This window comes from Urtica dioica, chromosome 2, assembly GCF_054948205.1.
Source record: "Urtica dioica subsp. dioica isolate 48M chromosome 2, U.dioica_male_clone48M_v1_H2, whole genome shotgun sequence".
Lineage (NCBI taxonomy): Eukaryota > Viridiplantae > Streptophyta > Magnoliopsida > Rosales > Urticaceae > Urtica > Urtica dioica.
In genome coordinates, this window is record NC_142757.1 from 25029021 (window position 1) to 25101109 (window position 72089).

Here is a 72089-nt window from a genome sequence, read left to right on the forward strand (position 1 = left end):
CGACATCCTATAAGAAGAAAACAAAATTAGAAAACAAAGAAACGTGGACGACACCACGAAATTTTATTACAATGCCCTCACATATGGCGGAGGAAAACCGTGGTTACATATTAGATAAATATTACTCATTTATCATCATCACTGCCTATAATGTTAGTATCTTCTATATCTACATCAACATCTTCTCCCTCAAAAACGATGTGTGCCTCATTATCCTCATCAAATTCTTCATCATCGTCAACGATACTGACTAGCTCAATTTCAGCGGTTTCGTGTCGATGATTCAGACCTTCGATGTTTGACAATTCTATTGTCAATGGGACCAAGGCTGATGTGGTAGGGTCAACTTCGGGAATGTCCCAAATCCCTCGATGATTGCATTCCTGAACAATTTCCCAATCGCCACCTTTAACAAGATCTTGGATGTAGAAGACTTGTTTCGCCTGAGTCGCGAGTACGAACGGCTCATCTGTAAACCACTCTTTAGCGGTATAAGAACTCGTCACTCCAGTAATCTTATCAATATGCACTATTCGCCCTGTATTGTACTTGTCACCATACCAAATGCATTTGAATAGTACGACACGACAGTTATGTCTATAGTTAAGCACGATGACATCTTCCATTCGTCCGTAGAAATTGTACTCATCCACGGGCACACATACACCAATGTTTTGAGTTATTCGTTGATTATCACGACGACGAGTGATGAACTTCACGCCGTTAACAAAACAGCTCAGATATTGATGGGCGATTTCCAATGAACTGACAGACAATGCGTAGAGCTCTTCAGATACGTCAGAGCCACTAACTTTTATGTCATAAATCTGGTTCAAAACAAAGGAATTCTTAGCACTTTTAACTCTTTGAATTATTTGGTTTAAGGTTTAGGGTTTACCTTTTTGGCAAACCAATCTTTGAATTCTTTTCTATGCGTTGCTTCGAGTTCAGCATCTTCAATGCCCACTTGAGAATTCCTTCGTATGAGTTCCAAATGCTCACTGTTGTTCGAAACTTTACTCAAATAACAGATTAACAATGGAATAACTTAGAGAAACACATGGATCGATAAACTTACAGCAAATATGGATCTACTTCAGGACAATTGGTATAGATATACCACTCCGCCTTCTCTCTCTGCTCATTGTCTAATATTATCGGCTTCATCATCCCATAAGGCACACACATCTCGGATCGAAAAACAGAAAGCTCTCGAACTGGAACTTCATTAACACTTTTCTTATCCTCCAGATACCTTCCAACGAACGTTAGAGCTTCTTCTACAACGTAAGCTTCCGCAATAGAGCCTTCAGGCCTAGCTCTGTTATTAACAAAATGTTTTAACGTCCCAAGGTATCTCTCAAAAGGGTACATCCACCGCATATGAACCGGGCCGCCATACAACGCTTCCTCTGGTAGATGAATCGCCACGTGAACCATGACCGTGAAAAAAGCAGGTGGAAATATCATCTCAAGCTTACATAGTATCTCGACAATGGAATTTTGCGCTTTTTCGAGATCTTCCACTCTCAACGCTCTAGAACTAATCAACTTGAAAAAGTTGCAAAGTTCGGAGATCGTATCATGTATTGCCTTTGGCACAAAAGGGCGAATACCAACAGCCAACAACCTCTGCAAGATCACGTGGCAATCGTGCGACTTCAAACCTGTGAGCTTCCCGTCAGCAGTCACGTTTTTCTTCAAATTACCAGCGAGGCCATCTGGAAATTTGACAGATTGGAGGAACTCGGTAAACCGCTGCCTCTGCCCAAGGGTCAAGTGTACGCTGCTTGCGGTTTGTACCACCCATTCCCTTGTTCTTGCAAGTGCAAACTGATTTTGATTTTCAAGTCCATTAAATCAAACCTCGCCTTCTCGGTGTCATAGTTTTTCTTTTCTAAGCTAAGCATGGTCCCAAGAAGATTCTCGCACACGTTCTTCTCTACGTGCATGACATCCAAGTTGTGCTTCAACTCCAACTCTGACCAGTAAGGCAACTCGTAGAAGATGCTTTTCTTCGCCCAATTAAGCTCACTCTCGGCTCGCTTTCGTTTTCTGCCAACGGAACCAGCGTGTTTGCCAGTTTTCGTGCAAGAAACACTAGCCAACTGAGCTAGTATGTCTTGCGGAGTCAACTTGTCGGGTTTACTGCGTCTCTCGTGACGATTTGTGTAGTGATCGCTACTTTTCCTCAATCGGTGACGCGTGGGCAAAAATCGACGATGGTCGTAGTACACAATTCTGTTTCTGACTTTCAGTGACGGCGTGTCAAGGTTGCACGTGGGGCAAGCGAGATACCCTTGGCCACTCCATCCCGATAAATACGATCGAGCCGGAAAGTCGTTTATCGTCCAGAGTAGCGCAGCACGCAACCGAAACACTTCATCGTTGGCTCCATCTCGAACGTTGAATCCCGTCTCCCACAATTCTTTCAGCTCTTCAACTAGTGGCTGCAAGAACACGTCCATGTTTTTTCCTGGTGAGCTCGGCCCGGGAATCAGAAGCGTCAGCATAAGGTACTCTTTCTTCATGCACAACCAAGGCGGCAAGTTGTACGCAGTCAGCACCACAGGCCACATGCTGTACGCTAGACTCATTTCTCCAAACGGGTTGAACCCATCAGAAGCTAATCCAAGCCGCACGTTCCGAGGCTCTTCGGCAAATTCTGGGTATCTCTCGTCCAGGTTCTTCCACGTCGTACCGTCCGCAGAATTTCGCAAAATGCCTTTTTCTCTGACGCGATCTCTTTCGTGCCACTGCATCTGAATCGACGTGTGTCGAGAGGCGTACAACCGCTTCAATCGATCTTTCAGGGGAAAATATCGCAATATCTTTTGCGGTATCTGTTTCCCAGTTGGCTTCCATCTGCTCTCGTTGCAAACTGGGCACGCTTCAGCTTTCTCGAGATCTTTTCGAAACAAGACGCAATCGTTTGTGCACACGTCGATCATCTCGTACCCCATGCCGAAGCGCTTCAGTTTCGCCTTTGCCTAGTAGTGCTTTTCCGGAATTCGGTTATCGGTTGGATGAGACTTCCTCAAGAGCTGCAAGAGTTCTGTGAACGACTTGTTCGTCCAATGGTTCGTGACTTTGATGTGCATCAACGAAACCAAAAACGACAACGACGAAAACTCTTTGCATCCAGGGTACAATTCCGCTTCCAACTCGGCAAATAAGTCTTCCACTTGCTCTTCCGCACGCACCTCGCTCGGGGTCGGATCCGCAAAGTCGTCGAAATCCTCGTGGTCCATGATATCATGCAGGGCGTCGTGCAATCCTCCTACTCCTCTCTGATCAGTTCCAATGGGGTCTTCACCATGAGTAAGGACAAGGCGTTCGCCGTGATGATACCATTCTGTTTAGCCTGGGGTAAACCCATTTTCCAGGAGGTGATGCCTTACGACCCCGATGGCGTGCCATCTCACGTTGTTGCAAGACTTGCAAGGACAACGATATTGGCCATTTTCGTTCGGTTGTCTGCTTGCAATGCGGATAAACTCGTTAACCCCTGTTTTATACTGCAAGCTCAACCTCTCGTTCTCGGTAACCCAATCTCTACTTGGATTAGACATTGATTTCGCTGAACGAGAAAGACAACGAGAATTATTAATTAGCATTGAAAGTCCGATCTTACTAAAGGACCGAGAGCGAATTTAGAAGGAATGAGAGAGAGACTGTGAAAGGTATCTTATTTTTTAAAAATGGATTGTAGAAATTATGGGAAAGATACTAAAGCACCTCAAAATCCTGGAAACAATCTTGGAAAATGGATTGTTTTTTAAAATAGACTGTTTCTAGTGGATTTCGATTCTAATTGGTTCAAAACTCTACCGAAATTTTGGCAGAGTTTCCCCTATAATATTGTTAAACCAAAAACCTGCAAACTACTTTAAAAACATTTAAAATCCATCCAGAAACTATCATATTAATTAACTAAGTCCTAAACCGAGCCTCCGTGGCTCGGTCACAACATTTTATCAATATCTATAAAATAATCACTCAGTAATCAATTAATTACAATATCATAAACAACGAATTAATCTAATAAAATAGTTTAAACAATTAACCAATTTCAATCTTAATTAAACTAACATTTAAAATTTAAAATTAGTTACATAACCAATTTCATTATTAAGTACAAATTGTTAACAATTAAACTACAAATTAATTAATTAACTAAACTAACAACTTATTAACCAATTTGATTTCCACTACAAATTAAGTAGTTAACTAAACTAATTATAAACACTATATATATTAACAATTATAATTACATTAATTAATATATGTACTTATTAAACACAAATATACTTCATTCATTAAATTAACAAATTAATCACTATGAGCAATTAATCACCTTTCAACCCATTTATAACTATGAGCAATTAATCACCTTTCAAGAGGACGAGCGAGTGTCGCAAACCGCAGGCGATCTGCTGGACTTGTTCGCCGGAAAAGTAAGAGAGTTTGACCGGAGAGAAATGCGATACGTGATCTCCGTGCCCTAGTTGACCAAACGAACCGTCCCCGCAGGTAAACACAGACCCATCAGCTACAAAAAAAAAAAAAAAAAAAAAAAAAAAAAAAAAAAAAACTCGTCTGTCATTAGTCTTCAAAGAAATTAAAGTAAAAAAATAAAAAAAAATTACCAGAGACAAAGCCAGAGTGGTTCCAGCCAGCAGAGAGCTGAGATATGGAGAAGGATTCAAGATGGGTTACGAGCTTCGGAGTTGGGGTGTTACTCACTGGCTCGCCGTGGCCGAGCTGACCCGACTCGCCTCGTCCCCAACTCAGTACCTTCCCTCCTTCAAAGCCAAAAAAGCTTTAAAATTGACATTCTTCTATAATAAAAAAGAAATGAAAGCGGTTTGTGTTGAGAGAGAGAGAGATAGGTGGTACCGGAAGTGAGGGCGAGAACGTGAGCGCCGCCGCAGGCGAGGGAGGAGATGGGTCTCAAATTAATTAGTTATAAAAGGTGATTTCGTTCCTTCCCCGGTCGGCGTCCTCGGCGGCTGGCGGCGAACGTGCGCGACGGCGCTCGGTCTCGGGAATAGGTGGCGCGCGAGGAAGAGAGGCTGCGGAGGACCGGCACGGAGGAGAGGACCGGCGCGGACTTGGACGTCGGAGAAGACCGGTACGCGTGGTGGCTCGGAGAAGAGAGAGGGAGAGAGGGAGCGAGGTCGCAGAGGGAGGGAGAGTCGCAGAGAGAGAGAGAGAGAGAGAGAGAGAGAGAGAGAGAGAGTCGCAGAGAGAGAGAGGGGCTGTTGGGGCTGTTGTGAAGAAGATGAAGAAGACGCAGCTTTAAAAACTAACCCTAGTAATCAGGTGCGACAAGTCGCACCTGATACTCATATAGCTGCGACTAGTCGCACCTAAAAAAGATAATAGGTGCGACTAGTCGTACCTGAAAGTAAAAAAAAAAATAAATAAATAAATACCACGTCAGACAAATGAAAAAAATGAGGGGGAGAAGTTGAGCGCTTATTTTTTTACATACTTTCAGGTGCGACTAGTTGCACCTGAAAGTTTTCAAAACTACTGGGTGCGACTAGTCGCACCCAATACCACTTAAAATCAGCGAAATTTTTTTCATTTTTGGAGACCTTTGGGTGCGACAAGTCGCACATGTTGCCCATTTAGGTGCGACTTGTCGCACCTAATGCCCCTCCGCACCAGAAAGGCTTATTTGTAGTAGTGATATATACTAAATTATGTAAATATAAATAATTCCTTTATATTTATAACTAATATATATATATATATATAACTTACCGTGCAGGCGGAGGAAGAGCCGGACCGGGGAGGACGAGGACGAGGACGGCGTCGGCGGCGGAGCGGCGGAGGAACGGCGGAGATGCTGCAGGCAGGAGAGGGAGAAAAGTGAGGAGAGAGAGAGATGTGAGGAGAGAGAGACTAACCGGGGAGGACGGGGACGGCGTCGGCGGCACACGGCGGAGGACGGCACACGGCGGACGGCGGGAGAGGAGGCAATGGGAGAGAATTCGGCGGAGGAGATGAGGAAAATCGGATTTAGGTCACGAAATGAAATGGGGGAAACTTATACGCGACCTGGTATTTAAAGACATTTACCGACGATAAAATTGTCGCTATATGGTTAACTTTCGTAGCTAAATGAACTTACCTTTTCAGTTCATAACTAGACATTTATCGTCGCTAATAGGTTTCCTACATATTTAGCGACGATTTAATCGTCGCTAAATCATTTCGTTTTAATTAAATTGGAGGGATTTTTCCCTCTTCAAAATTCGTCAAAATTTAAAATGATTTAGCGACGATAATATCGTCGTTAAATCATTTCGTTTTAATTAAATTGGAGGGATTTTTACCTCTTTAAAATTCGTTAAAATTCTAAATTAATTCGAAATTATTAGCCACGATAATATCGTCGCTAAATGAATTCAAAACAATTTAGCGACGATATTATCGTCGCTAAATATATTCCCGCGAACTTAGCGAAGACAATAAATAATTAGCAACGAAATTATCGTCGCTAATTATCTTTGCCGCCAAACTTTAAAAGTTTTGGCACCAAATAATTAGCGACGATAATTTCGTCGCTAAAAGCATGATTAGCGACGATTAAGTCGTCTCTAATAGTTTCGTAGGTAAGTGTCATATTTCTCGTAGTGTCTCCAAAAAAGAGGAAATACAGTCGTAGTTCCAAAAAAAGATTAAATACACTCCAAGTTCCAAAACAGATTATTCAGTAATTGCTCTTGGACAAAGGAACTGGACTGTTGCGGGTAGTCCGGTTGTGACCAACTTCTCTACATTGAGAACACTTCCTATGAATATGCTCCTCCCCTTGAGAAAGTAACTGTCTCTTCCTCGGTCTACGACACGTGCTATGTGTGTTGAATTCGAGACATCAAGGGGAATAGTCCATGTCTGAATATTACCATGTGGATCGTGGACACCTGCATAACTTGCCCTCCAGTACTCTGTACTATAGTAAGGAGAAATATAGTACTCAACTGAAAGGATACGATGTCCACACGCAGCTATAGCATGAGCACATATGAAACTGCCAAGTTGAAATTCCTGGCATGCGCATCTTTTTCGTGTAAATTCACAGCCCATGTTTTACCCTCCTTCTCACCTACCTCAAACTCAAGGTATGAGGAAGGCCTCATCTACACCAAAAGAATATTAAGATTAAGTCATGTAAGTGTACATATGACTAAAGTTGTAGACGTAGATGTCTACGAATGCATGTAATTGTATACTTCAATGTTCAAATTGTAGACATTGATGTACATAACTATAGACATAAGTAATCCGCAACTAACTAATCGTAGATATGTTGGTTTTGAAGTCTTAAACAGAAATTACAATAGTTATTCAAATTGTAGACATTGATGTACACAACAGTAGACATAACCATTCCAAAATATAAAACACAATTTTAGGCATTCAAGCTCCAAATTGTCATACAAAATCATACCAAAATATAAAACACAGTTTTAGAATTCACTTCATAGTTTTATATTTGGCTTCATATGACCATACAAATATATATATATATATATATAATATATATATATATAATCTCGTAGCCCAAGGATGTCAGAAACTCCTCGCCAGATTCGCAACCGGTCGCAAGTTTCACCACCCCATGATAGTATAAATCCATCGTGAGCTTCCGCCTAAACATGCTCATGAGTTATGCATCTAAAGCAAAAAGGTGTACGCCGTGGGTGAAGTACTCAACTGCCTTGATCACTATATATATATTAGCATAGTGTAAAAAAATTAAATAGACAAAAATTCTAGCGGATGGCATTACCCATTAGTTTGTTGTGGCATTTCATCATACTCATCAACGTTGAATGCCGCCAAGCTTGTGTCTTTGATGCCCAATCGGTCGAAAAATCTAATCGAACAAAGAACAATCGGGAAGATTTCGGCAAGTCTGAGCACGTGTCTCCTGACGAATTTGTGGCTCTTTTTTTTCTTAGACATCGAGTCATAGACTGTTAGCTTTCGTGACTGAAGATGAACTAGCACAAGGACCGAATGGGACAACCTCTTGATACAACAAGGCATGTAATCAACCTCCACCCACGGCCATGAATGGAGTCGACACTTAGTATTAGCAGTAATGTAGTCCAAGATGAGGGTTTCCTTCTTTCAGTTAAATTGATCCTTGTCGGTGCACGTTTTCCATTTGTCATACGCTCATTGGCATAACTATATAAAAAAAACACGTCCATTATGGTGAACTTCTATGACATATGACCATACTTCCGCTTCTTGCCCATTTATTACATCACAATGTCAATATGCTGCAAAAACAAAAGAAATAGAAGTCTACAACTACACAATACAAGTAAATTGTAGACATTGATATCTCTATTAAAGTGCAAATTCTAGAATTGCAGACATAGAAGTCTACAATTACATAATTGTACACATATGTAACACTATAATTAGACATACTTCGTCACTCGGGCATGCCACCGTTGTCCAAATAGTATAGAAGAAGGTTTTGCTCGTGACGAGTTGTATGTTAAAGTTTCAATTTCCCGGCATACGCTCACTGTCTCTCTTGTACACTGTGGCCCCGGCCGGCAAAGATTTGTAATTTTTTCGAAACCCAACCTCAATCCAATTTTCCATCATAATAATTTCTTCATCAGATGGCACAATGAAAATACCAGACATCGGGATCCTTGTGGGTCATTTTCGATCTTTTGTGAACTTCATGTATGGTCGTGGCATGGAAGTCGATGTAAATCTGTAGGAATTTGTCATCAACAAATGTTAGAAACTATGTCAACAATCTACAATGTTCTTAAATTGTAGACATACATGTCTAGAATTTCATGTATGTCTACAATTACATATTAAAAACCCAGCTATGTCCATAATTACTGAAATCTAAACATGTACCTTTTTGGAGGTAGTCTACTTCTCGGTATTTTAGGTGAGTCCTCAATGAGAATTTTGTTTTCTCTCAACTTCTTTGCGACATACAACTCATCCTCAATTTGAGGTGAGTCGTCAATGAGAATTTGTTTTTCTCTCAACTTCTTTGCGGCATATAACTCATCCTCAATTTGAGTTGAGTCCTCAATGAGAATTAGTTTTTCTCTCAACTTCTTTGCAGCATACAACTCATCCTCAATTTGCGCTCTAGTTTTACCTTCTAGAACCGTGCCATAAAACCATGTTTGGCTATCATCCCATGCCTCTTCCTTAAGTAGTTTTTCTTGACGGTCCAACCATTCTCTTTTTTCTGATTCCATTTCTGAAAAATACGGAAGGACATATTCTCTTGATCAACTTGGTCTTCTTTCTTCTCTTCTTCATTCCTCTCTTCTTTCTTCTCTTTATTCTTCTCTTCTTCATTCTTCTCGTCTTCATTTTTCTCTTTTTTCTTCTCTTCATATTTCTCCTCTTCTTGATTGTCTCTCTTGTCCTCTTCTGACTTGTCTCCGTTACTCTCTTCTGTCTTTTCTCCGCTATCTTCTTCTGCCTTGTCTCCGTAATCTTCTCTTGGATTGTCTCCGTTGTTATCTTCTCCTGGCTTGTCTCCGTTGTACTCTTCTGGCTTGTCTCCGTTATCTTCTCGTGACTTGTCTCTGTTGTTCTCCTTGGGGTTGTCTTCGTCATCTTATTCAAAATTGTCTACGTTGTTCTCTTCTGGCTTGTCTTTGTCCGCTTCTTTTGGCTTTTCTTTTTGGTTGTCTTTCTTTTCTTCTTTATTATCTTCTTTGATCTATACAAACACTTAACAGATGCAATCAGTCTACAATATTAGTAACTGTATACTTATAAGTCTACAAATGCAGTAAGTCTAAAAGTATAAGTCTACAATTAATTTACTGCATTTTTCTATTCTTTCTTCTCTTCTTTTCCTTCATTATCTATCTCAGATTCATCATCAGAGTCACTTTTATCATCAGTCTCAGTTTCATCTATTTTGTGAACTACTATTTTCTTCACTGGCTTCGCATCTAGCTAGTCGTCTAGCTTGCCATCACCATCTGACTATGTCTTTGTTTCAGTTTCTTCTTCCTCATCGTTCTTCTTCTTCATCGACAGCTTCGCATATGGCTGGTCTTCTGGCTTGCCATCATCATCTGACTTCGTCTCTGTTTCAGTTTGTTCTTCATCATTGTTCTTCTTCTTCCCCGACAGATTCCCATCTGGCTAGTCTTGTGGCTTGCCATCATCATCTGACTCTGTCTCTGTTTCAGTTCCTTCTTCCTCATTTTTCAATGCACCGAAGAAGCTGAAGTTGTGGTCCACTATCTCGTCTTCAGGGACAAATCTGACAAATCTCTACATATGTCAAGAAAATAACATGAAACTCTACACAAGCAATCCTCATATATCAACAAAAAATAGTCTTAAGATTTTATGTAATGTAGAAAAAAATACAATGTCATAAATTGTAGACATGTAAGTCTACAATTATAGGAACTGTAGACATAAAAAGCTACAGTCACATGAATTGTAAACATAAAAGTCTACTACTTCATAAATTGTAGACGTAGAAGACTAAAATCATAGGAACTGTAGAGATATAAGGCCACAATCACAGAAATCGTAGACATAAACATCTACAATTCCAGTGACTATAGCGTTGTATATCTACAAGTACAACCTTATAGCCAATGAAGTCTCCAAACAGAAAGCATGTAGAGCAAAGAATTCTACAATCACATACATAATTACCCAAACTTGTTTACATAAATAATTACCCAAACCGACGCGCATGCAATTAAAAAGTTGAAAGTGAAACAAATGCACCTCAATTATACTTGATTTTCGCTTTCGAACCTTCAATTCAAATTGCGATGGCAATTCTGACATGGGCTTCTTCAATCGACGAGCACTTTTCTTTGCGAGAGATACATTCTTCGTCCCATTTGTTGACGACGACAACACAACATGTGTTTTCTTCATCCTGGGACTCGTCCGAACCTATGCACATTTTTGGGCTTCGTCATTTCTGTGATTAAGGTTTCCGAGAGAGGAATGGAGAAGAAAGAGAGATTTGAGCGATTTAGGGTTTCGAATGAACATAAAAAAATTCCAGAGGATGTAGAGGTATACCTGTTGAATATTCAACGCGAAGGTTGTGGGCGTCGTGGTTTTTCTCGACAAATTCGATGATGGTATAGGGAGAGTGAAATTGTCAGAGTGGGGAAAGAGAGAGCGCGAATGTAGAGAGAGAGAGAGAGAGAGAGAGAGAGAGAGAGAGAGAGAGAGAGAGAGAGAGAGAGAGAGAGAGAGAGAGAGAAGAGAGAGAGAGAGAGAGAGAGAGAGAGAGAGAGAGAGAGAAACAGGGCGAGTTTTGAACTTTGAAGTCGACTTCATTGGTTTTCTGGGTATTTTTAACAAAATAAAATAAAATAAAGCGAATATCTGTACTTGCTCACATGGCCAACTACTAAAAGCGTCCAAAAACATGGAAGACAATATTATGGTCCAAAGGATTGAACTTCACTACTACTAGTTCAGACCATTTACCACTTGAAGGTTTTTATTAGCTAGTACCTTTTTTTGGGCATGTCCCCTTATGGCCCAAATGTAATCCTAAGCATTATTTCATTTTATGTACAAAGAATTAGAAAAATAGCCAATTTAAACGTTTGGCATTGCTAAAGAGTCAACGTTTGATAAATCTTAGATAAATAGCCACTGTCTTTTATTTACAGATGCAATTTTACAAGAATACCCATACATATCATTCCCGCACAAAACCGATTTTGTTTTAATTTTAAATTTTACAAAAATAATGTTAAATCAGTATAGATTGCGCAAATCGAGGACATTAACTGACCAAATCAATTACCACACACAAAACGTCAATTGACTTCAATACATTTCAAAAAAAGAAAGAAGACAATCATCCTCGTCCCCCTCATACAAACCGCCGGCTACCTGCTCGCCGCCCACGTCGTCCTCTGCCGATGACGTGTGACGACCCGACTTTTCGGACCGTCTTACTTATCTTACTTTTTAAACTTTAGAAAATTCTTTAGAAAACTTGGAGGAATTTTTTTTTTAAACACATCGAATCAAGGCGAACTAAAATTTTAAAGATCTTAAAAAGAAACAAAAGCATTTAAGAAAAATATGAAAATTGCATATCGAACATTTCATGAGAAGTACTTAACCAAAATTGAAAATACGAATTTAAAACTAAACATAACGGCAAAAATACTAAAACATAATCCATATTCTAAGTCTTAACTAAAATATAAAAACTCTTTGAACCTTCGACGTAAATGAAAATAAAAACCTTTAAAAATTATTTCTTAATAACTTGTAGCGGAAGACTTATTTCGTGAATGAAAACCATGACCCAACCCTCTCTCTATCAACGCCGCTAGTCCGCCCTGCTCAGTTCCTGGTAAGATATTTACCTACAACACAGACGTATATTTTTTCTAAGAGATGAGCTTACGCTCAGCGAGAATAATATAAAGCTCACAAAAAAAGAGTAATGCCATGCATGAACCGGTTATTAGTATTTTAAAACTAAACGGTGACTTGATCTTTCTTTTCTTGATTCTATCAACTTTTAATTCGGGGTGCCCCTAGGGTAGTCGTACCTATTTCAGTGCACACTTTAGAGACGAAGATATGGGGTTGCAAGGTCCCACGCTTCACTCTATCTTATAAACTTATTAGGGCCTCGGCCCGAGAAATTTCCCCATTTGGGCCCGTAAGTCGGCTCGAGAAATTATCCTTAAGACCTCCGTAGCTCGAGGCGGTACGACTCCCTTGCTTATCTTTATTTTTTCACTTTTTTTTCGTTACATGCACGAATGACGTATGACATACAATAAACATGATAACATGACTAGAAAAAGAACATGATATAAGTATTCTAATTTATAACATATCATCACATAACATATCATACCATATCATATCATCATATAGCATACCATACCATATCATAAACTCAGCATATCATAACATATCGTTCATAATTTATCATACCATACCATATCATATCATATCATTACATAACATACAATACCATATCATATCATAAACTCCGCATACATAAAGTATCATTCAAAATTTATCATATCATACCATACCACACATATGTCAACAATCACATAATAACAATAAAAAAAAATATTATTAACTCATTCAGATCGTATACTTATCATATTTTATTTTGAACTAATTTATGTTGCAGTGAGATTATTCTCACCTGGATATCGAAGGTTACGATCGTAGATCGTCGAAGGAAAATGACGCTCAAAACGACTTGGAACCTAATCGGGATAAAGGCTACCGGGATCGGCTTAGAAAAAGATTCAAGACAAACTTTTGGTTGTGGAAATTTTCAGAAACGACTTTCAAAGTGAAATTACCAAAATACCCTTGGCTATTAGGGTTTCGGTGAAAAACTAAAACTCTGAGAAAAATTCTTTAAAAAAAACAGTACGTATAAAACATAATTTTGATCACTTTTTGTAAAGGCACTGATTTGAAAATAATCGTAAAATATTCTGTATTTCATAAAAATATTTTTCTATTAAAGATTTAGATAGAAGACACTTAAATCTAACTTTTCCAAAACGAATCAACGCAAAACCATTTTTTTTTAAACCAGGGCAAGCGTTTTAAAAAAACCGTTATTCAATAAATCCGAACCAGATAGAAGAGAAAGCATACCTAATTAGGGTTACGAATTTCCAAACAGAGAGAGAAATAGGGGAGGGAGAGCAGAGAAGAAGCATTAAAAAAAAGGATGAGATGCTTATATATGGTTTAATTAAACCATAAAAGCCCAAACCATAAAAACCCAAACCCTAATCCTACTTCTTTTCATTAAAAAAGTTAATTATAATTATTATAATAATTATTATTATTATTATATACCCTTATACACATGCGCTACATGTGATGGACTGAAGTAATACGTATTACTAATATATATTATGTTGTATTATATCATATAAAATAACGTAATATAAATATAAATATATATATTAGTTACTATAATATATATATATATATATATATTATTATAATATATATTACATAATACGTTTATATATATATATATTATGTGTTAGGTTATATATATATATATATATATATATATATATATATTACTTACGTACATATATATATGACCTTCAAATTATAACTATAAAATATATATATATATATATATATATATATATTTATATAACAATATATGAAAAATTATGTGTATATTTATACACACACATGATTTATTTATAATATATATAATTTATATATATAATATTCATATTTTGTAATCTAAAGAGTATATTAATTTAAAAATAAAACCCTAAAGCATACATAAAAGAAAAACTTCAAAAACTACCACATAAATAAATCATTCACTACTACTTTATAAAAAATAAAAAATAAAATACCAACGTCACTCAAACACAAAAATTTTGCTTTTTAATAAAGCTTAAAATTTGGGATTTCACAATCTCCCCTACTTATTAGAATTTTCGTCCCGAAAATTAACAAAGAACGTCGAGAATAACTGTAAGAACTATTACTTGGACATAGCAAGTCCCTCTAGAAAGAGCTTGGGATATTGCGTTCTCTTGTCTTATTCTCATTCTCAAGATAGCATTGAAAACTTTCATCTATAAGACGATGAAATCGATCCTTAGCTTCTGACCACTAATTATTATCGGTACTTTTTTTAAGCAGTACTATGATAATAATAAAGCATTACCAGACGGTAAGACCGTGCATAAAACTTTTCTAGTTTTTTCTAGACTATAGCCTAATTTTATTTTCCAACTCCAACAAAAAAAGAGTGAGTAGCACCAGAGTCAAAACAACATAAAGACGTCATAACAGACCTGCTACTATATCCGAGGTGCTGGTTAGGGCATCGACATTGGTGTAGGCGTATATGTGATCTTGAGGTGACTGTGATGTCTGAGTTGCTGGTGGTACTTCTAGTCGGCCTTGGAAAATCTGTGGCCCTTCAATTTCATCTTGAAAGAAGGTGATTCACCCATTCTGATAGTTCTGCTCAAAGTTCTGCTTTAGACAATCTTTGAAGATGTGTCTTGGCTGACCGCACTTGTAACACAATATAGTGCCCATCTTATATTCTCCTAAGTGCATCCTGCCACATATGTTGCACTTCGGAAATGACCTATTTTCCATCTTGACTTTGTAATTTGCATTACCACTATTTTCAGGATGGCTCATCTTCTTCCCGTTTTCATTCTCGAGATATTGCGCCTTGTCGACTTGGTTGTTGAAGAGACGCCGGTCGGACTTCTTATTGTTGCATATTCCTCTACTTTGAGTCTTCTCTTCCTTCCGTGCCTTGATGTACTGGTCTCACTCCTCCTTCACTTGAACCAAATGGTATTCAGCACGCATTGCACGTTCGAGACAGTCTGCAATAGTGGATGATGGATGACTTCCAGTATCAATAGCTAGAGCCAGTTCCGGTCGGAACATTCCCATCATCCTTCGAACTCTTTCTGATTCGGTCGGAACCAGGTGAGGGCGTAGTCTTGCCAGCTGGTTGAACTTTCTCACAGCTTTAGTCACACTCATCGTGCCTTGTTTTAACTCCGTAAACTCCTTTTGTTGAGTGTTCATCGCGCGCATGTTGAAATAGTTACTGTTGAACTCCTCAATGAAATCGTCCCAAGACATAGCGCGTGTGTCTCTTCTAGCTGCTACTTTCTCCCACCAGTATCGTGCATCCTTCTTCAAAACAAAAGACGCGCATATGACCTTCTCAATTTCCGAGATATTCATGAAGTTGAAGATATTCTTCATCTCTGACATCCACTCATCAGCCACTAAAGGATCAGCCGATCCTTAAAAATCTGGAGCTCTCATCCTCCTGAACCTTTCGAAAAGATTATCAGCCACAACAACTTGCCTCATCTGAGATACGCCTTGAGGAGGTGCTGGTGGTGCTTGTTGATCATCTCCCACATTTCCATTAACTTGGGGGAGGTGGTTCCTCAACTCTTGTATCTCCGCTTTTTGAGCTTCGATACGTTGCAGCAATACAACAACGAGCACCGCAAGATCTGGTTGGACCGCTGGCTGAGGTCTCGGGGCTAGACCGTTGGGATCCTCTACTGCTCCCTGCTGTGCGGGAACCGGAGCGGCATGATGAGCATCTTGTACTGGGACATCAGCGGTAACTCTGCCTCTTCCTCTACCTCGGCCTCGTGGCCTACCTCTACCTTGTCCACGAGCAGCTTGAACGTTTTCCATCTAAGTAAAAAAAAAGTACTAACTTACTTGAGTAGGGGCAGCCATGCGATCGAATAGCGAAGGGGGTCATAGGTTCGTTGCTCTGATACCAACTGTGACGACCCAACTTTTCGGACCGTCTTACTTATCTTACTTTTAAACTTTAGAAAATTCTTTAGAAAACTTGGAGGAATTTTTTTTTTAAACACATCGAATCAAGGCAAACTAAAATTTTAAAGATCTTAAAAAGAAACAAAAGCATTTAAGAAAAATATGAAAATTGCATATCGAACATTTCATGAGAAGTACTTAACCAAAATTGAAAATACGAATTTAAAACTAAACATAACGGCAAAAATACTAAAACATAATCCATATTCTAAGTCTTAACTAAAATATAAAAACTCTTTGAACCTTCGACGTAAATGAAAATAAAAACCTTTAAAAATTATTTCTTAATAACTTGTAGCGGAAGACTTATTTCGTGAATGAAAACCATGACCCAACCCTCTCTCTATCAACGCCGCTAGTCCGCCCTGCTCAGTTCCTGGTAAGATATTTACCTACAACACAGACGTATATTTTTTTCGAAGAGATGAGCTTACGCTCAGCGAGAATAATATAAAGCTCACAAAAAAAGAGTAATGCCATGCATGAACCGGTTATTAGTATTTTAAAACTAAACGGTGACTTGATCTTTCTTTTCTTGATTCTATCAACTTTTAATTCGGGGTGCCCCTAGGGTAGTCGTACCTATTTCAGTGCACACTTTAGAGACGAAGATATGGGGTTGCAAGGTCCCACGCTTCACTCTATCTTATAAACTTATTAGGGCCTCGGCCCGAGAAATTTCCCCATTTGGGCCCGTAAGTCGGCTCGAGAAATTCTCCTTAAGACCTCCGTAGCTCGAGGCGGTACGACTCCCTTGCTTATCTTTATCTTTTCACTTTTTTTTCGTTACATGCACGAATGACGTATGACATACAATAAACATGATAACATGACTAGAAAAAGAACATGATATAAGTATTCTAATTTATAACATATCATCACATAACATATCATACCATATCATATCATCATATAACATACCATACCATATCATAAACTCAGCATATCATAACATATCGTTCATAATTTATCATACCATACCATATCATATCATATCATTACATAACATACAATACCATATCATATCATAAACTCCGCATACATAAAGTATCATTCAAAATTTATCATATCATACCATACCACACATATGTCAACAATCACATAATAACAATAAAAAAAATATTATTAACTCATTCAGATCGTATACTTATCATATTTTATTTTGAACTAATTTATGTTGCAGTGAGATTATTCTCACCTGGATATCGAAGGTTACGATCGTAGATCGTCGAAGGAAAAGGACGCTCAAAACGACTTGAAATCTAATCGGGATAAAGGCTACCGGGATCAGCTTAGAAAAAGATTCAAGACAAACTTTTGGTTGTGGAAATTTTCAGAAATGACTTTCAAAGTGAAATTACTAAAATACCCTTGGCTATTAGGGTTTCGGTGAAAAACTAAAACTCTGAGAAAATTTCTGTAAAAAAACAGTACGTATAAAGCATAATTTTGATCACTTTTTGTAAAGGCACCACGGCCAAAATAAATTTCTAACTATTTATTAAAAATAAAAGAAGTGCTAAAATCTAACTTTAAAAGTTTTGTCAAAAACTGTCTGCTCACCGTTTTTAAAATAATCAGAAAATATTCTGTATTTGATAAAAATATTTTTCGATTAAAGGTTTACATAGCAGACATTTAATCCCAACTTTTCCAAAAAGAATCAACGCAAAACCAAATTTGTTGAATTCACAGTAAATGTTTAAAGTCTGAAAATCGGAAATAGGTCTCAGGTCTGTGCACTGATTTGAAAATAATCGGAAAATATTATGTATTTCATAAAAATATTTTTCGATTAAAGATTTAGATCGAAGACACTTAAATCTAACGTTTCCAAAATGAATCAACGCAAAACCAATTGTTTTGAAACTAGGGCAAGCATTTTAAAAAACCGTTTTCAATAAATCCGAACCAGATAGAAGAGAAAGCATACCTAATTAGGGCTACGAATTTCCAAACAGAGAGAGGAATAGGGGAGGGAGAGCAGAGAAGAAGCGTTTAAAAAAAAGGATGAGATGCTTATATATGATTTAATTAAACCCTAAAAGTCCAAACCATAAAAGGCCAAACCCTAATCCTACTTCTTATCTTTAAAAAATTAATCATTATTATTATAATAATAATTATTATTATTATATACCCTTATATACATATATAATATAATATATATATATATATATTACATAATACGTTTATATATATATATATATATATATATATTATGTGTTAGGTTATATATATATATATATATATATATATATATATATATATTACTTACGTACATATATATATGACCTTCAAATTATAACTATAAAATATATATATATATATATATATATATATATATAACAATATATGAAAAATTATGTATATTTCTACGCACATGATTTATTTATAATATATATAAGAGATTTGTAAACGATTAGCCTCCTTATGGAGGTGGCTTTTAAATTATAGTCCAACTATCTATTTATTTAGGGCAATAGCCCATATTTTTCATTCTGCCAAAATTACCCTTCATTTAAACTGTTTTAAACTGTTTTAAGTGCTCTCTTCCTCATTTCGTTCTCCGATCACGGCAATTTTTTTCTTCCAAAGCACGGCACGAGAAGAGAATAGGCGATTTGCATCTCACGGCAGCGATTTCTAGTTTCTTCCTTGGATTTGCGTTTCCTATTTCTTCTACAGGTTTGAATTAGCTTTTTTTAATGGATTCCATGATTATACAACTAGGATCATTGAAATGGCGTCGTTGGAATACATATTTAGGATCATCGATTTGAGATTTTCATATATTGTTCTTATATTGTTCAGAATCGACTTCGTTGGAATATATATTCTGTGTGTCTATATTTGAAGCATGGAATTGGCCAAATCTGAGACAGGTACGTTGGTTTTTTCATCTGGTAAATATTATTTACCATCGAAGGGCGATTGGTAAATATTATTTACTATCGAACCATTATAGTAAATTTTCACTGATTAACGTATTCTTTATTGTAGCTGGCTTTTCCAAAGCTCTGACTATCGTTGATGATGTAAATTTTGATAAATTTACATCATCATTAGTCTTTGGCGAGGGTTCAATTTTCATGAAGAAAGAACACATGATCAAAGTCATGCAATTATTGGCTATTTCAAACAACTTTGAGTTTAAAGTTGCTAGGTCATCTACGACTCGCTACAATCTGATTTGCTCTGTTAGTTCTTGCAAGTGGATGATGAACGCTGTCTCGTCTAAAGATATGGGCTTTTGGACCGTACGTAAATATTCGAACGTGCACACGATTGACCATCGATTGAATATAGTGTCTAATGATCACCGACAAGCATCATCATCTCTGATTAGCCATTGCTTAAAAAGTAATTTAGAGAAAGTATGTGCTGATCACATTACTCCAAAAGACATCATTTCAACAGCAAGGGCGGACTTACAAGTCGATATTTCCTATTACAAGGCATGGAAATCCCGTCATATGGCCCTTAAGGAGATAAGAGGCTGCCCGAAGGAGGCTTATTCTTTGCTTCCTTACATTGGAGATATGATGAAGTCCAAGAATCCAGGTAGCTTCTTCATCTATATCAATATGTATCTCGTGGTTGTACAGTAAATAATATTGACACAATAGTTAATCAGATTAACTAATAGATTTACTCTTGGTTTGTTAGGTACATTTACAGATTATTATGTCAATTCGATTGGAGAATTCATGTATTTTTTCATAGCATTTGGAGCATCAATCTCGGGTTGGAAATATTGTCGACCTGTAATCTCGGTTGACGGAACCCATCTAAAAACGAAGTATGGCGGCAGTTTTCTTATTGCTTCGGTAATGGATGGGAATAACCATATATTTCCGATAGGATATGCCATAGTTGATTCAGAAAATGACTTGTCGTGGGAGTGGTTCTTTCTCAAGTTGAAAGAGGCCATAGGCGTGCGTGAGTCGATGGTCGTCATTTCGGATAGGCATAAATCGATCGCGAAGGCTGTTTCTAGTGTATTTCCTGAAGCAAAAATCGCAGCGTGTATGCAACACCTATTGAGCAACTTAAAGGTTAATTTTCATCATGGTGCAATTGAACCCTTTTTCATAAGGTGTGCAAAGGCGTATACGGTGTCCGAGTATGAGAAATATTTGAGTCTCTTGAACAAAATTGATCCTCGCATCAAGAAATATTTAGAGGATGTGGATCCAAAGAAATGGTCTCGTTCGCTCTTCCCTGGACGGCGCTACGATTTGATGACAACCAATATCTCAGAATCGATGAATTCTAGATTGAAAGAAGCAAGGGGTTGGCCTGTTTCAGAATTGATTATTGAGCTTAGAAATATACTCCAGAAATGGTTTTTTGAGCGCACTGATTTTGGGAATTCTATGACGACATCTCTTACTCCTAAAGCTTTTGAGATTTTGTTGACAAATGAGGACAATGCTCGCTGTATGTCGGTGAGTTTATTACTAGCGTACCTTTGCAGTACCTTTGCTTTTGTAAGATCAGTCACAAATATTTATAGTAAATATTATTTACTACTACGGAAATAATATTTACTAAAAGAATATCTGTCATTTTCTATACAAGCTGATATTAATTACTTTCCTTTGTTTGTTAATTATTATATTTATTACTTGCAGGTCATACCCATAAACATGCATGATCTCGAAGTGGTTGATAACGGAGTAAACGAAACTGTAAATTTAGCTAATAGAACATGCACGTGTTACTATTGGCAATTGGACGAGTTCCCTTGTTCTCATGCTATAGCTGCTATGTGGAAGAAAAAATTGAATCCTCTGTCTTTTGTATCCCCTTATTATACCAGAGAATATTTTGCAGCGACTTATGCTGGAAGCTTGTACCCAATCGAAGATAGGTCGCGATGGAATGTCCCCCAAGATCATAAAGACTCAATTAAAGCTCCGAATAGTAGGGCAAAGGCTGGGAGGCCGAAGAAGGCAAGATACAAATCAGCTTCGGAGAATTTGAAAAAGCTACACTGCGGAAAATGTGGACGAAATGGCCACAACAAGCGAACGTGTCTAATGGACTAAATTTTAGTACACAAATTATCTACATTGATGTCCAATTAAGTTGATTTTTGAACTTGTTGATATGGAATTTCTTAATCATTTGATATTTTCCATATTATATTGTAGAGCTTTATGGATTCATTCAGTTGTACAATGGTTTGTTAATTTTTGGAAATGGTTAATACAATTAACTATCAGGGTTAATATTATTTTCTTACATGAAACTTGGTACAAAACCATGTACAATTGTTAAACAAAAGAGCTCAATGGCTAATAGCATTTACTGTATAAGACTATCGAACCATTATAGTAAAGTTTGTTAAATTTGGAAATGGTTAATACAATTAACTATCAGGGTTAATATTATTTACTTACATGAAACTTGGTACAAAACCATGTACAATTGTTAAACAAAAGAGCTCAATGGCTAATAGCATTAACTGTCTAAGTGAATTGATATCTTGATAATCAAACACTGATACAAAAACTGCCAGCGAAGGATACGCGGAGTTGCGTTTGGATTACGGCAGATTCCATATTGATTTTCGGCAAGAGAGGGAAGGATTTCATACGCCCATGCAACTAAAGCATGCGAGAATCCGTGCACACCATATCCTGTGGTGATTTTTTGAAGTGAATCACCACAATTTGTGATCGACTCTATAAGCTTCTCGTAGCTCACTCTCCCCCATGGATAGTTGTCAAATGTTTCGGAGTTGTCGGCTATATCAAGGTGTCGAGTGTTGATGCTACTCCTTTCTTGTTTTGGCAGCAAGATTGTCTCCAAAAACACCAATTTGGCCAACATTACCTTCTCATTGTTCGTTGCGTCCCTGGCTCCTAAAAATGCGGCTACCACTTCAAGGGTAGACACTTTTTTCATCTTCTTGAAAAATTTGTTAGCAAACATAGATTTCGGAGTATAATCTCTTGCACGGTTGTGTTCTTCGAGCTCATCCGGAGTGAATTCTCGACAATTCAGTCCCGTCATAAGAGCGAATTCCGACAAACCGAATTTGACAACATGGTTGTTGATCTTGAACCAAGCTTCATGCGGAGTCACCTTGCCATTAAGTAAATCATTCACAGATAGTAAATCATTCAGTAAATTATATTAACCATTAGGTAAATCATAGTAAAAGCATATACTAAATCACAGATGTTGTTTATAAAGTCACCTTATTATCACCCTTCCTAACGGTGTAGTCGGTGTTGATGCATTGTCGAAGTATCAACTGGTGCACTATCCTTGACGGATAAGTAGAGTGCGTTTTGTTGTCATTGGGTATTTGACGAACAAGCAATAATTGACCGAAGATACTATCTCCGAACATCTCTAGTTGTTCTTCGCTTAGTGCTTGGAAGATATGACTGGTATCTTCCAACTTTGTATGGTTGACTATTTTTTTGCTTGGATCCCACCATTTGTTATCCAACACGTATTCCCATCCCTACAGGAAATGTTAAACACCATTGATAGTAAATCATTCAGTAAATTATATTAACCATTACGTAAATCATAGTAATATCAGGTACTAAATCATATTAAGCATTGCTTAATCATAGTTAATAAAGGACAGTAAATCAGATGTTAAATTAGACAGTAAATCACTCAATCAGACAGTAATTGGTTTAACATTTTCAATTAACAGTAAATCAGATGGTAAATAAGACCGTAAATCAAATAGTAAATCATATTAACAATTTTTACGGTTAATCTAAAACAAAATTGATCATAGTTAATAAAGGACAGTAAATCAGATGGTAAATAAGACCGTAAATCAAATAGTAAATCAGATTAACAATTTTTATGGTTAATCTAACACAAAATTGATCCAAAATGACGTCTAGGGTTTCAGATATGCTCAGATTTGGCGACGAACTGACAATAATATTTACTAACCTATTTACTTTGTCGGCGCTGGAAATGTAGAGATTGAAGGTTGAGTTACTCACCATTTTTTCTTCGTCGGCTCGGAAGTGGAGAGATCGACGAATTCGAAATCGCCCGAGGGATTGAAGGTTCAGTGTTCGCGCGAATGAGGGGAAAAGAAAGTCTGTTTGGCTGAGAGTTTGAGTTTCGAATGAGGGTATCGATTTGTGTTTGGCGGTGTATTGGAATTTGAATCAAGGGTAGTATTGGAATATTATAATGTTTGGTTGTGAATTGGGCTAGTCACTTAAATTTTATGATAGTTGGGCTAGAATTTTAATAGTGGTGGTCAATTTGGGCTAGATACCTAGCCGGCCCTATATATAATTTATATATATATAATATTTATATTTTGTAATCTAAAGAGTATATTAATTTAAAAAAAAACCCTAAAACATACATAAAAGAAAAACTTCAAAAACTACCACATAAATAAATCATTCACTACTACTTTATAAAAAAAAAATACCAACGTCGCTCAAACACAAAATTTTTGCTTTTTAATAAAGCTTAAAATTTGGGATTTCACATGCCGCAACCCATCCGCCCCGCTCCATCCCCGCCTCTCTGCCACCGCCGCAGCCGCCGGAATCATCATCGGCCTCGACAACTACCTCTGGCGCAGCATGCTGCACCGAACGCTGTAGAAATATTGGATTCTACAATGCTTATGGCTAAGCGTTGTAGAAACTGGGTGTTTCTACAACGCTTATGGCTAAGCGTAGTAAAATTTAGTATATTTCAGAGTTTCCACATTGCTTAGACTATCTGTTGTAGAATCCTGCAACAGGTGTTTTTTACCGCGACGATAAATTTCTACAATGGGTAGTCAAAACGTTGTAGGATAATGGACCTCGTCGCGGCGAGGTATCCTACAATGGTTCAATCACTACTACAAATATAGTTTTCTGGTGCGGGTGACTTTTGGGTGCGACTTTTCGCACCTAAAAGTCGCAGCAAAAAAGACTTTCGGGTGCGAAAAGTCGCACCCAAAAGTTCATTAAAACCTTTGTCGCACCTAAAAATCAAGGTTGACTTTTGAAAGTTGCACCCAAAAGTCCAAATGTTTTAAACGGTCTTCCCTAAAGGAGCATGAGTCATATATTCTGCAGAACGACGTTCTTGCGCTATTTGGCATTGGGTGTATTGGGATCTACCTTTCTATTGATTCCTACAGATTGGATCAAAAACAATTCTTGAATGAGTTTTTTTTTTCAAAAATATTTTTAATAAGACTAATTGACTGACCGGAAACTATGGACGGTGAGCTCAGGCGCGCGACAATGAGGAGCAGAGGAGATATAGTGAGCTGGAGAGAGAGAATGTATGAGAGAGAGAGAGTAGGATAGAGAGAGAATGAGAGAAGACTTACCGGCCGGAGAGGCTGTCGGACCGTCGAGCCCCCTTTTTGTATAAATTTTGACCGGTCCAAAACATTGGGTGCCACAAAGTCGCACCCAAATTCTAGGTTTGCTTATAAAAAAAACTTAGCAGTCTGATCCGTTTCTTTCTCTTTCACGCTATCACTCTCTTGATGTCTCTGCTCCTCTTTGCCACCTGAGCTCGCCGGTCCGACAGCCTCTCCGACCGGTAAGTCTTCTCTCATTCTCTCTCTATCCTACTCTCTCTCTCTCTCATACATTCTCTCTCTCCAGCTCACTATATCTCCTCTGCTCCTCATTGCCGCGCGCCTGAGCTCACCGTCCAGTCGGAGCTTCAAATCCCATTAGCTGGTCACCTTAGCTCCGCCCCGGTCCGACAGCCACCCCGGTAAGTCCTCCTCTCAATCTTTCTCTCTAAATCTCTCTGTCTCTCTCTTCAGCTCACTTTCTCTCTCACTTCGTGTACACGTGTTGCTTTTTAATTCTTGGAAAAAAAATTGACGTTTTCTGTGCGTTTCCTCTCTATCCCTCTATCTGAGCTTACCAGAATTTGTTATCACCATTTTCTATGCGTTTTCTTTTTTATTAATGCAATTTGAACGATTTTGTATCAATCTCCATTTTATACATATATATTATGCAGTTTATAACAGTGAATGTTTTGGTTGATTTGAGAAATCAATCTATTTTGGGTGCGAAAAGTCGCACCCAAAAGCATACCCACCATATTTGAGTGCGACTTTGTCGCACCCAAAAGTCAAGGTGAATAACTTTTGGATGCGAAAAGTCGCACCCAAAGGCGTACCCGCCAAATTTGTTGCGACTTTTTCGCACCAAAAGGTGAATGCAAATGACTTTTGGGTGCGAAAAGTCGTACCCAAAAGCTTACTCGCCAAATTTGGGTGCGACTTTTTCGCACCCAAAAATACTTTCCCACTATTTTCAACATGCTTTCAGTCATAATTGGGTGCGAATATGGGTGCGAAATGTCGCATCTAAAAGTCGCACCCGAAAGTTATGACTTTTGGGTGCGACTTTTCGCACCCAAGACCTTTAGGTGCGGACTTTCGGGTGCGGAAAAGTCGCACCTAAAGTCGCACCTAAAGGTGTTTTTGGGTGCAAAAAATGTCTTTTGGGTGCGAAAAAATTCGCACCCAAAAGTCTTTTTTGTACTAGTGAATATCTGTTGCAGAAGCTCTTCACCGTGGCGAAAATTATACGTCGTCGCGACGACATTTTGTAAAAAAAAATAAACTTCTCGCCACGGTGACCAGCTTCTACAACGGTTAATTTATTCATTGTAGAATACCTTGCCGTGGCGGAAATTATGTGTCGCCGCGGCGGAGAGTTTTAAAGTATTTGAAAATTGCACAATGAATTCATACCGTTGTAGAAGCTTATACAACGCTGGATTCTACAACGCTCGACAAGCGTTGCAGAATCATTCTACAACTGTTTTTAAGCATTGTAGAATCCTAATTTTGTAGTAGTGATTGTACTAAACTATTTGATCTTATATAAATTTTAAACAACAGAGATTATTTAAATCGATTCATCGTAAAACTTTACATTATGAAGCTAATTAACATAATGTTGTAAAACTTTAATAACAACAAAAACTTGAGTTTGTAAAACCAATAACCAAGAAAACTCGTAATCTATTTTCCATCAATTAACAAAGTAATCATATATTTGTGAAACAAAGCGTTAATATTTAATTTAATGATAATAAATAAGTACGTTAAACTTAATAACTTAGCATAGGAATGCTTTCTTGATCTTTATTAGGAAGTTCTTATTACAATTATTATTTTACCTTATTATATATATATATATATATATATATATATTACAATTATTATTTTACCTTATTATATATATATATATATATATATATATATAAATAATGATCGGAATTATTTATCATAACACCGAACAGTCATAAAGCACCGAACACGAGTTGTTTGAGGTGTAAATATGTGGAGAACGACTAAGAACCTAAGTTAAGATCCGAATACCGACTGATAGAGCAGAAAATATTGGGGAAGTACTCGGTATGATAAAGATTAGTCAGATTCAAACTTACAATGGCCACGTAAGTACTTATAACCTCTCTGATAGCCAACGCCCTGTTATCAAAGCAGTTATCACACACTATAAGAATGATTAGTTTAAAAACCTTTCAAGTAGTTATCACACACTTGAACTGATCAACCCACGTCCAAGTATGACCACTGTAAAAAGCAGAGGACCCAATAGGAAAACTACACACCTACACTGCACAACTTTTTCATCTTTAAACATGTTAACATCTAATCAAAGTTATATTTTCATATATATTAGTAATTAATCTATATGAAATAATCTAAAAATATTACTAATTACACATAACTAACCTTTTTCGAGGCGACGACGAGGCGGCGAGCTAGACGCGAGGCCGGGGCTGGGCCAAGAGAGGGCCGGGGGCTATTTGGGCGGCAGCGGGTGGGCCGAGGGCGGGCCGGGGGCAGTTTGGGCGACAGCGGGTCGGGGAAGAATTGGGCTGCAGGGGGCCGGGGGAGGGTCGGGAGCTGTTTGGGCGGACCGGGGCTGAGCCGATGGGGTCACGAGGCTGAGCCGAGGGATGGTCACGGGCGGACCGGGGCTGAGACGAGGGTGTCATGGACGGCGGGGTGACTGGGGCTGAGCCGAAGGGGTCACGGGCGGCGGGGGAGGACCGGGCTGAGCCGAGGGGGTCACGGGCGGACCGGGGCTGAGCCGAAGGGGTCACGGACGGCGGGGTGACCGGGGCTGAGCCGAGGGTGTCACTGACGGCGGGGTGACCGGGGCTGAGCCGAAGGGGTCACGGGCAGCGGGGACGGACCTGCAGGTCGGAGAAAGAAAAATGTGAGATTGAAAGAGAGAGGGGAGAAAGAGAGAGAGAGAGAGAGAGAGAGAGAGAGAGAGAGAGAGCGAGAGAGAGAGAGAGAGAGAGAGAGAGAGAGAGACGTACCTTGGAGGAGGACGGCGAGGTACACGGCGGAGAGGACGCACGTCGCCGGAGATAGGCCGAGTGGAGCGTCGAAGAGAGATAGAGTGAGACAGAGAGAGGGAGTTCGGGCGAGGAAGAAGGACGCTTGGTATTTAAAATACCCTAAAACTATTGGGTGCGACAATGTCGCACCTAATACTCATATTCGGTGCGACATGTCGCACCTAATGTCGCACCGACTATGAAATTACAAAACCAAAAATATTCGGGGGAAATTTTCTGACCGTTTTAAATTTTAAACCCATTAGGTGCGACATATGTCGCACCTGATGATATTGGGTGCGACAAATGTCGCACCTAATACTTTTCGGTGCAACAGTTTTATATCCGGTGCGACAATGTCGCACCGAATACCACTAAACATCAGCCAAATTTTTAGTCATTTGGAGGACTATCTGGTGCGACATGTCGCACCTAATATGTGCTTAGGTGCGACATGTCGCACCTAATACCTATCCGCACCAGAAATGTGAATTTGTAGTAGTGTAGTGCTTGTATAGATATTCTTATATATAAGAACAACCCAGTCTTTACATTCGTTATAATACCGAGTATGTTCGGCATATACGTGTAACCGCCGAGACAATTGTTATATCTATTTCTGACATGAACAGTTTACTGCTAGAAAGAGGGGATTCAATGTTGAATTTTGATGGCGAGTTTTTCGGCAACACCGAGACCTGGAGCGGAAGGAAATCCTAAGAGTGGAGATCACGACCAGATCGAGCACCACAACATGGCTCTACCGGTGACTGCTGAAGAAATTGCAAAAATACTCCAACAATCGAGTCTTCCAGAATTGTTCAGACATATGCAAGAGCATCTGTTGCAATTGAAAAAGAAGAACAAAGAATTGGAGGAGCAAATAAAGGTCAAACATGTCACGGTGTGTAGCACAATTGTGACACCGTATAAAGATACTCTTATAAAAGGTCGGGGAAAGAAATCGATGGTGCTGAAGATAGGTCTAAGAAGGCAAGGAAACACGCAAGAGATAGATATGAGAAGGAATAATCGACGAAGACACTTATAGTTTTGATCGTCTTGATAATCAGAGATTCGATGATAGATATCAACGCTCTGAGTAAGACCATTGCCTAAGAAGGTTAAATTAAAAAGTACTCGGGCGCCCACACTAGAATAGGGCACCGCAGAAGCAGAAAGCATCACCCAGACTAACTTCCAAAGGCTTGAATGCTGAACTGAAGAGGTGGCAATGACCAGAGAAATGTTATTTTGTGCTGAGGAGATTCCGCTTCGTTGTTCACCTCGAAGGTATTAGAGCACCTTCCACATCACGGGTTCAAAATTCCGAGCATCCCTCCCAAGTAATGTGCCAAGCATCTTCCATCACTTTATTAGTTACCGCTAAGAAGTGGTATCAAAAGCTGAGACCGAATTCAATCGGTTCATGGAAACAAATGTGCAATATCTTCATAGAACAGTTTGTGGGTTCCCGAGCATGAAGAACACCGAAAGAAAGGGTGCTGGCAATCCAACAAAGGCTTGATGAATCTTTATAGGATTACATCAACCGCTATGACAAGCCGTTCTAGTAGACGATCTGAATGAAGATTTTCAGATTGTCCGGAATCACGTCAGGGCTGCGTACCTATAAATACATCAATGAATTTCAGACGATCTTAGGTGGTCACTATAGAAGACTGGCCCCAGGGACTACAAAGAATTCCTCCTGAAAGCTCATAAATACATGAACATCGAGGAAGCAAAACTTGCGGCAGAAGTGATCGAAAAGAATAGAAGCCGATCGGAAGACGATCGCATAGATCATCACTCCAACCGGCGTCATCATGATCAGCACCACAATAATCGGTGTAAAGAAGATCGGCACCCACTTAAGAAGAATCGATCAGATCAGATGCCGAGCAAGCTGTTTGCTAGCCATTACGACAAATACATCAACGCCGAGGAAGTAAAACTTACGGAAAAAGTGATCAAAAGCCTAGAAGCCGATCTGAAGACGATCACAAATATCATCCCATTACAATAGAGATATCTGAAGTTTTCGCGCTCATCGAGAACTGGGAAAATTTATCTAAATTTCCCAAAATATAAAAGGATATCACCAAGAGGGATCGCACCAAGTATTGCGCATTCCACCATGATATTGGGCACAAAGCCACCAATTACTGCAACTTGAAAAAAGAAGTCGAGGCTTCAATATGAAGAGAAAAGCTACGAAAATACCAAGAAGATGAGAATGACTGATGGGATGAAGATGATAAGCTTGAGAAGGCCTACAATGAAATAACTTTCATAGCAAAAGGTCTGCACCTCGGCGGAGAAACACGTAGAGCACATAAGAATTGCATTTGGGAAGCTAAATCCTCTCCTCTTATGGTAATGTTCTAATAGAAAACCGACCAAACAAAGTGCTAACTAAGGAGTTGGAAGAAATAATCTTCTCAGAGGCTGATGGAAGATGTGCTCACTTCCCTCACAAAGATATGATAATAGTCAAAGCTACAATCGAGAACCATATGGTCGGAAGGGTTCTAATTGATAATAAAGCTCGGTGGACATCTTGTATGGGGATACATTCGGGAAAATGGATCTGAAAATAAATTCTCTCATGCCATCTCTCACGCAATTGTATGGATTCAGATGAGATTCTATCATGCCGAGTGGAATTATATCTTTGCCCTTGACGATAGGCGAGCATCCGATGACGAAAACTGTCAACACCAAATGGGTGGTCATTACTGTGTCTTCGGCATTCAATGTCGTAATCAGTATACCTACTCTACAAGAACTAGTCGCGTTTATATATCAGTGAAATATCTTTGAGTCAAATTGTAAAGTATAAACTTTTGAATCACTCGACTTGTAAATTCAAGTTTAATAAACGAGCTTCCGTTGTTACAATTAAATTCTTGAGTGAATTATGATCCTATTTGTTTATCGAATTAATTTAAAATATTTTAAGATAATGAAAAATCTCGGAATATATAAAGGATTTATCGAGTTCGTCTCGAATAATAAATTATTTTTCGAAGAAATATTTCGAAAATTAATTTCATAAATAAATTCTCGAGAACAAGAATTATTTATGAGAAACCTTAAATATATTTAAATTAATCGAGAACGAACGAGAAAATTATCGGTTTAATTTAATTAGATAATTATGTGATGAAGGACTTAGTTGTAACAAATTTCAGGACCCATTTGAAGGGAATTTATAAAGAAGGGATGCGTTGTAATTCTCGAAGATATGCTAATTGGTCTCATCTCTTGCCTTATCTTCCTCCACTCACTCTATGGCTCGTTAAGGAATCATCTTCTTCACTGACTTCTCTCTTGGCCGACCAAAGGAACCACCAAACCAAGAAAAAAACTGAGAAAAAGGAAAAGAGAGAGAAGACAGAGAGAGGCCGGAAGAAAGAAGGAGAAAACGAGAGGGTGAGTGACCGAGAGTGTGAACGGGAGAGATAAGGAAAAGGGAAGCTTTGAGCGTGGCCAAGCGGAAGAAGAAGAAGGAAAAGAGAAAGAAGAGGAATAGGTGGCGGTGGAGAAGATAAACGGCCGGAAAATTGGTAAGTCCTCTTCTTCGTTCTCCTCGTTCTTCTCTGAGCATTCTAATAGCCATCTCTTTGTTTTTCTCTTTGGTCCCGTCGGAATTGGAGCGGCCGTGTGCGTGTGTATGTGCTCGTCTAGTTCTTGTCATGTTTGAGTTGCGGGTGACGAGGGAGAGGAGCTGGTAAACGTCGCTGGGTTCTTTTCTGCAGTTAGGTAAGATTCGAAATTTGTTCATCTCAAATCTGAAACTTAGGGTTCCAGTTGACAAATCAAATTTGTGGATTTCATAATTCCGAATCTGAATGGGTTAGTTGTGAAGGTTGAACGTGTTCTGGCTGAATATGTGAAAGTGTTGATGTGTATGAGGTGGTATGTCTCTTGTTCTTGATTTTTTGACGAATTTGGTTTTTGAAATGTGACTTGGCCATGTGTTTTTGGGTTGGAAATTCTGAATTTGTGGTGTTGTTGTTGCTGAAGATCTGAAATCGTTGTTAATGTTGTTGTGACTTTGAGTTCAGAAATTTGTGGTTCAATAAGGATTCGATGATGACTCAGAATTATTTTGTGACATGTTGGCTCGTTGATGGTTTAGCTGAGTTTTGTTGATTTGGTTTTTGTGAATTGTTGGCTGATTTGGTGTGTTGATCGTGTTGGTCTCGGTCGGACTTGAGTTGAATCTCTCGTTTGTTCAAAACTCGGTCAAATGGTACTGAAACCTAAACCGAATCTGAGCATTATGTTACGTTTGTCTTGATTTGAGAATTGGTTTGTTTTGGTTAGTTCGGTTTCGATTTTGATTTGGAAATTGTTAGGTTGTTTGAGAATTATGGTTCATCTTTTTGGTCGAAGTGTCGGGAATCTCTCATGTCTCAACGAGAGACCAAGAATTTGGATTTTACGATTCGAGTCTGAGTTTGGTATTATTGTTTTGATTCGATGCTCGTTTTTAAATTTCGCAGCTTATTCATAGATCGAGTCGGGACGACAAGAACCATTGTAATCGAAAGCATCGAAGCCGGAAAATAAAGTGTTCAAAAAAGAGTAGATCCCGGTCTAACTCGTGAATGTCGTTAATCGCTCTATAGCATTTAGTACTCTTGAATTAGATCGTAGATCTAATTATTTGGATTCAATTTTTAAATAATTGTGAATTATTTATATTAAAGATGTTCGAGAATTTAATTTCGGTTAATTATTTTTGGAATTCTTGGTTTGTATAATTTTGGATTAATTTTTTTATTTATTTAAGACTCGTTAAAAATAATTTTTTGGATTTTATTTTGTACTATTTCATCGGTACGAAAACGTCGGGTCTTAAATAAGATTAATTTCGGAAAGAACGGAAAAGTTATATATTTTATTCTAGAACCCCAAACTGACCCGCAACAAATTGCGACAACGAACCTTAATCTCTTCAATATTTCTGAATAGAATAACTAAGACGCTTCAGGACGTGCCAAGAGTCTCGAGAAGCGCGTGAAGCGAGGCAACTACAAAAGTCAACAAGTTTGCCGATGATCAATTCCGGGTAAGTGCGGAGACCTAAGGCAACTACTTACCAAGGGAATAACCTTGTTTACGTTCATTTTACGTGTTAGTAAACAAGAGTAGGTGAAAGCCTTAAAAACGAATAATCTCAAAGACTAAGGCTTCGGTCGCTTTTCTTGAACCCTGTGTACTCTGAGTGCTGTAGAGTACCCAAACAATAATGAACTGTTGTCGATGGTATCTACACGTCATTGACTTGTATCGAGCACCATACCGATTCGGATGGCGCTGAGTACTCAAACGGAGGCCCACTGAAGTTGCTTCTCAAAACGCGTGCTCATTATCGGCTGAAGACCTTAGCGAAGACTCACCGAGTGTCCCTTGTTGCATTGGGATTGCTTCATAAAACGCGAGCCCATTGCAGACCGGAGACTCAAGCGGAGGCCCACTGATTGCCTCGTGCCGCAGTGTGATGGTAATCGCGAATCGAGAGCTCATTATTGGAAAAGCTTGGCACACGCCAATGTCACAATGAAGACGGTACCACTAGTAGATCCCAGACAAGTGATAAAACTCTTAGGCCGCCAGACGACTGGTGCTCAAAGTCTAAGACTGGTCTCTTGTCGTTCCGAAGATTATAGCAGGGGATGTGTGTAGCCTTGCGGACGACAAATACTAGTTGAGTATGCACGCATTACTCATGCTCTAGAACTTGTTAGATTTGTATATTGCATTCTTATGTGCTTGTTTGCACGTCACATGATATCACATGGCATTATTTACTTTTCTTTCCTAAGTTAGACTCTCACTTGCTAAGTCAATTGACTCATAGTTTTATGACCATTGGTAATGTAGAGAAGGGCAAGGCATTATATAATAGTTTCGTGTTGAACACATTCCGTAATCTACGCTCCTAAACTATCTCATATATATATATATATATATATATATATATATACACTTAAAGTCAGGAGCTAGTATGTATATAAGATTTGTTATAAGACTCAATGTTTGAATTGAGAAAAATGAAATATTCTCCGGGATTTTCTTATAACCACTTTTGATACTTATGTATTATCGAACTTAAATTATGTTTAATATGAGTATTTATGGTTATTATGTTTATTATGTATATGCTTGATATTATATATTGATATGGTGATTATATGATATGTGACATTGACCGACGTCGCGGCTCGTGTATGTATATAAGAGTCGTTATAAGACTCAAAGTTCGAATTGAGAAAAACGAAAAATTCTCCGGGATTTTCATATAACCACTTTTGATACTTATGTATTATCGTACTTAAATTATGTTTAATATAAGTATGTATATGCTTGATATTATATATTTTTATACAGTGATTTTATGATATGTGATGTTGACCGACGTTGCGTCTCGTAGGCCAGCGGGCGCTCGCGGGTCGTGACAGGTTTTGTGGTATCGGAGAGGTTTATCCTTTTCTATAGACTTGATATATGCATTACCGGTACGTATTGTGGTGTCATGTTGAGCTTCGTGTTGCCATGTCTATTGACAGGAAGCGGATAGTTAGTCAGCAGCGATATGAATACCCTCTTCGTTTTTCCTTGACGGGTTATGGTTTTTCTTTTTGAAACCCGTCCGACTAAGCCTCGGATAAGGCTAGTTTCTTTTGGGAGTCTGTAGATATGTGCATGAAGCATTAGCTGCCATGTGATGTGTAGATGGTAGTTATTGTTAGGAATTCTTGCCCACGAGAGATAATGAAAACATTATAAATGAATACTAAATAGAATAATGGTTTATTTTATTAGCATCATATTATTAATGGTTGAGCTCTGGATATCAGAATCAATAGCAACTATCATCCGTAGCCTCCGTATTAAACTGAGTCTGGGCACCTGAGTTCGGGCGGTGAGTTCAAACATGGTCGATGACTGATACATGCCTGAATAGTTGTATTTAAAGTCATATATGTGGAACACTAGTGAAGGTTGATCACGACGTGCGAGCATTCTGCACTTGTGGTAAGCGCACGACCCGGACAGACTTTGGTTGTAGAGTGTCGTTTAAGTACCGTTACGACACAGTAACCGGGATCGCTATGTTGGTCACAGTGAGACTTGATCTAAATCCTGAAGTGATCATGGACACTGGATCATGTTACCGCGCTCTTTGACTCTTTCGCTAAAAGGCTACTATCATGCTAATAAAAGCTTATGTCTTGGGAGTTTTGGAGCATGATTCGAGTGGAAAGTGGTTGACGGATACGGAATCCAACCTTCCTGAAAGGTCAATGTTCACTCACCTAAGGGTTGATTCCAGAACCGATAGATTGCTGGCACTTCCAAAGTATGTACGTTCGGAAGAATCTTTCGCTAGGGAAGGAACAATGCTTAGGGTATATATGTATCAAGAAATGTATAACAGATTAATTGACCTTTCTCGATACGAGTTGAACCTGGAGGATCTTGATCGCGTACTGACTAGATCATTGGAAACTCGTCACGATGAGTAAATATAATTCTAGTATAAAAGAGAGTTCAGTCTTGGCGTACCTAGGTGGAGTCTGACCAAGATTAGACAACTCGACGTGGAAAAGAGAAAAGACTTTTTTCGTCTTTTCATCGGATTTGTTAAGCTTCTATTACTAGGTCAATAGTCATCGATTCGGCTTCGATAAGACGAATAAAGAACCTCTAATAATAATGTGTTTCATTATTATAGATCTTACAAGCTGTAATAGTGATTGAAAGCATTAAATTCAGAAAACGGGTATTTTGCTAAATTAATAAAGTATTTACAGTAGAATTGTTTATTTATTGTTTGATCAAGTAAATAATCAATTGATCCATTAATTATTTATTGTTTGATCAAGTAAATAATTAATCAATTACTTATTTGTTTATTGTTGGACCAGGTAAATAAATAATTAATAAGGTTTTAAGCAATTAGGCCTTGCACTAAAGGATGTGGACAATTTTTTAGGGTATTGGGCACATGGATTGCGTCACTCCTCCTTGGCCGTGTGTAAATTTTGTCCATGTCATACTGGTAGTTACCAATATTTTCTCTTTAGTAGTTTAAATAATGGAGAGAAAAAATATTTAAAAGGAAATAAAATATTGTCATTTATTCTCTCTCATGAATATTTAGAGAGAATAATATTTAAAAGAAAATAAGATATTGTCCTTTATTCTCTCTCATGAATGTTAGGAGAGAATAATATTTAAAAGGAAATAAGATATTGTCATTTCACTACTACATAAACTACATTAGAAGACATGAAATTTAAGACGTTCTTTAAATTGCACGTCTTCAATAGTCAAAATTCTCAAATAGCGTTGCAAGTCGTATAAAAAACGACTCCAACAAATTTTTAAAGTCGTGAGAACAATGACTTAAGAATGTGTTTATAAAATATTTTAAGTCAATTTAAAAATGACTTCAAATACTTATATGTTTTTTAGTCGTTTAAACTTTGACACTAAATAATATTTTAAGCCTTTTTAAAAATGACTTCATAGATCATATCTTTAATTTAAGTCATTTTATGAATGTCCTAAAATATCTCTTGAAGATATTTTATAAATGTCTTGAAAATAATATTTTCTTAGTGTGTTTATAGAGGTCATAAAATATATAAATAATTAAGATATATGAAGTCTTTTTTTATGATGACTTTATAACATTTTTATAACATCCGTCTTGACAAAATAATTACCTAATTTTTACATTTTTTTTTTCTATTTAAGAAAACTCATTTTTAAGCATAAATTATAATTGCTAATTATTTAAATAAAAATAAAACGGTTGATATTCAAAAGAACCGTAAATTAGTGCTATTCCGCTTCAAGTTGAAAGTGAAACCGTCAAACTTGTTTCCATTTATTTATCTTCTTTCCTAGTTGGAGAGGCTTCCAAGCCAAAAATTCCGGAAGAGACTTCTATGGTACGGGAAGAGAGGAGTAGGAAACCCTAGCTTTACAAAAACTTAATTTAAGCCTCCAATCACATACCCGGAGATCGGCCACTATCGCATTTGGCTGCCTCCTTACCCATCGAAACGGATGAAAAGAGAAAGTGTAGTACGGTCGAGCTTGCTGCCGTCGTGGTAGAAAGGACTCCGTCCCCTGTCCTCTCCCCATATTTTTGCGAAAAGGTGAGAAGGGAGAGCAGGTCGCAGTCGTTTTTACATTGGATTCATCTCTCTAACCATAGTTTTTTTTTTCCCTCTAATTGTTGATTTTAATGGAAGATCGTGCATTTTTACCTTCTAAATCATGTTTGCATTTTTCTATCCTTGATCTGTGGGGTATTTTGAATGTTAGCATTTCCTCAGATAAGAATCGGTTACTATATTGTTCATGAAGCGACCCAGATGCTCGACCAAATTCCCTAGAGAAAGTTTTTAATTTGGACAAGCACAAACTCGAGGACTGGCAGGATGAGCGATAACGACGATGTCGCTTGGTTTTCAGAGGGGTTGGTTCAATGTAATTGGTTGTGTCGATCATGAAAGTTATATTCTCTATCTATGCACTCTGATAACACTCATATAATTCATTCCCTTAAATCTAATATTTGGATTATTTTCTATAATTTTGTATGAAAATGTATTGGATTACTCTTTACATTGCATTGAAATTGTGCATATCTGTTGTGGTGATAGGTGACTGAGGGTCAAAAGTGAAAGGAAGTGTCTATGGTGTTTAATTTTCCAAAGAAGATCATCCACGCTTCAGTTGTGTTGGTAATTTCACAAGCCATTGCTTCATCTGAGTTGAGACTCGAGAGATGGAAGAAATATTAAGTCCTAATTTGTTAGAACATGATGTTTTTTTTTTGTTCTTAGTTGCATGTAGTTTTTTGAATGTTTATATAACTTCAAATTATGTTAATATATTTTAAAATTTTGGTTATGTAAATTTTTATTTTGGATTATAAATGAACGTGTCATTTTTTTAATATGTATTGCATAATCATTTATCTAAACCAATAAATTTCATAAAAATATGAATGTCACATATTAAACAAACGTCTTCATAGACACTTCCACGTCAACATTTTATGCCTACATAGACCCTGATTTTAAGTCGTTTTTATTAGATTTGGAGACGGTTTTCTTGGGTATTCGGAGACGTTTTTTAAACGTCTTCATAACTGTCTCCACGTCAGCATTTTAATGCATACGTGGACTATTTTTTTAAGTCATTTTTTTATAGATTGAAATTCGTTTTTCATTGGGATTTGAAGATATTTTTTAAACGTCTTAAAAAATGCGGACTTTCTAAGTCACTCACTTAGAGGTCGTTTTTCGGTACGACTCGGAATGTTTTTTAAGTCTTACTTTTAATGTCTTAAAATATAATATATGTAGTAGTGTTTATTCTCTCTCATTTATATTAGTAGAGAATAATATTTAAAAGGAAATAAGATATTTCCTTTATTATCTCATAATTAAATATTATTTATTTAAACATAAGATAAAATCTCATAGATATTGATCTGATGGCTAATTGAGAAAGTATGATTTATGAGATGAGATTTAAGGGCTAAACTTTGATTCATTGGTGTGAACACGATAAAAGGAAATAATATATTTTGCAAACTACCAATAATATATCATTTGCACTATTATATATAGGGGTTCATGAGAAGAGAAAAATAAGCTTTTGAAAGTCCAAAATTTTCGTCCAACTCTCTAGTGTGGTCGATTCTCTCTCTCTCTCTACCCCTTGGAATTACACTATTCCGTTCTTATAAAATAAGAGTGAGATCTTGAAACAACATTGTTTCTTGATCATGTGAGATTAAAGAGTGTGGTCTCACGCTGTCTATCTATATTCGTCCGGAGATTACGTTTCAGAAGACTACGGTATCATCAAGAGAAGTTCGAGTATCTGAAAGCTTAAAGAAGGAGATCAAGGCGTTCGAAGACGGATTGAGAAATCTTGAAGTTTCTATTCGTGAGCCCAATCCGTAAGTTCTCTATGAACCTTGTTCTTTGTTCTTATTGGTTGCTTGACATGCTTGAATGCTTTCATTATTTAATTAATAAGTAAATCTAGATCTTGTTAGACAACCGTAATATTAATCAGCTCTTGTTAGTGTAATTAATTAATTCCACAACTTATATGGTTATCAAGGTGAGCACATCACTATACAAGTATTTTTTGAGAAACAATTGTTCGTGTCTCATACCCACTTGGTTCACCAAACAAATAGTGCCGGATGTTGTCAATGGTGCCCACAAGAAGAGTTGTAGTCTTTATTTTGTACATTTGATGTAATAAAGTCTCATGAAGACTCTTGCTTGTAATTACTTATTCATTAATAAAAAGTTGAAACGTTCATTCATTCTTCCTCGTCTGTTTGAAGTTTTATGATAAAACATTAGTCTTTAGTCCATAAACAAACCTAACAACTTACGAAGAGACAAATGTAGATTTGCATGAACAAACTCTTCGTAGTTTGCTTAAAACGATATATTCGCAATATAAGGGTCAAAGGACTATTGGCCTCAGTACGATTGTTAGGAGAATCTATGATGTCTGGTTATGGGGCATTGAGAGTTGGAGACTCTATAGTTCTTCTAGGTATCTTCCGAATGTACTGAATTGACCAGTGCACTTCTAGAGACAAGATAAGAACAAACCATTTAACCTCTTATGTCTCGAAGTCACTACGTATGAATTGCATCGTGCTTACCTTAATCCTGAAATGAGACGTGCCATTTCACAGCTTACGTATTCTCATTTGAGAAAATCAGAGTTCGGACTCACTATGTGATTCTGAACAGGGCCTATTGGTGAAGTACTAAGCTGTGAGAATGTCATGAGTAACTTTGTGAAGTTCTCATACATATGGAATTCATGTACAAGATTACTGAAATGCAATGTATATCACCTCATGCTTTGTTCCTTGGAATGTGAATAAATGAACTGGCCAGTGTCCAAATTGAGTCCTGACTCTTTTGGATGAAACAATGTGACTTGTTAGCTCCTCGTCAATACATTGTTTCTAACTTATTCACAAGCGACAAATGAGTTGAGGAAATAACAGCTAGAAGGGTAAAATGGTAATTTCGTAAATCCCGACTAGCTGATGATATTCATGAAGGGTAAACATAGATAATATTCAGTGGATCCGCTCATCATAATTTGGTTGAATTCTTGAGTAGAAAATAAATTCATTTGAACCGAGAGATTTTCAGTGTCAACTCTTTAGTGGAGTCAGTTGACATTAGGCTAAACTTGGAAAAGGTTTGTGAACTTTTTAGTCCAAGTGTTTAGCTCAAGCTTTGTTCATTTGGATCCATGAGGTCACTGTCACAAATCTCATCAAGTAGGAATAGTTAAACTAGAAGCTAAGTCAAAACAAAAACGAGACAAGTTTTACGAAAATTGTCAAAATGATATTTTTGTCTTTTGAGACATAGGATGAAATGAATGTCAATAAATTTTTTGACATGGTCATTTGATGACATGCAGCACTCGGCCAATATTAGTTTTATTGGGCCTTGTGGATTAATTTCATTTCATAAGAATTTTATTGAAAATTCTTAATGGGCATTTTTCATGTTGTCATGAACAAATGGAAAAGCTTCTAGAAGCCTTTTCTAGATGATGTTGGGCGCCTACTACCCAAGGGAAAAGAGAGAATATTTTGTGCATCAAGATACTTGCCAAAAGAAAAAGAGGAAACAAATTTCCCATGCATGCATAAGGGAATTTCGGCCAAGAGAGTCAAGGCAAGTCAAGGAACAAAAAAGGAAACAAATCCAAGCCTTCTAGAAGGCTGCCTTGGCCGTGTGACTCATGAGGGAATAAGGCAATATTTTCTCATGAATATGTGATATTCTATAGAAGAGGAAACTACCTTATTGAAGGTGAGACCTCTCCTATAAATAAGAGCCTTATTCTCCTCATTTCATTCATCCAAGTTTTAGAGATTGAGAGACTCTCTCTCTAGACATTGTTGGCCGATCCTCTCTCTCTCTCTCTCTCTCTCTCTCTCTCTCTCTCTCTCTCTCTAGTTACATTTCATTTTTGTTTTGGCACCTAGGTCCTCATTTGACCTAGTGTTTTAGCTCTTCGTCTCTAAGACTTGTTCTTGAGTCATCGTGTTTAAAAGTTCCCACACACTAATTCCTTTCTTTCTCGAGTGATTCTTGTGATAGAAACTTTCGTGGTTGCTCGAGTTCACGAGGAAAGAAGAGAGACGTGATGCGAGGGGAGACGAACGTTATCAACCTTCCAATGCTCATCAACGTTCAAGCATCTAAAAAGGTTAGTAAACTTCTATGCTCATAATAGTTTTTATTTATATGTACTTGCTCTTTGTCTAGGTTAGTAAAATCGTTTTACTTGTCAAAAGAAAATTTTTAAAATTCCGCCGCTTACCGAAGCGTTAAACTTTTTCTTAAACCCTAGATCAATTCCAACAAATGGTATCAGAGCTATGGTCAAAGATATGCATGTATATGTATTTAAAATTATGAGCTTGAAAATCGTTTTCGAAAATTTACTATTTTTGTGACAAGTTAGAATTGTTATCTTAGATTTTTTTTAATTTATTGCTCTTGCCTTTAAATTAAAAATCATGTTGATTTTCTATGAGTTTGGGATGATATTAAAACACATTAGAATCAGTTCTATAAGTTTTTAATTTTTTATATTAAAAAACCTGTTTTTAAGTTTAAGAAAATTTCGAGTAAATTTTGTGACTAGTTTTCTTGTATTACTAGTTTCTTTTATTTACTTGAATCGTTTTATGCTTGTTGTAATTTCTTTTATACCATGTTATTAACTTGCTAATAAAACACAAATAAAAGCTTTAACAACTTCCTAAAATGTTCCGTTACACTCGATTCGTTTTCGCACCTAAGAAGATCGAACTTTAATTATTTCTTTTTCTTCGAGCTGGAGTAAAACCCGCAGTAAAAGTGGCATAACTCTCTGCTCAGAAGTCTAAATTTAATGATTCTTGAATAAAATTAAAGGTCAGTCTGTCCTCTTTCCAATACCACCGGTTTTGGGTGAAAAGGACATCGGAGCTACCAGTTATGGAGATTTTACTCCGAGGTGCCGCGGCTGTTCCGAAAGTCCAGTCTTTTAGAAATCCGGATTTTCAGCCTCACTACCATGAGTTATAGAACTCTAATGAGAAAATTTTCTAGAGCAAAAATATTTTTCATAAGATTATAAACATGATGTGAAAGATTAAAATGTTTTGATTTTTGAAAGTTTAATTGAAATTGAATTTTACAAAATTAGTTTGAATCTTGAAAAATCGTTTTCGTTTTCAAACTTGAAAATATTTTGTCATCCAAATCAAATAAGTTTTCAAAATGTTTTCAAAACTATATTTATATCACATATGTTCAAAATCTATATGCTCTTGAAAATTTGAGTGGGAGGTCTCTTTGTAGACAAGCCGAAAAATAAAAAGATGTGTAATCTCAAACTTTCAAGTGTTCGAGTGAGTTGAAGTTCACACATCCCTCATGCACTTTCCCGAAATAGAAAATAGGAAAAGATCCGATCATGTCCCTTGTGCCTTTATGCGCTAACACTGCTCTAAACAAGAAGATCTAGGATTCTTTTCTAGTTGTCCGCTCTGTCGCTCTATAACTAGGAAAACCGTTTCCGAACTTATAAGAGTCGATGTACCAACTCCAAAAACTAAGTGTGAGGGTTATACTTGTTGTTTGTAACCCACGATTCCCAACACTAATGAAAAGTGTAATTGTCGCCATACTGAGAGTCACCCTCGTGGCCTTCTCTTAAATGAGAGTACTCAACGGCGCTTTGCTCAGATCATTGCTCAATGAGCTACGTCCGAGAGTTAGACAATGAGACAAGGCCTCCCCTCGGTGGATTGTTTTTTCAAAGTCGATCTCTTGGACTTAGTGATTGGTTACACACTTAGACTCAATCCCTAGTAATCTTCCCTCGAGGTCCTGCGAAAGGATGTGAGTGATCAAACCAATTTAAAAGGTGGCTAGTCAAAATTGGTGTATTGACATCTTGGCTAAGCATTAATGATGTGTCATTTACTTATACATGGAGATTTTTTGCGGCCTTCTCTTGAGGGAGTAAATTATCGTTTGGTTTATAACACCTTTGGATTTTATCAAGTCTTAAACAAACTTAAATCCTAAACCAAAGACTAATCATAAACTTGTTTCAACTTAATTAAGCAACATGTCTCTCAACCTTCTCTCGATCATCCTTTCCTCGAACAAACTCGAAAATGAAAACTACGTAGATTCGAAACGTAACCTCGACATCGTCCTTGCCATTAACAAGCACAAAATGGGTACTCACCACCCCCCGTCCTCAAACGAATGATGATTCGACACAAGAGGAAAAAGACGCCTTGGCGGCCTGGCTCCGATCCGATGAGATTGTGAGATGCTATATCTTAGCATCGATGAAAAATGTTTTGCAACAACAACATCGTGTTATGGAGACTGCCGCCGACATGCTCTACAATCTCCTTCAGTTGTTTTGGAGGGCAAAGGTGTCAAGCAAGGCAACAAGCAGTTCGACAGTTTATGAACTGTCGCAAGAAGGCTAGGACTCCTGTTAGGGACCATATGATACTGATCATTAGTTACCTGAACGAAATGGAAATCCTATGATCTAAGATTAATGAGGAGACCAAAATAGATATGATCTTGGAAACTCTCCCCGAATCTTTTGATACCTTCTAGTGGAACTACTCCATGAACAAGCTAGAGTACATTGTTACCGAGCTTATGAAGGAACTTCACACTGCTGAAGGTCTCACTAAGAGAAAGAGGAATCAAGGTGAGGCACATGCTACTGAGCACAAAGCCTCTGCCTCTGGAACTAAGAAGAGACCTCACAAGGCCGATAAGAAGAACTGTCCTGCCTATCTAAAAAAAAAGGAACATAGTACTGTACTAATTACCGAAGCATGCTTAGTAGCTGATAATGTATCAATGTGGATTCTTGACTCCGCTGCTACTAACCATATTTGTTGTTCCTTGACTGGTTTCAAGAAAACCAAAAGCTTAGAGGAAGGCAACTTCTGTTTCAAATGGGGTGATGGGAGCCTGGTGTATGCGAAGGCTGTGGGATCCGTGACGCTGTCTTTTGAAGACCGCACTTTAAACTTGAATAATGTTTATTTTGTTCCTACCTTTGGGAAGAACTTAATATCTGTTGCTCGTCTTATTGAGCAAGATTATTGTTTAAAGTTCATTAAGAATAGAATTCGTATTTCGTTTCCTGATAATTCTTTTGTCACTGATGCATGTATGAAGAATGCTCTTTTCTACATCTATCCCACTCAACCTTCTCTTTTAGACACCGAAATAGATAATGATCTAATTAGGGAGCCAAAGAGGATCAAACTTTCTGAAACCTCCAATCTAACAAAATCAACATACTTATGGCACTTAAGACTTGGTCATATCAGTCTAGATAGGATTAAGAGACTTGTGAGGGACGGTCCACTCCAAGCCTCTGCAATAGGTTCACTACCTACTTGTGAATCCTGCATAGAAGGAAAAATGACTAAGCGACCTTTCTCCGATAAGGGTCGAAGAGCCACTGAGTTGCTGGAACTAGTACATTCTGATGTATGTGGTCCGCTCAGCCAACATGCACGTGGAGGATACGAATACTTCGTTACCTTCACCAATAATTACTCGCGATATGGTTTTGTCTATTTGCTCAAACACAAATCTGAGACCTTTAACGTATTTAAGGTGTTTAGGGCTTTAGTGTAAAAGCAAATTGGCAAAGTGATCAAAACCCTTCGATCCGATCGAGGTGGTGAGTATATGTCTGAAGAGTTCGATGACTTTCTTAAAGAAGAAGGTATCGCTTATCAGCTTACAGCACCTGGCACACCTCTACAAAACGGAGTGTCAGAGATAAGGAACGGAACTTTAATGGAGATGGTTAGATCAATGATGAGTTACTCATCACTCCCTCTTTCCTTTTGGGGGTATGCCATCGAAACAGCCGCTTACATTCTGAACCAAGTTACGTCTAAAACGGTTCCTGGTACTCCTTATGAAAGATGGACTGGCCGTAAAGTAAATGTGGGCCACATCCGAATTTTGGGTTGCCCTGCACATGTGCTAAGGAAAAAGAATAGAAAGTTGGCTAGTAGGTCAGAATTGTGCCTTTTCGTGGGATATCCAAAGGAAACCAAAGGTTTCATTTTCTATAGTCCCGAGGACGATAAGACTTTCGTTAGCACGAATGCTCGTTTCCTCGAGGAGGACTTTATGAAGGTTGCGAAACCTAGAAGCAAAATTGTGCTTGAAGAAAAGTTGGGTGAGGAAGCTTCTACCTCATCTGTAAGAACTGTTCTTACCCCAACTGAAACACAACCTAACTCATCAGAATCTCGTCAAGCAGTACTTCGACGTAGTGGGAGGGCTACTCAAAAGCCTTACAGGTACATGTCCTATGGAGACTCTCTCGTAGCCGTCTCCGATATGGATGACCCTGTTTCCTATAGCCAAGCGATGGATTGTTCTGAATCAAACCTTTGGCTTGACGCCATGAAAGTTGAAATGCACTCGATGTATGTCAACAAAGTCTGGAAACTTGTAGACCTTCCTGAAGGGATTAAACCCGTAGGGTGTAAGTGGATATACAAGAAGAAAAGGGGTCCGGATGGGAACGTCGAGACGTTCAAAGCACGACTTGTGGCTAAGGGTTATACCCAACAAGAAGGGATTGACTATGACGAAACCTTCTCGCCATTCGCGATGCTTAAATCGATTCGCATACTTCTATCCATAGCTGCAACTCTCGACTATGAGATCTGGCTAATGGATTTCAAGACGGCCTTCCTGAATGGCAATCTTGACGAGCGCATTTATATGGCTCAACCAGACGGTTTCGTGGATAAAGGTCAAGAGACCAAGTTTTGTGAGTTACTTAAGTCCATTTATGGACTAAAGCAAGCATCTAGGTCATGGAATATTAGATTCAATGAAACTGTGAAAAGCTTCGGCTTTGAACAGTCAATAGATGAGCCTTGTGTTTACAACTTAATACACGATGAAAAAGTTGGTTTTCTGGTACTATATGTCGATGATATATTACTCATAGGTAACGATGTGGGTAAATTATCTGAGGATCTAGGAGAAGCCGCGTACATTCTGGGGATCCAAATCTTTCGGGATCGGAAAAACCGGACCTTGTCGCTCTCTCAAGCATCTTATATTGATAAGGTGATGGATCGCTTCTCGATGCAAGACTCGAAGAAGGGCCAAACACCCTTTAGGCGTCTTACTCTCTAAGGACCAGTCTCCCAAGACTGCACAAGAGATTGAAGACATGAGGAAAATTCTTTATGCCTCTGCCGTAGGAAGCCTCATGTATGCTATGCTTTTCACTAGACTTGATATATATGTTTCGCCGTTGGCGTAGTTATCCGTTTCCAATCCAACCTTGGACCCGAGCACTAGATTGTTGTTAAGCATGTTCTCAAGTATCTTCGAAGAACTAGGAACTTGATGCTTACATACTCAGGTACTGACCTGACTATGACGGGATATACCGACTCCGATTTTCAAGCGGATAAGGATTCCAGGAAATCCACTTCGGGATCTGTGTTCATCCTTAATGGTGGAGCTGCTGTGTGGAGGAGTATTAAGTAATCTTGCATTGCTGACTCCACAATGGAAGCAGAATATGTGGCTGCTTGTGAAGCATCCAAAGAGGCTGTATGGCTTAGAAAATTCCTTATGTATTTGGAAGTTGTTCCAAACGTCGACGAGCCCATGACCCTTTATTGTGATAATAGTGGGGCTGTCGCTAACTCGAAAGAACCTCGAAGCCATAAGCGCTATACACATATTGAGAGGAAATACTATTTGATTCGAGAGATCGTGCAGCGCAGAGACGTGGAGGTGAAGTAGATCTCTGGCAGATCCATTCACCAAGGCCCTAGCGAACAAGGTCTTCGACCAACATCGAGATGGATTAGGCATGAAGGACTACACACATCTTCTTTGAGTCAAGTGGGAGTTTGTTGTCAATGGTGCCCACAAGAAGAGTTGTAGTCTTTATTTTGTACATTTGATGTAATAAAATCTCACGAAGACTCTTGCTTGTAATTGCTTATTCATTAATAAAAAGTTGAAACGTTCATTGTTTCTTCCTTGTCTGTTTGAAGCTTAATGATAAAACATTAGTCTTTAGTCCATAAACAAACCTAACAACTTACGAAGAGACAAATGTAGATTTGCATGAACAAACTCTTCGTAGTCTTCTTAAAACGATATATTCGCAATCTAAGGGTCAAAGGACTATTGACCTCAGTACGATTGTTAGGAGAATCTATGATGTCTGGTTATGGGGCATTGAGAGTTGGAGACTCTATAGTTCTTCTAGGTATCTTCCAAAGGTACTGAATTGACCAGTGCACTTCTAGAGACAAGATAAGAACAAACCATTTAACCTTTTATGTCTCGAAATCACTACGTATGATTGGCATCGTGCTTACCTTAATCCTGAAATGAGACGTGTCATTTCACAGATTACGTATTCTCATTTGAGAAAGTCAGAGTTCGGACTCACTATGTGATTCTGAACATGGCCTATTGGTGAAGTACTAAGTTATGAGAATGTCATGAGTAAATTTGTGAAGTTCTCATAGATATGGAATTCATGTACAAGATTGCTGAAATGCAATGTATATCACTTCATGCTTTGTTCCTTGGAATGTGAATAAATGAACTGGCCAGTGTCCAAATTGAGTCATGACTCTTTTGGATGAAACAATATGACTTGTTAGCTCATCGTCAATACATTGTTTCTAACTTATTCACAAGCGACAAATGAGTTGAGGAAATAACAGCTAGAAGGGTAAAACGGTAATTTCGTAAATCCCGACTAGCTGATGATATTCATGAAGGGTAAACATAGATAATATTCAGTGGATCCGCTCATCATAATTTGGTTGAATTCTTGAGTGGAAAATAAATTCATTTGAACTGAGAGATTTTCTGTGTCTACTCTTTAGTGGAGTCAGTTGACATTAAGCTAAACTTCGAAGAGGTTTGTGAATTTTTTAGTCCAAGTGTTTAGCTTAAGCTTTGTTCATTTGGATCCATGAGGTTACTGTCACAAATCACATCGAGTAGGAATAGTTAAACTAGAAGCTAAGTCAAAACAAAAATGAGACAAGTTTTACAAAAATTGTCAAAAGTGTATTTTTGTCTCAATGGTGCCCACAAGAAGAGTTATAGTCTTTATTTTGTAGTCTTTATTTTGTACATTTGATGTAAAAAAGTCTCACGAAGAATCTTGCTTTTAATTGCTTATTCATTAATAAAAAGTCGAAACGTTCATTCATTCTTCATTGTCTGTTTGAAGGTTTATGATAAAACATTAGTCTTTAGTCCATAAACAAACCTAACAACTTACGAAGAGACAAATGTAGATTTGCATGAACAAACTCTTCATAGTTTGTTTAAAACGATATATTCGCAATCTAAGGGTCAAAGGACTATTGGCCTCAGTACGATTGTTAGGAGAATCTATGATGTCTGTTATGGGGCATTGAGAGTTGGAGACTCTATAATTCTTCTAAGTATCTTCCGAAGGTACTGAATTGACCAGTGCGCTTCTAGAGAGAAGATAAGAACAAACCATTTCACCTCTTATGTCTCGAAGTCAGTACGTATGAATTGCATCGTGCTTACCTTAATCATGAAATGAGACGTGCCATTTCACAGCTTACGTATTCTCATTTGAGAAAGTGAGAGTTCAGACTCACTATGTGATTTTGAACAGGGCCTATTGGTGAAGTACTAAGTTGTGAGAATGTCATGAGTAACTTTGTGAAGTTCTCATAGATATGGAATTCATGTACAAGATTGCTGAAGTGCAATGTATATCACCTCATGCTTTGTTCCTTGGAATGTGAATAAATGAACTGACCAGTCTCCGAATTGAGTCCTGACTCTTTTGGATGAAACAATGTGACTTTTTAGCTCCTCGTCAATACATTGTTTCTAACTTATTCACAAGCGACAAATGAGTTGAGGAAATAAGAACTAGAAGGGTAAAATGGTAATTTCGTAAATCCCGACTAGCTGATGATATTCATGAAGGGTAAACATAGATAATATTCAGTGGATCCGCTCATCATAATTTGGTTGAATTCTTGAGTGGAAAATAAATTCATTTTAGCCGAGAGATTTTTAGTGTCAACTATTTAGTGGAGTCATTTGACATTAAGCTAAACTTGGAAAAGGTTTGTGCACTTTTGAGTCCAAGTGTTTAGCTCAAGCTTTGTTCATTTGGATCTATGAGGTCACTGTCACAAATCACATCGAGTAGAAATAGTTAAACTAGAAGCTAAGTCAAAACAAAAACGAGACAAGTTTTACGAAAATTGTCAAAAGGGTATTTTTGTCTTTTGAGACATAGGATGAAATGAATGTCAATAAATTTTTTGACATGGTCATTTGATGACATGCATCACTCGGCCAATATTAGTTTTATTGGGCCTTGTGGATTAATTTCATTTCATAAGAATTTTATTGAAAATTCTTAATGGGCATTTTTCATGTTATCATGAACAAATGGAAAAGCTTCTAGAAGCCTTTTCTAGATGATGTTGGGCGCCTACTACCCAAGGGAAAAGAGAGAATATTTTGTGCATCAAGATACTTGACAAAATAAAAAGAGGAAACAAATTTCCCATGCATGCATAAGGGAATTTCGGCCAAGAGAGTCAAAGGCAAGGCAAGGAACAAAAAATGAAACAAATCCAAGCCTTCTAGAAGGCTGCCTTGGCCGTGTGACTCATGAGGGAATAAGGCAATATTTGCTCATGAATATGTGATACTCTATAGAAGAGGAAACTACCTTATTGGAGGTGAGACCTCTTCTATAAATAGGAGCCTTATTCTCCTCATTTCATTCATCCAAGTTTTAGAGATTGAGAGACTCTCTCTAGACATTGTTGGCCGATCCTCTCTCTCTCTCTCTCTCTCTAGTTATTTTTCGTTTTTGTTTTGGCACCTAGGTCTTCATTTGACCTAGTGTTTTAGCTCTTTGACTCTAAGACTTGTTCTTGAGTCGTCGTGTTTAAAAGTGCCCACACACTAATTCCTTTCTTTCTCGAGTGATTCTTGTGATAGAAACTTTCGTGGTTGCTCGAGTTCACGAGGAAAGAAGAGAGACGTGCTGCGAGGGGAGACGAATGTTATCAACCTTCCGAAGACTCATCAACGTTCAAGCATCTAAAAAGGTTAGTAAACTTCTATGCTCATAATAGTTTTTATTTATATGTACTTGCTCTTCGTCTAGGTTAGTAAAATCGTTTTACTTGTCAAAAGAAAATTTTTAAAACTCCGCCGCTTAGTGAAGCGTTAAACTTTTTCTTAAACCCTAGATCAATTCCAACATGCCTATCCGAGTTCAGGATCAGATAATGAAAGCGTACATTATTAAATTAGAAATGGTGGACTATGACGTAATCCAGAGAATGGATTGGTTAAGCATGCGCCATGCAATCATAGATTGTCAAAAGAAGTCAGTCATATATCCGAATCTAGGATTTAGACAAGTGCAGCTCCAAGGTTCCTCTCGGAAATCAAGTTTCCTGATCGTATCGGCGCTGAAGGCTGTGAAGATGATGCATCAGGGATGCACTGGTTACCTTGCGAGCGTGGTAGACGTCATGAAGATGGTCAAGCCCCAGTCGCAGGATATTCCAATTGCTAGAGATTTCCTCGATGTTTTTCTAGAAGATCTTCTAGGCCTACCTCCTGATCGAGAAGTTGAGTTCAATATAGAGCTCATTCCAGGCACATCTCTAATACCGAAAGCTCCATATCGTATGGCTCCAGCGGAATCGAAAGAACTCAAGACGCAGCTACAAGAGTTCCTAGAGATATGGTCCATCCGACCGAGCCATTCGTCTTGGAGAGTGCCAGTCTTGTTCGTTAAGAAGGCAAATGGTTCCTTATGGCTTTGTATTGACTACCGTGGGTTGAACGAGTAATGATCAAGAATAAGTATATGTTGCCACGGATCGACGATCTTTTTGATCAACTGTCGGAAGTGACTGTGTTCTCAAAGATTGACTTACGTTTTGGATACCATCAGCTGAAGGTTCGAGACAAAGGCATCTTGAAAACTAATATTCGTACTCGATATGGTCATTACGAGTTATTGGTTCTGTCGTTTGGATTGATTAACGCGCCAACAACGTTCGTGAACCTATTGAACCGAGTGTTCGAGGACTTCCTGGGTATAGGACATTGTTGTCAATGGTGCCCACAAGAAGAGTTGTAGTCTTTATTTTGTACATTTGATGTAATAAACTCTCACAAAGACTCTTGCTTGTAATTGCTTATTCATTAATAAAAAGTTGAAACGTTCATTCATTCTTCCTTGTTTGCTTGAAACTTTGTGATAAAACACTAGTCTTTAGTCCATAAACAAACCTAACAACTTACGAAGAGACAAATGTAGATTTTCATGAACAAACTCTTCGTAGTTTGTTTAAAACGATATATTCGCAATCTAAGGGTCAAAGGACTATTGACCCCAGTATGATTGTTAGAAGAATCTGTGATGTCTGGTTATGAGGCATTGAGAGTTGGAGACTCTATAGTTCTTCTAGGTATCTTCCGAAGGTACTGAATTGACCAGTGCACTTCTAGAGACAAGATAAGAACAAACCATTTAACCTCTTATGTCTCGAAGTCACTACGTATGAATGACATCGTGCTTACCTTAATCCTGAAATGAGACGTGCCATTTCACAGATTACGTATTCTCATTTGAGAAAGTCAGAGTTCGGACTCACTATGTGATTCTGAACAGGGCCTATTGGTGAAGTACTAAGTTGTGAGAATGTCATGAGTAACTTTGTGAAGTTCTCATAGATATGGAATTCATGTACAAAATTGCTGAAATGCAATGTATATCACCTCATGTTTTGTTCCTTGTAATGTGAATAAATAAACTGGCCAGTGTCCAAATTAAGTCTTGACTCTTTTGGATGAAACAATGTGACTTGTTAGCTCCTCGTCAATACATTGTTTCTAACTTATTCACAAGCGACAAATGAGTTGAGGAAATAACAGCTAGAAGGGTAAAATGGTAATTTCGTAAATCCCGACTAGCTGATGATATTCATGAAGGGTAAACATAGATAATATTCAGTGGATTCGACTCAAGAGGACAATGACGCCTTAGCGGCCTGGCTTCGATCCGATGAGGTTGTGAGGTGCTATATCTTAGCATCTATGAACAATATGATAAAACACCAACATCGTGACATCGAGACCGCCGCTAAAACACCAATATGATTCTTTAGTCATTGATGCATGTATGAAGAATGCTCTTTTCTACATCTATCCCACTCAACCTTCTCTTTTAGACACCGAAATAGATAATGATCAAATTAGGGAGCCAATGAGGATCAAACTTTCTGAATCCTCCGATCTAACAAAATCAACATACCTATGGCACTTAAGACTTGGTCATATCAGTCTAGATATGATTAAGAGACTTGTGAGGGACGGTACACTCCAAGCATCTGCAATAGGTTCACTACCTACTTGTGAATCGTGCATAGAAGGAAAAATGACTAAGCGACCTTTCTCCGATAAGGGTCGAAGATCCACTGAGTTGCTGGACCTAGTACATTCTGATGTATGTGGTCCGCTCAGCCAACAGGCACGTGGAGGATACGAATACTTCGTTACCTTCACCGATGATTACTCGCGATATGGTTTTGTCTATTTGCTGAAACACAAATCCGAGACCTTAAACGTATTTAAGGTCTTTAGGAACTGGCAAAGTGATCAAAACCCTTCGATCTGATCGAGGCGGTGAGTATATGTCTGGAGAGTTCGATGACTTTCTTAAAGAAGAAGGTATCGCTTCTCAGCTTATCGCACCTGGCACACCTCAACAAAATGGAGTGTCAGAGAGAAGGAACCGAACTCTTATGGAGATGGTTAGATTAATGATGAGTTACTCATCACTCCCTCTTTCCTTTGGGGATATGCCCTCGAAACAGCCGCTTATATTTTGAACCAAGTTCCGTCCAAAACGGTTCCTGGTACTCCTTATGAACGATGGACTGGCCGTAAAGTAAATCTTGGCCGCATCAAAATTTGGGGTTGCCCCGCACACGTGCTAAGGCAAAACACTAGCAAGTTGGCTAGTAGGTAAGAATTGTGTCTGTTCGTTGGATATCCAAAGGAAACAAAAGGTTTCACATTCTATAGTCCCGAGGACGATAAGACTTTCGTTAGCACGAATGCTCGTTTCCTTGAGGAGGACTTCATGAAGGATGCAAAACCTAGAAGCAAAATTGTGCTTAAAGAAAAGTTGGGTGAGGAAGCTTCTACCTCATCTGTAAGAACTGTTCTTACCCCAACTGAAACACAACCTAACTCTTCAGAATCTCGTCAAGTAGTACTTCGACGTAGTGGGAGGGCTACTCAAAAGCCTGACAGGTACATGTCTTATGGAGACTCTCTTGTAGCCGTCTGTGACAAGGATGATCCTTTTTCCTATAGCCAAGCGATGGCTTGTTCTGAATCAAACCTTTGGCTTGACGCCATGAAAGTTGAAATGCACTCGATGTATGTCAACAAAGTCTGGAAACTTGTAGACCTTCCTGAAGGGATTAAACCTGTAGGGTGTAAGTGGATATACAAGAAGAAAAAGGGTTTGTATGGGAACGTCGAGACGTTCAAAGCACGACTTGTGGCTAAGGGTTATAACCAACAAGAAGGAATTGACTATGAAGAAACCTTCTCGCCAGTCGTGATGCTTAAATCCATCCGCATACTCTTATCTATAGCTGCAGCCCTCGACTATGAGATCTGGCAAATGGATGTCAAGACAGCCTTCCTGAATGGCAATCTTGACGAGCGCATTTACATGGCTCAACCAGACGGTTTCGTGGATAAAGGTCAAGAGACCAAGGTTTGTGAGTTACTTAAGTCCATTTATGGACTAAAGCAAGCATCTAGGTCATGGAATATTAGATTGGATGAAACTGTGAAAAGCTTCGGATTTGAACAGTCAATAGATGAGCCTTGTGTTTACAAGTTAATACACGAAGGTAAAGTTGTGTTTCTGGTACTATATGTCGATGATATATTACTCATAGTTAACGATGTGGGTAAATTATCTGAGGTTGAGGTCTGGCTAGCAAAGCAATTCGACATGAAGGGTCTAGGAGAAGCCGCGTACATTCTGGGGATCCAAATCTTTCGAGATTTGAACAACAGGACCCTGTAGCTCTCTCAAGCATCTTATATTGATAAGGTGATGGATCGCTTCTCGATGCAAGACTCGAAGAAGGGCCAAACACCCTTTAGGCATGGAGTCTCACTCTCTAAGGACCAGTCTCCCAAGACTGCACAAGAGATTGAAGACATGAGGAAAATTCCTTACGCCTCTGCCGTAGGAAGCCTCATGTATGCTATGCTTTGCACTAGACCTGATATATGTTTCGCCGTTGGCGTAGTTAGCATGTTGTTAAGCATGTTCTTAAGTATCTTCGAAGAACTAGGAAATTGATGCTTACGTACTCAGGTACTGACCTAACTATGACGGGATATACCGACTCCGATTTTCAAGCGGATAAGGATTCCAGGAAATCCACTTCGGGATCTGTGTTCATCCTTAATGGTGGAGCTGTTGTATGGAGGAGTATTAAGCAATCTTGCATTGCTGACTCCATAATGGAAGCAGAATATGTGGCTGCTTGTGAAGCATCCAAAGAGGTTGTATGGCTTAGAAAATTCTTTAAGTATTTGGAAGTTGTTCCAAACGTCGACGAGCCCATGACCCTTTATTGTGATAATAGTGGGGCTGTCGCTAACTCAAAGGAACCTCAAAGCCATAAACGCTTTAAGCATATTGAGAGGAAATACCATTTGATCCGAGAGATCGTGCAGCGCGGAGACGTGGAGGTGAAGTGGATCTCTGGCAGATCCATTCACCAAGGCCCTAGCGAATAAGGTCTTCGACCAACATCGAGATGGATTAGGCATGAAGGACTACACACATCTTCTTTGAGTCAAGTGGGAGTTTGTTGTCAATGATGCCCACAAGAAGAGTTGTAGTCTTTATTTTGTCCATTTGATGTACTGAAATCTCACGAAGACTCTTGCTTGTAACTGCTGAATAATTAATAAAAGTTGAAGCGTTCATCAATTCTTCCTTGTTTGTTTGAAGCTTTATGATAAACTATAGTCTTTAGTCCTTAAACAAACCTAACAACAAATGAAGAGTCAAATATAGATTTGCATGAACATACTCTTCATGGTTTGCATAAAACAGTATATTCGCAATCTAAGGATCAAAGGGCTATTGATTTCAATATGATTGTTAGGAGAATCTATGATATCTGGTTATGATGCATTGAGAGTTGGAGACTCTATAGTTCTTCCTAGGTATCTGCTGAAGGTACTGAATTGACCAGTGCACTTCTAGAGACAGAATAAGAACAAACCATTTAACATCTTATGTCTCGAACTCACTACGTATGAATTGCATCTGGATTATCTCAATCCTGAAATGAGACATGTCATTTCATAGCTTACGTATTCTCATTCGAGAAAGTCAAGAGTTCGGATTCACTGTGTTATTCTGAACATGACCTATTGGTGAAGTACTAAGCTATGAAGATGTCATGAGTAACTTTGTGAAGATCTCATAGATATGGAATTCATGTACAAGATTGCTGAAATGCAATGTATAACCTCATGCTTTGCTCCTTTGAATGTGAATAAATGAACTGGGCAGTGTCCAAATTGAGTGATGACTCTTTTGGATGAATCAATATGACTTGTTAGCTCGTCGTCAATACATTGTTTCTAACTTATTCACAAACGACAAAGGAGTTGAGGAAATAAGAGCTAGAAGGGTAAATTGGTAATTTTGTAAATCTCATCTTGTTGATGATATTCATGAAGGGTAAACAGAGATAATATTCAGCGGACCCACTTGTTACAATTAAGTAGAATTCTTGAGTAGAAAAATATATTCATTTGAACCGAGAGATTTCAGTGTCAACTCTTTAGTGTAGTCAGTTGACATTAAGCTAGAACTTGGAAAAAGGTTTGTGAACTTTTGACTCCAAGTATGCTAGCTCAAGCTTTGTTCATTTAGATCCATGAGATCACTACCACAAGTCATTAGAGTAGGATTTAATTAAACTAGATGCTAAGTCAAAACAAGAACTATACAAATTTTACGAAAATTGTCTAAAGAGTAATTTTGTCTTTTTGGACATATGATGGAATGAATGTCAATAAATAAGGCTTTTTTGACATTGTCATATGATGACAAATGAATCGTCACTCTGGCATAATAAGTAATTTAGGCCTTGATGAATAATTTCATTTCATGGAATTTTATGTGAAAATTCTTAATGGGTTTATCTTATGTTGTCATGAACAAATAAGACATTTAGAAACATGTTCTAGAAGCCTTAAGAAACCGTCCAAATAAGAGAGAACTAGAGAATTATTTTGTGCATTAATGTATGAGCATTAATGTATGAAGATACTTGCCAAAAAAAAGAGGAATCAAATTTCCTCTAAGAGGAAACAATATGGGCGGCCAAGGGAGAGAAGAACAAATGAGGAAACAAATCCAATGCCTTCTAGAAGGCATGTTGGACGTCCAAAGAGGGTAGAAAACAGGAAGTAAGATTTGCTCATTAATATGTAATATTCTATAGAAAAGATGAAACTAACTTTTGAAGGTAATCATCCTCCTATAAATACCCAACCTCATTCACAATTCACAACACACAATTTTAGAGATTGAGAGCTTGTCTCTCTAGAATTTGGCCGCCCCTCTCTCTCTCTTTCTCTCTAACCCTTCTTGTTCTTTTGGTTTGGCACCTAGGTCCTCATTAGACCTAGCATTTGTTTTAGCTCTTTGGCTCCAAGACTTGTTCTTGAGTCATCGTGTTTAAAAGTGCCCACACACTAAATCCTAACCACACTCAAAGACTCTAGTGGTAGAAGACTAGTGGGAGCGGCGTGCTGCGTGGGAAGACGAACCCTAGATCTATTCCAACAAATTGTATCAGAGCTATGTTCAAAGTATAAGCATGTGCATATAATTTGAAATATGAGTTTGAAAATCGTTTTCTTGAATTTACTCGAGTAATGGTTTTGCTAGAATTGTTATTTTAGATTTTTTTTTATTTATTGCTCATGTCTTTAAATTAAAAAGCATGTTGATTTTCTACACCCTTGGGATGATATTAAAACACATTAAAATCAGTTCTAAAAGTTTTTAATTTTTTCATGATCAAAATCGTTTTTTGATAAGTTTCAGAAATTTCGGGTAATTTTGTGACAAGTAATATATTTGTGCTTGCTTTGCTTATTTACTTGCTCATTTTTTTTTTGTTATTCTTAACTCTTGTGCTATACTATTACCATATTAATAACACACATCCAAAAGACTTAACTACTCAATAAAACATTCCGTTACACTTAAATCTTTTGCACTTAAGACCCAGCCGAAATTTTGTCCAGTTTTCCTTGAGCTTAAACAATACTACTGTAAAAACGACATATCGTTTTGCTCGGAACTTGGATTTGAATGGTTCTTGAACCAAATTAAAGGTTTGTGAGCCTAATTTCCAAAACAGTAGGAGTTAGCTCAATTGGACAAAGCAGTCGTCGTTTACGGCATTTTTACTCTGAGGTGTTTGATGCCCGTGATTCCAGGATTTCTAGAAAATTTAATTTTGAATTCCGAATCCCGACTCCCATTCCAAGAGTTCTAGAACTCAAATGAAAAAAATTTCTTGAGCAAAAATGTTTTTCTAAATGTTATAAAGATAATGTGTAAGATTGAATGGTTTTAATGTTTGAATATTTACTTGAAATTTAATTTTTACAAAACTAGTTTGAATTTTGAAAAACCGTTTTCACTTTCAAACTTGAAAATATTTTGTCATCCAAATCATATGAGTGTTCAAAATGTTTTCAAAACTATATCTATATCACTTATGTTCAAAATCTATTTGCTCTTGAAAATTTAAGTGGGAGGTCTCCTCGTAGACTAGTCGAAAAATGCAAGAAGATGTATAATCTCAAACTTCAAGTGTTCGAATGAGTTAGAAGTTCACACTTCCCTCATACACTTTCTCGAGTAGAAAATATAGGAAAATTTCCGAGTATGTACCTTGTGCCTCTATGCACTAACACTGCGCTTCCTAGAAACATGTCGATCTAAGGTTCAATTTCTAGAATTCCACTCTATCGCTCTATAACTTTGAAATGTATTTCCGAACTTATAAGAGACGATGTGCCAACTCTAAAAACTAAGTGGGAGGGTTATACTTGTTGTTTACAACCCACGATCTCCAACACTAATGAAAAGTGTAATTGTCGCCAGACTAAGAGTCACTCTCGTGGCTGTCACGACCCGCGACCTCTCGTCACCGGTTCACAAGCCGCGACGGTGGATTACGTCACAGATCACATATCAAGATATATCATATTAAACAGATACAAAATTAAATAAACATAATAACCATAATACTTATATTAAACATAATACGATAATACATAAGTATTATAAGTGGTTATATGAAAAAATCGGGTAAATTTTTCGCGTTTTAACTTTAGGAATTAGAGGCTTATAGCGACTCTTATTTATACACAAGCTCCCAAATTTTAAGTATATATACAAGGGATAGTTTGGGGAGCATAGTTTAAACAGAGTTTTACAAAATACTAATATATAGTTATTTGATCCCGGGTGAGTTCCCATTAGCCCAAAGGTCAAGAGATACACGTCTTGTCTTCGTCTTCAATTTTGTTATTCACATCGCCGCCTTGCCCTTCTCTACATTACCAAGGGTCATAAAACTATGAGTCAATTGACTCAGTAAGTGGGAGTCTAACTTAGAAAATAAAGCGACTAATGTCGTGTGATAACATGCATGATGTGCAATAAGCACATAAGAATGCATTGATCCAAATCTAACAAGTTCTAGAGCATGACTGGTGTGTGCACACTCTAACTAGTACTTGTTGTCTTTAAGGTTACACACATCCCCCGCTATAACCTCTAGAACGACAAGAGACAAGCCATAGACTTCGAGCAGCGGTCGTCCGGCGGCCTAAGAGTTTTAACGTCTGTCTGGGATCCACTAATGGTACAACTTCATTCGACGTCGGGGCAACCCCCAGGCCCACATAGCCCGTCAAGGTGCATTCTTCAGGCCTTCATAGTCTGGCAACAAAGTCGGGTACAACTCTCGGTCGACTCCCCGAGATATGAGTACTCAGCGCCATCCCCCAGGCCCTCATAGCCCGTCAGGGTTCATTTCCTTTTGGTACCATCGACACATCAATTCTTTAGGGTTCGGGTACTCTGCAGCACTCAGAGTACACACCTATGCTACTTACATGAGAGCGACTTGGGTTAAATCTCGAAAGAATTATGGTTTCCCTTTCATGCTCGTTAAGTGTTTCAGATTGAAGACTATGGACGTGACTCCCGGTACTTCTACCCTCGGCTCGAATCCAAGAGTCCAACATGCTCTCCTGTCAACTCAGATCTAGCCAAACTCTATGGTTAGCAGAGGGATCTAACTACAACAAAGTAGAAACGTGGCTGGTTCAAGTTAGCATTTGAACCTATGGGTATAAACCCAATTAAATTTTCCATAAAGAGTGGCCGAAGCCTAAATCTTTGGTGTTTGTGTCTTTTAGGGCTTTTCCTACTCTTTATTATTATTAACACGTAAATGCACGTAAACAAGATTATTCCATTGGTAAGTAGTTGACTTATATCTCCACACTTACTTGAAATAGTGCGACAGAAAGTTCGACGACTTCAAGCGATGTCTTGCTTTTCACGTTCTCTGAGATACTTGACACTTGTTGAAACGTCGAAAGAACTAGCATCCGAGGTTGGAAGTCCGTTAGTTATTGGATTCGAGATTACTTGACGAAGATAAGGTTCGCTGTCAGGAAAAGGTTCAAGTTGGTTCGAAATTCGAGAATTTAATTTATTATTCTCCGGTTTTTCGGAAGTTAAACTTATTTAAGACCCACGATTCTCGTATCGAAAATGATACGAAATAAAATTCAACAATATAATTATGACTCTTTAAAAAAATATAATTAATCCGAATAATCAAAATAAACGGGAATTCCAAAACGAATAGTTAAATTAAATTCATAAACGTTTTTTAAATAAATAATCACAAATTATTTATTTAAATAAAGGAAATAAATACCTAATGAAATTCACGATTTAATTTCGAGAATATTTAAACGCTATAAGCGATTAAAAGACTCACGAGTTAATCGAGACTTCGATAACTCTTTTCTCGAACTTCAAAATCCGGCTTCGTCGCCTTCGACTCGTCCGGTTCCTGCTCGTCCGTGCAATCTTTCATCAAACTGCGGAATCCGATAACAAGTCAATCCTTATATCCAAACTCTTATAAATTTCCAAAATTCCAAATCTCGATCTCCCCACTTAAAACCCGAACCGAATCAACCAAGCAACCTCAACACGGATCCAAGTTAACCAAAACGCTATAACACAAAACGATTGCAAAAATAATTCCCGAGGCACAGAATCACGTTACGAGACATAACGGCCTAAACACATCTCCCGACCAAAACAACACTCGTCCAAAACAAGGCTCGGCCATAACAACAACTCAATCAAGACAACAATCAAATCCAAATATCCATAATTCACAACAATCATCACAGCCTCATAATCAACAGCATCAAATGGAATTCCAATCAAACCTCAAAATATTCACACGGCCAACAACAATTTCCAAACCAAAATTCGTCCAAAATTAAACAATACCCGACCAGCCCCGATCAATCAAAACCCAGGCATCAACCATATTTAAAAACGCCTTGAGAATATCAAACACACCTCATAAAACAAAAGCCCCACAAATCAAACCATACATCCTCGTTCATAGTGATTTTCAGCCAAAACTCACCCAATTCATGAAATTCGAATTCAATCCTCAAATTCATCTCATAAACTCAATAATGAAGCTCAATGAACATACAAAACCAACCCATTTCTCAGATTTCATCCCGGATTCAAAACCCCCAACTTTTTAGTATGAACCCTAGATTTCGAATCCAACCCGAGAAGAAGAATTTCTCACCTTAATCAGCGAAATACCTTGCTTAAACTGCTTCTTCGTCCTCTTCCCGGTGATACCCCTTGCTCCGACGTCCCGGTGGTTCACGGCGGCCTCGCTCCTCTCAGCATGGAGCGCGCTGTAATGGAGACTCGGGTGGTGATGATGGCGCGCGATGAAGAAGAAAAGAAGAAGAGAGTGAGTCGAGGTCGGGTGCTGGTGATGATCGGTGATGAAGTAACTAATGGCCGAAGTTTTTTTTTCTTTTTGCAGGTGCTCTGTGTGTGCGCGCGGGTGAGAAGAAGGAGAAGAGAAGAAATAAAGAAGAAGAAGAAAAGAAAGAAAGAGGAAGAGAGAGTGAGGTGGCCGAGTGGGAGAGGAGAAAAAAAGGATAAGAACTCCACGTGGCACTCCCACGTCTTGCCACACGTCTCCTCAAACAATCCCTCAGAAATTTTTTTCTTTCACTCTCATCCCTCACTTTGTTGCACTTAAGTCCTTTCAAAATAAAACCTCGCAAACTTGTCCTTAGTTAATAAAAAAAATAATCTTGAAAAATAACCGAGAAAATTCCCATTAATTCCCGTTATCTTGAATATATTTAAGGGATTTCGGAATTTATTTTCACTCTTGATATTTTAAGTCTCTGAATATGTTCCGAATAATTTTATTCGGAAAATAATATCGAGTTTACTCGAATATCCTTATTCCGAATTTTCATCAACCTTAAATATATATATATATATATATATTATATATATATATATATTTTCAAGATAAATTTATGGACGTCTCATGTGCAACAAGAATTTGATTCAAAATAAAACTCATTTATTTTATTCAAATTCACAAGTCGAGCTTTACAAAAGTTTGTATATTGCAGTGGCTCTCTCTTTAATGAGAGTACTCAACGGTGCTTTGTTCTGATCATTGCTCAATGAGATACGTCCGAGAGTGAGACAATGAGACAAGGCCTCCCTTGGTGGATTGTTTTTCAAAGTCGATCTTTTGGACTAAGTGGTTAGTTACACACTTAGACTCAATCCCTAGTAATCATCTCACGAGGCCTTGCGAAAGGATGTGAGTGATCAAACTTTTTTATAGGGTGGCTAGTCAAATATGATGTACTGACATCTTGGCTATGCATTAATGATGAGTTATTTACTTATGAAAGGAGACTCTTTGCGGCCTTCCCTCGAAGGAGTAAAGTGTCATTTCGTTCATAACACCTTTCGATTTTTCCTGTCTTGTTCATCCTAAAAACTTAAACAAACTTAAATCATAAACCAAAAGACTAATCATAAACTTGTTTCAACTTAACTTCAGCAAGATGTCTCTCAACCCTCGCTCGATCATCCTTTCCTCAAACAAACTCGAAAACAACGTAGATTGGAAACATAACCTCGACATCGTCCTTACCGTTAACAAGCACAAAAGGGTACTCACCATCTCATGTCCTCCTCAAACGAATGATGATTCGACTCAAAAGGACAAAGACGCCTTGGCAGCCTGGCTCCGATGAGATTGCGAGGTGCTATATCTTAGCATCGATGAACAATGTGCTGCAACAGCAACATGGTGACATAGAGACGGCCGCCGATATGCTCTACAATCTCCATGAGATGTTTAAAGGGCAAGGACGTTAAGCTAGAGAGCAAGCAGTCCGACAGTTTCTGAACTGTCACATGAAGGCTGGGACTCCTGTCAAGGACCATATGGTGGTGATCATTAGTTACCTGAATGAAATCGAAATCCTAGGATCTGAGATTGATGGGGAGACTAAAATATATATGATCTTGGAAACTCTCTCTGAATCTCTTGATACCTTCAAGCTCAACTACTCCATGAACAAGCTAGAGTACACTCTTACCGAGCTAATGAAGGAGCTTCACACTGCTGAAGGTCTGACTAAGAAAAAGAGGAACCAAGGAGAGGCACATGCTACTGAACACAAAGCCTCCACCTCTGGATCTAAGAAGAGACCTCACAAGGACGAGAAGAAGAACTGTCCAGCCTACCTCAAAGCAAAGGAAAATAGTAATTGTGGATACCAGAATAAATCCTTGTAATTTGGGCCATTTCTCAAAGGCCCGATTTACATCCTGGGCCCCGATTGGTGAATAAAATCCAACCAAGCCCAGCCCGCTCGGATTAGGATTACACCTAAAAACCAGCTCGCAGCATCTGCCCCGTCAGCTCCGAAGAAGCAGTCTCCGAGCTGACCACCCCGCGAGTCCGGAAGAAGCGGTCTCCGAGCTGACCACCCCGCGAGTCCGGAAGAAGCGGTCGCCGAGCTGATCACCCCGCGAAGGAATAGGCCAAACCACTCCGCATGCAGCATCGCAGAACGCTCCAGACCGACCACGTGTCCACCAGATCGACGGAAGAGGAGCGACGATCTCATCTATAAATAAAGGAAACAGCAGATCTCGCAGGGGAGATTATTCATCATCTTTCTGTACCTTCAATAAATAGTATTCCCAAAATATATTCTGTTGTTCTATGTACGATCGTGATCAATTATAATAAAAGTTATTTCCTCAATTTGTTTTCTATTACTATCTAAGTCGTTCTTCGTTATTACTCCGAAATTCAATTCTATTTACGACGAATCCTTGAGATCCACATCATATAAATAAGTCGATATATTCAATATAATATATATAATATCGTGATTGTTGAGGAACAGATTTCGACATCAACAATTTGGCGCCGTCTGTGGGAAAACTCGAAATCAAGAATTCTAACCTCGAAGAATTGAGTTAATCTCAAATCACGAAGTATGGCTAACGAAAATGAACAAAATGAGATGAATCGAGAGGTTACCTCCGAGATCAAATCTCTTTTGGAAACTCTGGTCGCTGGATCGACCGAGAATAGAGAATTCCAGCAATCTACCCGGACTGCCTTGGAATCGCTGGCTGCCGAACAGGCCGCGCTCAGAGCCGCGTACGCAGCCGATAAGGCTGCAGCTGAAATCGCGAACTCATCAGTTCGACCTGTCGGCCTGGAGACAGGGGATCGAGCTCTCCTGACGGTGACTAGTTTGGATTTCTCTAGGATCCCGGTCACCCCGTCAAGGATAGGATCATCCTACCCAGTGTTTCAGCCAGGGATGTATTCACATCCCGGAGTGATCACCCCGGGATCCTTGCCGAGCTCCAGCAGGATTCCTCCTCCCCCGGGAGGATCGCCACCTCAGCCCGCACTTCGTCCACTTGGCGCTGAAGAAAGGGAAATCCCATTAGCCCGATTCCCCGCGTCATCTGATTCCCCCGCGAGCTCAGACAAAGCTCCAGCGCAAAACCAGCCAGTCACTAGTACTGCTGCTGCCGTCGCTTTCGTGACCCCAGGAGGATCCGAGCTCGTGACCAACAGGCCCGAGCTGACCGAAATGGAGTTGTTTCGCAAAATGGTAGACGACAAATTTCGCGCTGTTCACTCAAAGATGCATTCTGCCACTAGCTCGGCCCCTGAAATCGACCGTCTAGTAGCCGAAACAGGACGAACCCCCTTTTCAAAAGAGATTAGTAGGGTCAAGATTGGAGATGCGGGAAAGGTCCGACTCCCTAAGTACTCCGGTACGACCAATCCTAAGTCTCACATGACAGCCTTCCGAATTGCCATGGGTCGAGCTCATCTTTATGAACACGAACTCGAGGCAGGATATTGTCAACTGTTTGCCGAAAACCTAACCGGGGCCGCCTTAGATTGGTTCTCCAGGCTTGAGGAAGGCTCGATCAGCAGCTTTCAAAAACTGTCTACCGAATTCCTTAAGCATTACTCTATGCTCGTTGAAGACGAGGCCACCATGGCAGACCTGTGGAATACCCAGCAAACCAATTCCGAGTCCCTCAAAGGCTACATGACTCACTTCAAAAGCATCATGGCAAAAATCCCGAACATCGATAACGATTCGGCTTTGACCGCTTTAAAAAATGGACTGTGGCATGATTCTCGTTTCCGAGAAGAGATGATAGTCAACAGGCCACCTACCATTGAAGATGCGATTCACCGCGCATCGAACTTCGCAAGAGCCAAAGAAGAAAGGAGTTTCCTGGCTAAGAAACATGGTATCAAGAAAAGTACACCGGGAAGTCTAATCCCCGGGAACTCGCAAGGGGTAGGACCCAACAGGAAAGGGAATACAATCCCAAAGAAAGCGGAGGCCCCACCAGGCTTCGCGTTCAATGTGAACGATGGGAATCGCAGCGAGGCCACTAATAAGAAATGGACTAGAGACCCTAATGCTTATTGCGAATTCCACAAAAGCAATGGCCACAGTACGCTCAATTGCGAAACAATGAGAAAAGTCTTAGCAGAAAAATTCGCTAAAGGGGAGCTGAAAGGAATTGACTTGGGACCCCCTCCGAAAAAAAAGACTTTCAACTCACAACCCCGAGGAAACCCTTCTCCCGGAAAAAGGGGAAGAAATGATGAGCAGGATACTCAACCCGAGCCACAAACAAAACCTAGAATCGATTGCATTATTGGAGGTTCGAAGTTCTGTAGGGAATCAATAAACTCCATAAAGGCTCATCAGCGTCAGCTAAAGAACACCTCTACTAGTCTTCCCACGGAAGGTGAAGACGAAGTGTTAATCTCCTTCAAAGGAAGTGAGGTAAAGGGGCTGGTCGCGCCACATGACGATGCCCTGGTTGTCGAACTAGATGTATCAAACTGCATTGTGTCTCGGATCCTGATCGATGGAGGAAGCTCAGTGGACGCGATCTTTAGAAATACTCTGAACAGGATGAACATCGACGAAATCGACATCGAGAGAGAACCAACAGAGCTGACCGGTTTTAACGGACTGGTAACGCCCTCTATGGGAGTAATCAAACTCCCTGTCCAAGCAGCCGGAATTAATAAGCTCGTCGAGTTCATGGTTCTCGACTGTCCATCACCCTTCAATATGATACTTGGGAGGCCGTGGATTCACAGTATGAAAGCCGTCCCGTCCACATACCACCAATGTGTTCGCTTTCCCACTCCAAATGGGATCGCGGAAATCCGTGGAAGCCAAGAAGCATCTCGAATGTGTTACATGAGCAACCACAAAATAAAGAAAGAATTGTTGAACGGTGCCCCATAGCAATTAACGACTGTCGGAACCACTGTTTCCACCCTGCAAGACACAAAGGGAGGGGAGGAACATGTGGAAGAACAAGATTCCCCTCATCCCGAGTTAACAACCCAAGTACAGCTCGATGGATCTAACCCAGATCACCATGTTGGGATCGGATCCGAGCTCAAAGGAAAAGTAAGAAGGGATATAATAGCCTTCTTAAAAAGAAATAAAAATACATTCGCATGGTCCACCGAGGACATGCCAGGCATAAGCATCGACGTGGTGTCTCACCAACTCAACGTTGACCCTAGCTTCAAACCCATCAAACAAAAACGGCGAAAACTCGGCCCCGACAGGTCCAAAGTGATCAATGACGAAGTGGAGCGACTACTGAAAGCCGGATCAATCCGAGAAGTAAAATACCCGGATTGGTTAGCAAACACCGTAGTAGTAAAAAAGAAAAACGGTAAGTGGAGAGTGTGCATCGATTTCACTGACCTCAATAAAGCTTGTCCCAAGGACAGCTTCCCTTTACCACACATTGATCAGTTGGTCGAGGCCACAGCTGGGCACAAAATGCTCTCCTTCATGGACGCGTTCTCAGGATACAACCAAATCCTTATGCATCCGGACGATCAGGAAAAAACGGCATTCATCACAGACAGAGGGACTTATTGCTACAAAGTAATGCCCTTTGGCCTAAAAAATGCCGGGGCCACGTATCAAGGACTCGTAAACAAAATGTTCTCCGAGAAAATCGGCAAGAATATGGAAGTATACATCGATGATATGTTAGTTAAATCACTCCGAGAGGATGATCACGTCGAACATTTGGAAGAATGTTTCAAGGTATTAAATAAATATCAAATGAAACTGAACCCCGAGAAATGCTCATTTGGAGTATCTTCCGGAAAATTCCTAGGATATTTGGTCACGCAACGAGGAATCGAGGCGAATCCTGACCAAATCCGCGCATTGCGCGAAATGCCGTCCCCCCGAAATAAGAGAGAGGTACAAAAACTCACAGGCCGTATAGCTGCCCTTAATCGCTTCATCTCTCGGTCGACGGATAAATGTTTACCCTTTTACCAGCTCCTGAAATCAAACAAGGAGTCAAAATGGAACGACGAATGCGAGAAAGCATTCCGTGAGCTGAAAGAATACTTGGCCAAACCCCCAATCCTCGCGAAGCCCGCAATCGGAGAACCACTCTATCTCTACGTGGCTGTGTCGCACGCTGCCATAAGTGGCGTTCTGGTTCGAGAGGATCGAGGAGACCAGAAACCAGTATTTTATATTAGCAAATCCCTCGTCGACGCCGAGACAAGGTACCCTGCTATGGAAAAGCTCGCACTAGCTATCGTCACTTCAGCCCGGAAATTAAGACCGTATTTTCAATCACACACGATCGTTGTAATGACAACCCAGCCGCTGCGAACCTTCCTCCACAGTCCAAATCAATCCGGAAGGTTGACTAAATGGGCAGTAGAGTTAAGCGAATACGACATCGAATTCCGAGCAAGGACGTGTGCAAAATCACAAGTTCTTGCTGATTTCCTTGTGGAATTGTCGAGAAATGTGACCGAGACCAACCCCGACGAGGGTGTTTGGACCTTGAACGTAGATGGCGCCTCATCGAAACAAGGATCTGGCGTGGGGATACGTCTGGTGTCACCCCATGGCGAGGTAATCGAACAATCGTTCCGACTCGACTTTGTCGCGTCAAACAACAAAGCTGAGTACGAGGCTCTAATCGCAGGTATGCAACTAGCTAAAGCCTGCGGGACAAAAAAAGTAAGCGCATATTGCGACTCCCAACTCGTTGCTAACCAATTTAGTGGAGAGTTCGAAACAAGAGACGAACGTATGGAAGCTTACGTGAAGGTAGTACGGAACCTCGCAAAGAACTTCGAAGCCTTCGAACTCACAAGGATCCCGAGAGGAGATAATACATCCGCCGACGCCTTAGCAGCTCTGGCCTCAACATCAGACCCCGGACTCACTAGAGTCATTCCGGTTGAATCAATCAAACAACCTTCTATAGCCATTAGCATTAACACAATAATGACAATAGAAGTGGGGGATTGGAGGGACGACATCCTGAAATACATCAAAGAGGGAAACGCGCCCGACGACAAGTCAAAAAGGCGAAAATTAAAACAAATTTGCGCTAGATTTTGCATCATCAACGATGTTCTTTTTAAAAGGAGCTTCGCTGGACCATATCTGAGGTGTATCTCCAAGGGCGAACCAGCCCGCATTATCTCCGAAATCCACGAAGGGGATTGTGGGAACCACGCCGGTGGAAGAGCCTTGGCCATAAAAATCAAAAGGCAAGGATACTATTGGCCAACGATGGTGGAGGACTGCGAAGAACACTCCCGACGTTGTGATAAGTGCCAAAGGCACGCCCCAAACATAAAGCAACCCGCCGAGGCGCTGTCTTCAATCTCGTCCCCATACCCATTCATGAAATGGTCAATGGACATCGTCGGACCAATGCCTACCGCCCCCGGGGGATTAAAGTTTTTATTAGTCCTCACCGACTATTTCTCCAAGTGGATGGAGGCCAAAGCCCTACCCCTAATCAAGGATATCGACGTCCAGACCTTCGTATGGAAGGACATCATATGCCGACACGGGGTCCCACAAGAGATCGTCACCGACAATGGCTCCCAATTCATATAAAAAAGGTTTAGACAATTCTGCTCATACCACGGAATAGAACTGAGAATGTCTACACCTAGATATCCACAAGGCAATGGCCATGCCGAGGCCGCCAATAAAACTATCGTAAACTCTCTAAAGAAAAGGCTTGACGCTAAGAAAGGTCGATGGGCTGACGAGCTTCCGGGAGCCCTTTGGGCCTATCGATCCAGCCCTCGGCGCCCTACCGGAGAAACCCCATTCTCTCTAGTACACGGTGTCGAATCAGTCATTCCTGTAGAACACGAAATCCAAACCATAAGGACGATGTGTGCACGCGAGAATGAAGACGCCAACAACTTGGCACTCTCCGATTCCCTCGACTTCATCGAGGAAAAAAGAGATCGAGCTATGGTCAGAATGTTGCAATACCAACAGAGCATCGCCAGGCACTACAATAAAAACCTACGCTTCCGCCACTTCATAGTAGGAGATCTCGTTCTCAGGAAAACATTCCAGAACACAGCAGAGCCTAACGCTGGAAAATTGGGAGCAAATTGGGAAGGACCCTACCGTATTACGAAAATGGTCCACCCAGGAGTTTACGAATTAGAGACTCTGAATGGAACACCCGTTCTAAGGTCTTGGAACATCGTAAACTTAAAAAAATACTACGTCTAAACCACGTAGAACCCCGAATCGAACTACGTCACGGCTTGATCCCATTCATTGGGTACGTAGGCAACCTTGACTCCAAGGCTCAGCCCCATCCAAAGTTTTAAACACGAGGTCTGTAACGCGACAGACAACGAGTAACGGACTCTTGACTCCGCTTGGTGCCCCATCACCACCAACCGAGTCATCAACCTTCACAGGATCAAGGACGGACCCTTGATATCCTCACAGCATCGAGGCTCTCATATGATTGGGTAACACTAAGATGGGATCCCTTTGAAATACTGAAAATTAAGATGGGATAAAATAAAACGCAAACACTTCCCATAGGCATCGAGGCCATCAAAGCGTCTAAATACCTCACTAAAGGACCATTCACACGCTCTTGAAAACCAATACATAAAACAATACTTCACAAATCGAGAGTATGATCAGAACACGTCTCAGTCCGATGAACATCGAGCAGCGGGCAGAGATAAAGGCATCACTCCTCGGAGATTCAGACACACATAAAGCACAATCGGGACGCGAGTTTTTACAACGTGTCACCAGAAAAAGAAAAGGAAACAACTACGGACCAAAACAGTTTCTTTGAAAAGCAAACCCGAACCATTCTCGGCATAGGATTGATTATCCAGTTTGTAATCTACCCAAAAACAAAACCATAAGGACCAAGCTAAAAACGCTCAGCAGTTCCCACGCAACCTATAATCAACGAAATAGTTCACCGAGAAATGCGAATAAGGACTGATCAAGTTGATACAATAAATCATCCGCTAAATGTTGTTAGAAGGCTTAGCAAAATCCTGTAAACGACTAGGAAGCAGACTGATCAATCAGCTCGACAGTATATTGAGCGAACTGAAAGCTCGCCTATGACGAACTCAATTAATACATACGTACGGGGAAGAATTCCTCATGTGTAACGAATGGATCCAAACTATCCTACATAAGAGCAGTCGAAATAAAAAGACTTAGCAAAAATTGAGGAATCATAAATGCACAGAAGCCAAATAAAAACTCCGACCCCGGAGTCAAACAAGAGTACGAGCTCGATGAAAGCGACCCCATGGCCAAAATCATCAGAGCAAATAATTATTACAAAGAAAAAGGCATAATAGTCTTGCCCAAAAACAGACGGGCTCATAATTATTCAAAAGAAAATAAAACAACTGGAATGAACTGTGAAAATCCTTAGGCTCCGGACTCAGGAACATCCTGGACGACCTCGGTCCCCTCAGGAATTCCCGCCATAGTCAGACCAGCGTTCGAGCCATACTGATCGATGTCCATCGCAACCGAGACATCTTCAGAGCCGCCATCGGGAGATACCCGCTCCGAGTACGGAGTGAAAATCACATTCTCTGCACCTGCGAGGTCGGGGAGAGGATCAGCGGACAGATCCGCGGTGAACTTGGCAATATCGTCCTTCGCCTCCTGAAGAACCTCGGTGGCATCATCGAGCTCGCCAGCCACCACGTCCTCCAGCACCCCGGCCGCAGCACGGCACTGATCAAGCTTCCGCACGATCACAGCCTTCTTTTCACGAGCTGCGAGGTGAGCCTGGTATTTAGAGATAATGCTCCGATACTTCGCAGATGCTGCCTTCCGACCAGACCGAGTAGCATGAGTCTTGATCATCTTGGCACTCTTCTGCATCTGAGCGATAAGAGCGTTAGCCCGCTTGAAGTCAGCAGCAGCTCGATTGGCAAAGGCACTCAAATCCTTTTTGCTCGACTCCAGCGCGGTGACCCGATCCCGGTGCTCCTCGATCTTCGATTGAGCAACGCTGAGTTGCCGCTCCTTTTCTGACAACTCTGAACGAGCTGCCTGGGCCTCGATGCCAAGGTCGCGGAGCATCTTTTGGTCAAGTCGAGCATGCTTCAGCTCGTCCTCCTTCTTCGCCAGCTCGCCTTTGAGCCCGGTCACCTCTCCCTCCAAAGCTTTCACCTCGGCATTACGCTCCCTCGAAGCCTCCAAAGACCGTTCCAGTTCGCGAATCCTTCTCTCCGCCACTCGGATTTTGTGCTCATAAGCATAAACCCCCTTGTTGATCTCTGCTTGATACTTTATTAAGACAAACACCAGACGAGATCAGCAACGATATAAAAAAAAAAAAAAATAAAAAAAAAAATTTGGATAATGTAGAAACAACTCAATAAGAGTTAATACCTTCGTGGCCGCCATAGACATCCCCCTATAGATGTTAGCACCCCTCAGAGCCCTTACTTTGCCCAAAGGCGCAGTAGGGTACCTGATCTGCCTCATCAGGAAGGCTGACGAACTGCCGTCCTCGTAGATGGGGTGGTTACGCTCAAAGTGAATCACCACTTTGTTCGGCTTCGAGTCGGATTTAGGCACCTCGTCAGGGGACGTGGGACCCGAAGAAGTCAGCTCGCCGGGACCAATCACCGCGCCCCTCTCCTTTGGAGCAGCACTCTTTGGGAGCGAGCTCCCTTCAGTATCCACCATCCCGTCACTCTTGGCGGACCCAATCGGAACAACCGATCCCGGCAGTTCGACAGTCGCCTCACCACCACTTCCCACGTAGCCGACCTTCTCCTTCTTTTTCTTTTTGGCAGCCCGTTTCTCCTCCTTCTCCACCTCGGCGGCCGAAATGAAAACGCCCTCCTTCGAAGACTTCTTTCCTTTGCCCTTCTTGGCCACGACCTCGACTTCGGGAGTCGGCTTAACCACCCCGGCTTTTCTCTTCACAGCACTCACAGGCGATCGCAACGCCACCTCGGGATCAGCCTGGAC

At 39.4% G+C, this 72089-nt stretch overlaps 3 protein-coding genes and 2 long non-coding RNA genes across 5 annotated transcripts; all 5 read left to right on the forward strand.

The window, feature by feature from the left end:
* Positions 1–18974: 18974 nt before the first annotated feature.
* Positions 18975–19505, forward strand: LOC149404214 (uncharacterized). The gene is made up of 3 exons (XR_016295579.1): positions 18975–19086; positions 19213–19283; positions 19402–19505. It is a non-coding gene; the product is annotated as an uncharacterized LOC149404214 (long non-coding RNA).
* A 12-nt stretch (positions 19506–19517) lies between these two features.
* LOC149404215 (protein FAR1-RELATED SEQUENCE 5-like) lies at positions 19518–21452 on the forward strand. Its single transcript, XM_089602421.1, has 3 exons — positions 19518–19962; positions 20068–20849; positions 21036–21452. The coding sequence occupies exons 1-3, from the start codon at positions 19518–19520 to the stop codon at positions 21450–21452; spliced, it is 1644 nt and encodes a 547-aa protein (XP_089458547.1).
* Positions 21453–31009: 9557 nt separating this feature from the next.
* Positions 31010–32592, forward strand: LOC149404216 (uncharacterized). Its single transcript, XR_016293964.1, has 2 exons — positions 31010–31527; positions 32274–32592. It is a non-coding gene; the product is annotated as an uncharacterized LOC149404216 (long non-coding RNA).
* A 31127-nt stretch (positions 32593–63719) lies between these two features.
* Positions 63720–66032, forward strand: LOC149404217 (uncharacterized). Its single transcript, XM_089607450.1, has one exon. The coding sequence runs from the start codon at positions 63720–63722 to the stop codon at positions 66030–66032; it is 2313 nt and encodes a 770-aa protein (XP_089463576.1).
* Positions 66033–68741: 2709 nt separating this feature from the next.
* Positions 68742–69335, forward strand: LOC149404218 (uncharacterized). The gene has a single exon (XM_089607451.1). The coding sequence runs from the start codon at positions 68742–68744 to the stop codon at positions 69333–69335; it is 594 nt and encodes a 197-aa protein (XP_089463577.1).
* Positions 69336–72089: the final 2754 nt, after the last annotated feature.

Coding starts and splice junctions, on each gene's coding strand:
- LOC149404215 (XM_089602421.1), top strand. CDS start 19,518: ATGCAATTATTGGCTATTTCAAACAACTTTGAGTTTAAAGTTGCTAGG. Junction 19,963..20,067: donor GATGAAGTCCAAGAATCCAG/GTAGCTTCTTCA, acceptor TTGGTTTGTTAG/GTACATTTACAGATTATTAT. Junction 20,850..21,035: donor ACAATGCTCGCTGTATGTCG/GTGAGTTTATTA, acceptor TATTACTTGCAG/GTCATACCCATAAACATGCA.
- LOC149404217 (XM_089607450.1), top strand. CDS start 63,720: ATGGCTAACGAAAATGAACAAAATGAGATGAATCGAGAGGTTACCTCC.
- LOC149404218 (XM_089607451.1), top strand. CDS start 68,742: ATGTCTACACCTAGATATCCACAAGGCAATGGCCATGCCGAGGCCGCC.